This window comes from Dermacentor albipictus, chromosome 5 (genome assembly GCF_038994185.2).
Source record: "Dermacentor albipictus isolate Rhodes 1998 colony chromosome 5, USDA_Dalb.pri_finalv2, whole genome shotgun sequence".
NCBI classification, from domain to species: Eukaryota; Metazoa; Arthropoda; class Arachnida; order Ixodida; family Ixodidae; genus Dermacentor; species Dermacentor albipictus.
In genome coordinates, this window is record NC_091825.1 from 92,601,812 (window position 1) to 92,673,900 (window position 72,089).

Here is a 72,089-nt window from a genome sequence, read left to right on the forward strand (position 1 = left end):
GGGCCGCAAAAAAGTTAGCTGCTACTTGTAATTGAAGACTGTGCGCAATGAATGAAAGAAACACGGCTGCTTGACATTTTGGAAAGCAAATGCAGAAGTGGCTGAAGCCGCTTAAATTCCAGGCTTGCTAAGATAGGCTCAATATTTGGCACAATCGTTGAGGCAAGAATCAATGGTGAGTAATTGAGAGAGTAATCCTGAACAAAGGGTTGTGGCTGGTGTTGTATGTTACTGAAAAAAAAATTTTAACTGTGGCTTCGAATTTTATGGAATGAGACAGGCTACTTGAAACAGCAAAAACAACAACAACAACAACAAAAAGCTTTGCTGCAAATACGTAAACTCATAAGAGAATAAATTTTGTCCTCATTTTTCTTTCTTTTTATCAATTTTGTTTCTGCAATTCCCCATTCAATATGCTTCTCAGCTAAACTTCATGACTAGAAATAAGAATCAATGGCGGTTAGTAATTTACCAGGTCCTGCAAAATCTAAATTACTCCTGCTGTAAGTTTTCTCTTTTCCTGGCTCTAGAAATGCGCAGTTCTGTTTTGATCGTTCCTCCTGCGTCTTTGACACAGCTTACAGCGTTGGATGAACGCTTCAATGCGCACATAAGCTCTATGCAACCAAACGTAGAAGACTGTAGGTAACTTCATGGCTGTTATTTCTGGATCACGATTCACGTCCATAATTTGCGGGATTTCCTTCTGCAAGTGCTGAGGTAACAAAACCCTGTTTTCACTAAAGACGCGGCCGCAGTAAACGCACATGGTGTCGCGTAACCTCTTTGACACAATACTGTGGTGGCGAACTTTCGATAACCCATGTCTTCACATGAGCCAGAACATGCTCTTTTAGGACCATACTTCTATGCGGTCCACAGTGACTGAAGGACACTGAAATGCCCCCTGTAGAACAGTGTCACCTGGATGCTTAGTATCCTTCGACATAGCTCGTGCTAGAAGCTGGCTCAAACAGTGAGGATTTGGAGGGTCTCCCGTATTCCTATAATCTGAACCCGAGTGAGAGGCAGACCATTATCATGCTATACTGTTACCACGCTGCATGCGTTGTGGCAACAGCTGTGATTTATATTTTCTGTTGGAACATATGAAGAAAGTATTCGTGATGAGTCTTAATAGAAAAAAATTATTCCACAGATGTACTGGTGAAAATTAAGACCGCTAAAGCCTATGGCTTACACCTCGCACACTATCTTGAACCCTCGTTGTCTGGACTCCACATGCGAGCGCTATGCGCTGTTCTCTGCTACAACGGTCACAGCGGACTAATACTTCTCCGAGGACAAGCAATGATGCAGGGCACGATACCGCTAAGGTTGTGCTGGCGTTTAAAATCCACTAGCAGAGATTCAGCCTTAAATAGGTATTTTAAGCTTCCGAAAGCACAGTGCTCTTCTTTGTTACGTTTCCAAGTGGCGTGATGTCCCGAATGCCGCACAATTATTTCGCGATATTGTAGCGACCCTTCAAGGATTACACTTACACAACCCTTGAGCGTAACAAAAAAAATTCTTTTTTCTTCAAGCTACTTCTTTAGCCAAGTCTTGGTAAACTTTAACGTTCCTTTTCGACGGTACATGATATGCTGGTAGAACCTTTGTCTTAGATATTCCAGAATTTTTTTTGAGGAGCATATATGGTATCTTGAACATGGAGCCCCGTTTATGAAATGTCAGAGGACTACTGTGAACATGCGGCGATGCTTTTCTGGAGCTGTACTAGCCCCATCAATACTACCCTCATAAGGAACTACCTGACATAATTTCACGCTATATTTCTGCGGAAATATTACGTCAACCGCAAAACCGCAAGATGTCAAGATGTAAAGAAGTAATTATTAAGGTAAAAATGAGACATCCACCCAATCGCAGCTATTACGCCAACCCCTTGCCTTTGCTTCAAATTGCTGACAAATTCAACTTCGCCTTGCCATCTGATAGCCGTCTGGTTAGCTAAGATGGTAGAGCGGCTGTCCTATAAAGGTGGTGGTCCCGGGTTCGAGTTTTGGACCAGGACAAATTTTTCTTCAACAGCAAGGCTTTTCTTTCGAGGAACCCGTATGGGTTTCCTTTGTAGCAATTGCTGTGATTGGGTAAATATCTCATTTTTCCTGAAATTATTACCCGACATAATCCTCCAAAGAATGTTCCATGGAACAAAGCCGGTGCAATTGAAGCATCATATGATAATCTTCTAACCTTCTAAACAACGTACGTAGTTGTACAAACCAGCCTGGTTCATTGCTCTACTGAACCTTTCAAAGCGCTTTTCCTGTGTCTATAGCCCTATTTGTCAGCTCATAGGCCACTTCGAACGTCAATTGCTTTTCCGCCAACCATCAGTAGTCGTTGCAGAACTACACGGTCAGCGATTACAAAACCTTTATGTCATCAACACGTTTCGTAAAGCAGTTTCTCATTAAATCCGAGCCTCTAGGCTAGTTTCAATAAGGCGATGGTCTAGTCAATAACATATCTGCGATGTCGATGGCCTCTGTTTGCGAAGACGTGTTTGAGAAAGCGTTGATGATAATCTGGTAATTAATGTTCGGCGGACCATTCAATCGGCTTGGCAACAACAGGGCCGCGTTCTACCTTCCACTGCTGGTTAGAGCGTAGTGCACAAGCACATTAGTGTTTCGTTTCAGTAGTTGTGTGTAGGCACTCTCATGGCTGCAAAATTCGACTGTATTCCACAAGTCTCAACCCTTGCACCGTCGAGGTACGGCGTTTACAACTTCGCTATCGGAGCACTCACCAGTCTAGTGATATACGAGGGCTGGTAGCCACCAGGTCGCCAATTACGCTGCGCAGCAGCTGTGGCCTCTTGTCTTGCGTCGCTGTATTGACCTCGTGCATTGCTTGAGCATCGCGCGAGAAACAGGAGTGCGACGCCGCAGCTTCCATTCAGTGGCCGTCCTTTTATCTTCGTGTAAAACCGCCGAATTCTACAGCGAAGCTGTCATGGTGAATTTCACAATGGTTTTCGCCTGATGGCAGTTGTGGTGGCCGGTATCAAATGTTAGCCAGCAAGGCCGCCCGCGTCGGAGATGCTAAGCTATGTCCAGAATGGACGCCATAATGGTTGGCTTATATCTGCTTATATATTAGTCCAACACATCGTCATCACGCGCATGCGCACACGGACGTTAGGCAACGCTGGAGAGAGTGGACCAATGTACATTCCAACGGGTTGCCGCGACTAAGTAACCGGAGTACGTATATGCATCGCGGTGGCACTGACGTCGACACTCAACAGGCTCGACATCGCGCTGTAGTGCTTTTTTTGGCATTGTTATATTCTACAGTATCGTGAAAATGTGCAATAACGGCACAATGAGGCGATCAGAGAGGCCTCAGCAGCCACGTGAGTCAATCAGAGCAGACAAAATGGCAATATGACGCGATTTCACAATGACCACTTTATTAACTGGAAACTCCTCCAGATTCATTTGTGTTACCCAAAATGCCCAGCGTACATGACCAGCAACCTTTGCGGGCTGAAGGCAATAACTTCAGGAAATGATCTAGCTGGTACAGGACAATGTAAAAATCCCCATCTTACGTTATCAAGCACTTCTAGTCACATTCATCTTCGTTTCACTGTAATGTAACTCTTCGCAAAGTGGTCTGAAACATTCTTGTACCTGCCTGGGTACTCACCATATTGAGGGTCATCTGCTTTTAATTCTGATGATCATCACTAGTAGCTCAAAAACGCGCGGTGTTTTGTATTCATATAAGAGTGGAGTTGTTTGCCATGCGACGAGAGCAATTACGAAGAGGCTCGGAATAAAGTTTGCGGCTGAACAAAAAAAAAGTGTTCTCACCAATAACAAATGTGCTTTGACTTTCAGTAAAACTCTCAAAAGCGAATGTTGATTCTCGTTGTTAGCACATGCTATACTATTTACGCTTTTATTCAGAGCACCTTTTGTGCAGTTTGCGCCAAAACGCGACGCATTGTGCAATCTTTTTTTTAGATTTCAGCAATATTTTTATGTATTTTAGTCCTCTATCACGCCGCATATTCCTTCTAACTGGAAGCTGTCTCGACTGTGACTTCACAGCTAGCACAAATAGTTGCAAAATATTCAGCAGTGTTTGATTGCGCACAATTGCCTTGCCTGTGTAAAGAAACAAAAGTCAAAGGAGAGAGGCATAACAACCTGTCAGCTTAAAAAAAGACGTTTTAAAAATCGTCCACGGTAATCGGAGCAACGTAAAAAACATTTATATTAATTCGCAATAGCAGCAGCTAAAGGTCGTTTTAGCGTCGCTGCGACGGTTGAGCTGAAGAAGAAAAGTGGTGCCGACTGCTGGTCTTTCGCCATCTTGGTGGAGCTTGGATTAACTTTGTAAATATGTCTTACATATATGTTTGTTCCTGAGTTACATGTAACCTAATTTTTCCCATTCTTCCTCAAGTAACCTTTTCGCACCTACGTTGCAAACAAAATTACGGCCAGGAAGTGAAGCATGTCTCTTTGTTTTCAGCGTAACTGTTCCTTGGATACAGCGGCTACCAAAACGTGAAAAATCACATATTTTCATAACTAAATGCGTCGCGATCGAATACAATGTCTGATGCGTTTGGCGTGGAATGACCGAAGCAACACATTGAGCGACCGACAATTGTAGGGCGTGCCACCTACTCAAGTGTCCAATTAGCTGGGCCACGGTTCTTCTAGTAATGTATAAGTCAGGTTTCTTTTACAGTTCTAAATATTACTAACTATACGCTTCGCCCCTCTCAGCACATCCAAGTGAGCAAAGACGTCAATGTGGCATTTCGGTAACATGGGGCCTTCACTCTGCTTCAGCATTGAGACGGCGTCTAATGTTTAAACTGTACAGCAGCGTAATACCAGGATAGTATAGAACTGACTTTGCCAATACGCTATAGCGAACCGTACTCAAACGCACCACTCGGTGCTCGGGAGTCGCGGCCGCACTGCACGCCTTCACGCGCTGGGCCCCACAGTGGCGCCGTTCGGAGACTTCCGTGTCGGTCACTCCCTTCTCCGGAAGGTTCATTGCGGTATTAGCCAATACATTTTTTCAGACCGTGAGAAACGGCCACATCGGTCTATCACTAAGCTAGCACGGGCAATCGAAGTTGAGGGCTGAGTTTTCGTATAACTCATTTATTTATTTATTTATTTATTTATTTATTCATTTATTTATTTATTTAGCAAATACTGCCGGCCCGTATTACAGGCCTTAGGCAGGATTGGGGTAGAGAAATAATAAAACAGAAAACGTACATTCAACGGAAGAACCAAACAACGAAACTCGACCAGAGTCCAAAACAAAGTCAAATCAAGTACAAAAGGAAAACACTTGGGTCAAAACAGATTACAGGTGTGCCCTATTTTTCGGTCAGGGCTTGTAGAAACAAGTACACCGATTTAGAACTGACCACGTTTCGAGGCAGACCATTCCATTGAACAATGGTACAGGAAAAAAAAGTGTATTTAAAAATATTTGCTTTACACAAAAATGCGCCGACTTTTTCAGAATGATAGAAACGCGTAGGGCGGTGGGTAAGGGGCTCAACTAAAATTTCTTTCTGTAGTTTTATTTTAATATTATAATATAAATATTATAGCTTTAGTCGTTCGCGGTGACGTCGCATGCCCAGCTGTTCGAGTCATGCGGTGTGCAGAAGGGCTATTAGGGATACATTCCAGCTGTAACAATTAAATATCAACCTGATTGCCTTGCATTGGTCATTTTCTAGTTCCACTTTGGTACTTTCGGTCCAGGTCCAGGTCCAGGTCCAGGTCCAGGTCCAGGACCATATTCAAATAGCGGTCGTACATAGGTTTCATAAGCTAAAAGCTTTATTTCTTAGTAGATTGGGCTAGTATTCTCCTCAAGTAATGCAGTTGCCTTAGGGCATTTTTTTTCCATATACGAGATATGCACATTCCATGGAAGGTCAGAGGTTATGTGACTACCTAAGTATTTAAAGGTACTTACAACTAAGAGAGGTTCGTTGGCTATGCGATATGCAAAACTGAAAGCATTCTTTTTACGCGCGACAGTCATTGCTACGGTCTTTTTGGTATTCAGTCATTTTCGACATCCACGCCAGTCATTTGGCCGTCTTAGAAGTGCCACGGTGTGGACGTCCAACTATATTCAGTACACGCTTCGAAATGGAGCAACCGATATGATTGTTAAAGAAAACTGGGCTTTCAGTGCACGTTTTTAAGAAGAAATTTTAATTTTGAAATGCTTCTTCGAAACCTGTCTTACCGAAAGTGACCGCAATTCTCGCATGCCGTGCGTGACCTCACGAAATGAAGGATCACCGCTTTTTTGATACCTCCTAAACATTCGCGTGTGTGCTATGGCGGACTCTCCAGGATCCGCAAGGTACGGCTCCCAACGGCGCTGCAATAACGTTTTCGTTGCATTGTGCCTGCAGTCCTTTCACTCGTGCTATAAAAAACAGCCCAAGCGATATAATGGATGCACGAAGCCACGCGCATAGCACGAACAATGACCACGACGAACGAACATTATCTATTCACCGGTCAGTGTTGCAGAGTTCTGTACATTTTAACGGTGGTAAAAAAAACTAAAAATGCAAATTTTCTATCACGTCGAATCCGCTCAAATTTTATCGCTTTTCTTGGGTACGAAAAGGGTTCTCACGTAGTGCGTAATTCAAGCTAGAAAATTTGGAGCCATGGGCCCTTTACTACAGTGGCCGCTGACGTTAGGCTTTATGTGAAACATCAGGAAGACGTAGACTGGAGTGTTGGAGCCAATAGATTGGTAGCAAGCAGCATAACGGTTACTCCTATTTTACTGCGTACGGATTCAAGGGCCACTTCCCCTAGGAAGTCTGTCTGTCTTTTCGGCAGTTCGCAACGCGTAACACGATACGCTCCGTAGGTATGCATGGGGTCCTATGTAACCGTATATGAGAATGTCTCATAAACGTGTATGACTACTGAGATGGATGATTATTACTATATATAGTGAGTACCGAAGAGTATTAAAAGTTATTAAGATTACCAAAAGAATAATAGGATTAATTATGATTAAACAGAATCGTCTTAAATGGGTCTCCTTACTACTACTAAAGGCCAAAAAAGTCGAATTGACAATCTTATTATTTACCCACATGTGTGCCTAAAGATTTCTAATTCTTCCTTATTAAACCAGTATATATTATTTATCAATTAGCCTATTCAAGAGAAGTTAGGTCTAAAATTATTGGGCATTTATATTCAGGAATAATTAAATATATTTAAGCTAATTTTCATCGAGTAACATTAAATTGAATAATGCCAATAAGGACTTTATAATTTTAGTTATTATGTATTTGACCTTAATTAAGAATAATTAGGATTGCATTACTTAAGCTCAGTGCAGATTACTAAGGGTAATGCAAATAATTTATATTACATTATTTAACCTAATTCGGATAATTTACGGTTACAACAATGTCACTAAATAAACATTAATTCCTTCCAGTTATGTTTACCAATCAGGTAATTGCAACAGCTCATTAGAAGACTTGCAGCGCATTGCGTCATTCTTGACACAGCGAGCCGCAATGTGTGTGATTCGGCCACTTAATCAATGATTTGTTGCATCGGTGAGCGACTTGAAATAATGCTTGCGCATTATTTGACAAGTAACTAGGGACTTTACGCAGTAATTTTTTTCCTTGTAATGCCGCCGCCACTCGCCAGTATTACCGACGCGGTTACGTGACGCTTTACTTTTCTTTTAGCGGGCAGTGGTGCGGCTTCTAATTTCTCCCGAAAAGCTCTCGCGCCAATTTCTTCCTGTGTGTTCATTGGCCAGGTCCAATGTGTGTTCGTCCGCGATTAATTCAGTATTTCAGAAGTAATAGCTGTGAAACTCTTAAATATTAAAAAAGCACTCTCTCTTTATGAAATTTATTATCGTGGGATAATAAATACCGTATAGCAACACGCCATAATAATGATATACTTGAGCGATAACGATACACTTTACCTACCAACTACCTTCGTAAAAAAGAAATGTGTACAGAACTTGCTAAATTATTTTTCGGCCAGCAGTGTACTCCACGGTATATACATATTCCAGATATATGCTATACGTACGGTTTACGTCTAGTATTCACGCAAAATCGTAACGACAGCCGTTTCTGAAAAAAAAATAAAGCCCCGTTTTCTCAGTACACATGTTAGCTTGGACCGTAATTATCAGAAGAGAGGGCGATCAAATTGACCTAAAGGGCGCCGATGGTTTTCGGGCTGTACGCCTACGGCTGTCTTCTAGCGATGTTGTCACAAACATCTAGAACGGGTAGAGTCCAATCTTCTCAATTATTGCTTCGTCTTTTCTGAAAAAAACGTAACTTTACGTGCGAATACTACGACGTGATTAAAAAGACAACCACTAGGGGGGGAATAGCAAGTCATTGAATAAAGTTGTCTTTGTACGCTTTATAATCAGCTATATAGTTCTGCCTATACCTTACGCAAAAGAAGCGCAGAAGAGTTCTTAGCCAAAAGCGAATAAATCACAGAAAGTACCTTGAACCGGTAGTAAAATTGTTGCCCAGTTACCGTGAGCAGGACTTCTGAAGTAAATAGCACCCGCTGTAAGACGTGGCGTACGGGTACTGATGTACACGACGAAAGCTTCGAAAAAGCATTGTCGATAAATTATTCTATTCACGAGCACAAGAAAAGGTTTAACTGAGGTACTTCCATGTTATGCGGCGATGGTTTAACACAGGCGAACAAGTTGACCCGGGGAAACTTCTTCGCGTGTGCAATTCAGTACCTGTTTTAAGAAATGTGAAATAACTCAAGCACTAATGTATTCTACACCTCCATTTTCGCTGAAGCGCGCTGCCAGCGGTGGCATTCTTCAAGCAAGAGGGCAGTGGGGAGGCTGGTTGTGCAAACGAGGTAATACTTTTTATTGCCTTAGCCAATATATAGCCAACGTTCCCGTAGATTTGCCTATCAAAAAATGCTGCGCAGACTCCATAATATTTCCATGCGCATCGGCCTGGGGTCCTCGAAGCTACATCGGCGGATGGCGGTTTTGCATCGTCCATGTATTCAACCGGCGTTATTGCCAGCGCAGTGCTACGTGTTGGCGCTTGAAGAAAGTGTCGGAAATAAAGTCGGAGAGAGTGAAAGAGGGCTTTGCTAAATCTGTTCAATTACTTGCGCCTCGTGCGGTGTTTTTTGAGCGTCGTTCTCTTCGTAGCAATGTTTGCATAGTGACGTATATTCTTATGCAGCGTCGTACAAAGAGTTGAGTTGCGTCCAACAGACCTGAGAACACAAGTTGTCCAGTTGTAGCGTAAATATAGGTGAAGTCCTTTTTGTTTGCTTGCACCACTGGTCTTGCGTTCTATTGCTGCCTTTTGAACTTTGATAACATTACAACTTTCTCTGCGAAAGGCTAGGAAAGTAGTATTATGAGTTCGTACTCTATGACGTTTTGCAGATGCTGAATACTACTAAAAAAATATACATATATGCAAGCACTGTGAGGATTGAAAACAATTTGTCTGAACAAAAATATACGTATTACACAAAGACCTTCTTGAATAAAACCGACTATGAATTCCATTTATTCGTGCCTCGTTTCAACCGGTACGTATTTTGCTACATTCTTACTGCGAGGATTACTTAATACAGTTAATACTTGATTTTACTAAAAGAGAAACATGTTTCGATTGTCGCTTGTATAATTAAATTAAATAAATAGTAGCAGGACTGAGGGCCACAGCGACGGAAGTATCCTCATGTGCACTTGCTGAAAATATCTTGCAGAAACCGACGATCAGGCGTTGGCTACACCAGCCACATGAAAAATGGTGTCTTGTGCTAAACGAATCTGGTGTAATGCTTCGGCAAGAAATAAGGTTATTCTTTTTGTTCTACACGCCAGCCCCTTCAATGTACGTATTTTTATTTTTTTTATTGATCACATACTGCTGAACGAATACGGTACAAGCAGGAGAGACAGAATTCAAAAAGGAAGAAATATTAAACCTTGAAAAAAAACATGCCTATTGACAAAAAGAAACTAAAAATGGACGATGCATGCTTATACAAAACTTCAAGAGATATCGCACGGATAAGAAAAAGCAATAAAACAAGCAACGCGCAACGTTGAGAACATAGCACATCTTAGGCAATGCATTCTGACGGTCCATATCACTCATTAGGGGCAAGGAAGAGAAAATCATGCCGCGGCGCATTCCGATCCATGATTGTATTGGTAAACATGAATACTTATTGACATTCGTGCACGCGAAAATAGGTTCAATAAAGTGTTGATGCCTATGACAAGATTTTTCAAATGATTGTTTGGTTATGTATTCCTAAAGATCAATGCCTTGTTTTGAAAAATATAGGTCGCTAAGACGCTTAATTCTAGCAATGCTTCTGCGTTATTTTAAGGATTCCAGCTTTGCTTCCTGCAACATAGCAGACGGAGAGTCCCGACGTTTATAGCGGTTATATATCAAACCAGCCACTAATCTTTGAATTCTTGCTATCTTTTTCTGTGTCTACCGCTGTGTGAGGGTCCCACACAATACTTGCGTACTCGGGAGCATGTCTCAGTATGGCTTTCTACGCCTTCTTTCTAGGCTCGCTTGATTAACTTGTTAATTTGTACTTTAGGAAACCTAATTTTTTACGAGCTGAAGAGCATATGTTATCAATGTGCGCGGTCCATTTAAGCCTGAGCATAATCGTAATCCCTAAATACTTATATTCCTCAACTTGTTTCATCATGTTACGCTTTGTATTATACGTAAATACCAGTTAGTTTCTTTTATTAACAAGACATATATGTACAATGTTTTTCAAGATTAATCATCATACTCCACTTAGCACATTATTCTGCCAGTAATATTACATTCATGTTCAACTCAAGCCTGTAAGAAACCGAATTTATTGTTTTAAAAATGACACAGTCGTCGGCAAACAACTGAACTGAAACAGTTGATTTGACAGAGGCTGCCATGTCATTGATATAGATGTTAAACAAGACCGCTCCTTTTACAGGTCCTCGGGGTACTCCCGAGTAAACATCTAAATTTCCGGAGCACGATCCGTCAATATCTACATATTGTTTTCTATTAGTTATATAAGGTGTACTTCGGTTGATTATTTCCGAAAATATACCAACTGTTTTCATCTTTAGGATTAGTTGATTGTGACACACCCTGTCAAAAGCTTTTGAGAAGTCCAAAAATATTATGTCCACCTGACCATTGATGTCTGGAACTTGAGAAAATTCATTAATGGTTGCTATTAACTACGTGTTAGTAGAAAAGGCTCGTCGAAGCTCATGCTGTGTATTGTGTATAATATTGTGTTTATCCAAATAGTTATTTAAGTATTCCACCGGAATATGCTCTAACACCTTTCAAGAAATACGCTTAGGGGAAATTGGTCGATAATTACTCATTTCTACGGGCTACCCTTCTTAAAAACCGGAACACCACAAGCCAGGAATCAATCTGTCGGTGCTTTAGCAGTTTTTAAGGGCTTAATGAACACAATGAGAAGAAATCTACCTAGCAGCTGTGCGTATTTCTTAAGGAAAATAGCTGGAAATTTACCTGGACCTCTTGACATCTTTGCGTCTAACCGTAAGAGTAGCTCAACTACACCCTCTCAGCATTTGCACAGGCCGCCTGATCTATCTTGCGTTGTCCGGCTTTCATACCACGCTTTGAAAGTGGTAATTACAGGCGCACTAAAGGCAAATATTAAGTCAAGCTAAAGAGACAGATTAGTACTCGATAATCTCTAAGGCGTAAATATTATTGAGAACAGAGCCTTGATAATCGAGAAATTGAGGTAAATGTACGACATGATTAGAGACTCCCCCGGGAAATACAAGTAGTTGCCCGATCACAAAAGCATTCCTCAGTTAAATTCTGTCACTAGCAGTCAACCACTCATTGCACAAAAGATCCTCGTATAGTATTATAAGCGAAATAAAATGCTACTTATCCACATTTATGTCATGTTTAGACAAAATAACTCATTCAAGTTACCCTTTACAACGACGCGGGCGGTCGAACGGTTTCGTTTTGTCTCGTCTCCGCATCGCCCACGCTTTCGCGCTTCAGTAGTTATCGCGTAGTGCTGTGCGGGTTTTGCTGGCTCGCGAAACTTGCACGAACTGCAAGTAGCAGATAATTCAACCCTCATGTGATGTCGCGATATGGCCGAACGGTCCACACCACTTGGCCGAAAAGCAGCTGCATCAGAGAATCCGCCGCTCTAACTTTATTTGGCTTGCCTCGGTACCGCCGTCTGTCGGTCGCCGTTTTACTCCCTGACGGCAGCAAAGGGCCGTTATGGCGTATGCAGCGTAACGATTCCCCCGGCTGGGTGACGGGAGATTTGAATTTCGAGAAAGGTATTCGGACCTTTCAGATGCAATTTTCTCGTAAACTATGTATTTTCCTGGCCCGAAACAAATGTTGCGAGATTTCTGGAATGGTATTTAAATAGTCCACGTCGACTTAGTATTGGCCTTTAGTGTCCCTTTAAACATTTACGGTATTTGCGTACTGTCTGGAACGAAAGTTGTGCCCAACGCCAACTGCCCGGTTCGTCGATCGCCCGTGTCCCCCAAGAACTGCCAGAATTTATGTGGGCTCTCTGATGCAAAAACGCACAAGTATTTCATTGAAATCACGTTTTCAGGACTCTAGAATTTATAGTAAAGGGTAGTTTCTAGATCTTTAAGCACCTCGTCGTCAGCACACTTAAATTTCCTGTGACGCTTTAGGCTACCTTTTAACTGGAGCAGCTCTCTGGTAATCCAAGGGCTCTCTCGCACAATTTTTTTCAATCTGTCTGGAATAAGGTTTTCTGTACACTGGTGACATAACGAGTCAAAGTTGGTTCATAATACGTCAATGTCACCATCCCAAAAACAGAAAAGACGGTCCTCTAAATAAAGCGCAATTTGAACATCACCCGCAAGAGAATATTCTTTTACAACCACAGGTTTCGGATTATATAGACCAGCACTTAGCGGGAAGATACAAGTAAAATAAATAAGATTCTGATCTGAAAAGCCATCATGAACCTACGTTACACGATCCTGAATGCAGTTTGAGCAAAATAAAACGTCTAAAATTTAGGAAACGGAATCTGTTACAGGTATTGGGACAAAGAACCGTTTGATTAAAGTTATATGCAAGGAATATGTAAAACAACACTTCAGAACTGTGGAAATCAACCGAACCAGACTTGATTTCCACCCACCTTATACAAGGAAGGTTAAAATCTCCAGCGACAATTATATTTTGATCGCGGTATTTTTCCAAGTAATCGTAGAGGTCTAACAAGAATTCTGGTGTGGATCCAAGTGGACTGTAAACTCTCGCTATAATGACAGTGTTGCCGCTGAATTCGAGTTTGAAAAAAATGCTTTCGTGATCGTTATGAAGTTGTGGCAGCGCAGAGAATGGAACTCCGCATTTTAGAAGAATTGCACTACCGCCTCCTCTTGTTTCACAATGTTTGCTATAACAGCATTATGAAACTGGGAATACGCAGCTATCAGGGATATCAGCGTGAAGCCACGTTTCTGTGATGAAGGCTATGTGAGGGTCATATGACAGCAAAATTCATTCAAGCCGTTCTGGTTTATTGTACACATGTTGCGCATTCAAACACAGAATACGCAGAACGTTCTGCGCAGTCTCCTCTTTAGTACCAAGAGCGCCAGTCATCTGATTTAGTAATCTTACGCAGAAAGACTTTACAGTTGTTGACAATGTCCCATGCATAAACGTCACCGTTCACAAACAGCTTGTTGTGAGCAAGTTTCTGTTCGTAATTTCAAGGACTATCGTCTAATCTGGACTGCCACAATTTCTTTCTTATCTGCAAGGTGCCTTGAGAATAATTATCAAGAATGGGTATGCCGGTACCCTTACGTTTCGAGCAATTCTTAAGCAGAGATATCTTTTCCTTATATTTGTACACTGTACAGGCGCACAATCATAGGTCTTATCTCATTCTTTCCCAGCCTACCATTCCTATGATAAGGTTCCGTTGAACTGACACTAACGCTAAGCTCTAGCTTTTCTTGAAAAATATTGCGGACAACTTTATTTTCAAGACCCTGTTTTTCATCAGGGGATTCTTTAATACGGAAAACTAAAAGCTTGTTTCGGCGAGCTTGGCCTTCGAAGTCAACAAGCTTTCTTATTTTGTGCCAACACTTCCAAATGTTGCACCCTTTCTTCCCGTTTTTGTATTTTTAATTCATTCGCTTTAGTTAAGTCCAAGACATAGTACATTTTTGTACGCTTCTGATTCAATTCTGAAAAGGTAGCATCGCGTATGTTGTTCGCATCTTTTGTCTCTTGAATTTCGTGAGGAATGACATTTAGTTTCTCCGCAACGGTGGGGCATGGATTGCTTTCTACGCCACCAGAAAGCAGGGGTATAGGAGAATAGTCCAACAGTCATTTGTAATGTCAGCACATCTACGACGGCACATCAGCGTAACAAGAGTACACGAATTCGTACGAATAGTAGTAAACAGACTGAAATATACCCTACAAAGCGATCCAGACATGGTGAAACATGTTGCTTTGTTGACCGCCGCCGTGCACTCTGAGGAAATGCAAACCATCTGCGCTTTTATAGCATTTTCCATCGACGTCATACAGCCTTGAGGCTAATGCGACGTCTCATTTTTGGCAATAACAACGGGAACAAAGACTTGTGGCTGGAACCGTTGCTTCCACGTGCTCGAAGATCCAGGAATACACAGTACATGCGCAGGCGAACCAGGCGGGTCAGGTCGGCTGAAGTTTGAAGGCGACGACACAAAGGAAATGACCGGCACAGTGATCCAGACATGGTGAAACATGTTGCTTTCATGAGCGCCACCGTTCCCTCTAGTGTGGTAGTGTAGCAATGAATGTAGTCTCAAGCGGAAGAAAAACATATATTACCTGCTGCCCTTATGGGCTTGAATGGCACACGTCATATTACCGTGAAGCATCTCTAAAGCGTAATATGGTAAAAAAATCACTTTATATGTTAGCCAAAAGAAACAAATCCAATGGATTTTAATAAACACTAATTAGAAATTAGGTCAAACCTACATTGGCTTTTGGCTTAGTTCTTGAGCGCGAATGCGTAGCATATGAAGCGAAAAAAAGGGCATTCCTCTAAAACGGACCATATACACAACCGAACTACTTCTTCTGTTTCAGCCGTGATTATCGAAATGCCGGTAATGCCGTTGCATCAGGTGAAATGAAGCCCTACCTTTTTCACGCAAAACTGCAAAATTGTACACGAGAAACACGTCTACCGGGTCCATGCATGAGCGTGGAACACTGGCCTCGTAAGTAGAAAGCACATTTTGGAGAAATTTTTGCTACGAGCGTCTTTGCGCGTACCGAAATCTTTTGACTTCGCATGCTTTGTATGCTCATTAGCTACGAATTCGCGCACATCATTAGCGTAATAGAGCTCAACCAAAGGTAGTGCAAATGAAATTTCTTAGTTAAAGCGAAACCTACCATTTTCGCCTTAACCAAGACGATGTTTGCAATTTCGTTTCCTCTGGTCAGTTTGGTTATTGCGACGTGTGAAAAAATGCCTTCTTAAGCAAGCCAAGTGAATTTGTTTCTTTTTTTTTCTGTAGTGCGTCACCTTAGTTTTCATTAGTGCTGACGGGCAATGATTCCTCCATACGACAAATTGTTCGGAAATGCAAACACCTGTTTAGTCTCATCATCATCATCATCATCATCATCATCATCAGTCTATTTTATGTCCACTGCAGGACGAAGGTCTCTCCCTGCGAACTCCAATTACCCCTGTCCTGAGCCAACCGATTGTAAGCTTGCGCCTGTGAAATTCCTAATTTCATCACCCCACCTTGTCTCTTGCCATGCTCGACTGTGCTTCGCTTCTTTATATGATCGCAAGTATTTTTGCTTGCTTTTAATGTAATGTCATTGCTACTTGATATATAGCGCACTTTAGCCGTAAAAAATAATAATAATTTCGCAAACGAAATGAAAAGAAAGTCAGTGACTACAGAGTAATTGACGTGACATTTGCGTTTACCCTATAAAATGCTATTTAATTAGCATAATGATGCGCCTGTACGATAAACGTAAGTAAGATGCCACTAACAATGATCTGCGCGCTTTCCTTTCTACCTTCAATAGGTTAGGTTCAAGGCGTTACACTGATGAAAAGGAGGTCATATTTCAAAGCAAAATAGGCAAGCACATTTAAAGATGCTTACCGAGACGTTCTGAGAAAGTCGAAATAATCCCTGCTTTTCAAGCACAGTTAAGCGGCTCGAAAACAAACAGAAACGCCTTTCCCAGTCCACCAATCAAAAAGGGCTCTTCTCTGCAAAGGTGACATTCGACAGTAATAAAAATTCAGGAGATGCACACAATTTGGATGATAAATGCACATAGCGAGAAGGCCTGCCACTGCGAGTGTGCTAATATTTAAACAGTTCACGTGAGCTCAATATCTGTATGAACTAATAAGACTTAAATAACAGACTTTCCCTTATTGTCTTAGTAGACGCACGCGTAGTTATAATATTATAACTCATATACTCTCAGATCATAAACTTAAACCTAGTTCACTTTATTTTATCCTTGTTAACACGCGTTTGGCTAAGGGTAATCATGTGAAAGGCAGTTGGCCATCTTCCTTCGCAACCTGCATGTTAACCTTTACAGTGACCAACAGGATGATGCCAGATTCCTAGATATTAATAATTTCAGATGGTTCCTGATACGTGTTTGCTTCTAAAGGTGTATTAGTTAAACTTCCACCACGCTGCAGTAAAATGAATGGCGTTGTTCCTTATTTATCATTCTCAGTTTCTCTTTGCAAACAACCATTCTTCTAACAGCCTCCCCATCACGTCAGGCGTCCCGCAGGGGTCCAACCTAAAACCACTCCTTTTAACAATGAATGTTTAGCTATGAAGGTTTAGCAATGAATGTGTCCTGTAACATGCAAATATTTTAGGTTATTATGCAATCTACCTTACAATTCGTGTTTTCCTCTTTTTGTGCGGTCGTCTACGCACCTTTCACCTTAGCATAGGCTCAACAAGCCGGCGAAGTTGTCCCTCCTAAATACCGTGCATATACCAAAATATTTTATGAAGCATCTACTGAGATATTTATTAAATTGAAAGAATGGTTAACTGGTGGGTAATGAGCTTAGATCCTACTAAATTCAAACTGATGTACTTCTCTTACTGCATAGCCCTCTTAGATCTACCTATTCTATGCCCATATTACATTTTACACAGTCCACTTATTGAAATGCCTCAGTGTGACTTTGTCTTATCATACAAGGGATCAGTTTCCTGCACACAACATCTCAGCTGCTAATGAAACACTCGAATTTCTACGGCGGCATGGACACCAAACTGCAGAACTTGTAAAAACGTTGACGTATATATAATTTATCAGGTCAAAACATGAGTATGCATCCCTCATTTGTAAGGCGCATGAAACATACGTCATAAATGAACTGTAGTCTTTGTTCATTCTTCATATTCATACTGTCATCATGCAATCATCAAACGCGGATTCTGGTTTGTTGACACTTCCCGTCCGTCCACAGCTCACCAGCCTCTCTGACATACGTTTCTTTTGCGATTAGCATTGTTCGGGAACTTCACCTAGTTTGGGGTTTGGGGTATATGTCTCTACGATATAGGTCCGCACTTTACCTATGTACGTATACATGTGTCCGCACTTGGGTTACTGGGTATTCCATGGTCAAGTGGGTAGAGCTTCGGTCTACTGTACTGGGCTAAATCGGTTCAAGACTAAACCATCAAAGCAACTTTGCAAGCTGGGTATGTAAAACTGAATGTGCGCTGCTTTTGAATGCACCAATTTGAAGGTGAATTGGGTCACTGGGCGCATGGCATTCATTATGTGCCAGTCTTCAATTAACCTCGTTCACGCCAAATTGAGTCACTGGATTTGACACTATGTGCTGCTCTCCAATTACCCTCTTTTTGCTAAGATATGTGTCACCGGGCACGTGCCACTTTTAGTGAACCTCTTTGATACCAGTTTTGGTCACTTTGTATTTGCTGCTTTTCTAAATAATGCTCGTACAAAACATATATATCGACAATTGCGTAATAATCAGAATATAGTGGATAATCACCTCTAAAGAATGACTGAAACGCTATAGTATTCATTTCTCTTATTCCTGCAACGTACATTACGTCCCCTTCACCGGTAATCACCAGTCATACACTTCAAGTTACAAGCAAACGTTCCCGCACGAGCGCATTTCAAGCATGAAGCTTTACTATGTATGTAAGGGCGGTGATCTGCTCCAGACCACCGTTAGATGCACTTCACTCCTCGAAGAGGCAGGACAGATGTCGAGCGAACTATTGAACGACGCTTTGCAATGTGGTGAACGGAGTTTTAACGCGATAGCGTTAAGGAGCTCGTGTCGCAGAAAAGCCGGTGTCGTCGGCGTCGGTGTCGGCGTCCGCGGCGTTGACCGTGAGCGATAAATCACGGCAGGCACTCCATAAATAAAAAGCAACTTCCAAGATGGGCTGGGTGGGAATCGAACCAAGGTCTCCGGAGTGTGAGACGGAGACGCTACCACTCAGCCACGAGTTCGATGCTTTCAAAGAGGTACAAACGCGCCTCTAGTGAATGCGGTGTTGCCTTCGAAACGAGCCGTGGAAAGTTATACTGCGGTGTATATCGGTAATTACGAGCATGTAACTTATAGAAGTCGCATTTACATGAGTAGCGCAGTACGTTTCCGCAACATTTCGTCTGTGCTTACCGCACACGCAGAGCCATCTTGCGGCAAACACAGAAGACCCCCTCCTCTCAATGTACGGCGCTGCCCCGACAGGTTGCGCGCCACGGCTGTGCGCGGACCGGTGCCAGGCGCGTCGCATGCCCCGACTCCCTCTCCCCTGACGACGCTTCGCCGTTCTCCCACACGGGTTGCAGACTCAAGCGCCGTTCCTTTCTTTAGATTACTATCTATCTCTCTGCCCGTGCCGATCACGACGTTCGGCTGGCGTAGATCGTTTCCTCCTCCGAGACACCGAGTTCTTTGGTTCGTTCCGTTTGCTCAGGCGCACATTTCGTTGCCACGCCGAACACTGCGTTGCTCGACGCTCACCGTGTCCGATGCGGGGCGCCTCGTAAGTGATCGCTGCGCCGTAGCGCATTGTCTTACACCCCTTGGCGGGTCGACGGGAACGCTGTCGCGTTCCACTCTTGAAGGCGAAGCTTAAGCGTCCTCCAATTTTTTAATCAAGTATCCGGGATCTCGAAGAGGCGTGGTGTAATCGGTAACGCATGTCTCTAGTCTTTACCGTGAAATCGCCACTTAACGCTGTATTTTACCCACATTTTATGTAATTCGCCTCCAGTGCGCTCTTTAAGAGAATAAGGAAGTGAGGTGTACGTTACTTCTACACTTTCTCGGCTAAGGTCCTGAATTATCCTTGCAGTTCATCCCCAGGGTTGCTCAACAGTACAATGTAATCTGCAACCCATAGGCTGTTGTCGCCGTTGACCGGCATTCTTAAGCATTCCCAGACTAACTAGTAGGTTTAATGCATCGTCTCAGCATGCAGTGAATAGCAGAAGACAGATTGGGTCTTTCTGCCTGACCCCTTTCTGAATAGGCGATTTTCCCCTTTTCTTGCTGCTAATAAAGGTTACTGTGGATTCTTTATATATATTTACTAAGATATTCAGGTGTGTCACCAGAGATGTTTCACTATGCGACGCCTCCAGAATTAATATCTGTACTGAATTAAATGCCTTTTTGTAATCAATCAATGTGCTATCGACGAAGCGTTGTTGAAGGCAGAATACCAAGTGCTGAGAAACCAGACGATGATTCTGTGTCTAAACGAGCGGCGGCTTTATTCGCACTTCTGCGATATCGAGGAGGTGCGAGCTTGACGAGCTTGAGCCCAGGGAATTATGGCTAGTGTGTGTCATGGTCCAATCCTCAGTCACTACTGTAGCACATGAAAGAAAAGAGCAACCGACATGCAGACTGCGGGACAGATCATTGAGCAGGCGCCCTTGTGCATCTTTATTCTTAATAATAATAATATATGGGGTTTTACGTGCCAAAACCACTTCCTGATTATGAGGCACGCCGTAGTGGGGGACTCCGGAAATTTCGACCACCTGGGGTTCTTTAACCATCTTTATTCTTCTTTATTGCCTCGGTGTAATCGCGAGTTTAGGCGGGCCCTAAAGTAGTGAAGAAAAACATTCAATCACTTTCGCCCTGTTATCTTTCGCACCTCCATTTACGAATCCCGCCAAAGAAAGGGAGCGAATAATTTTTCGATTCACTCTGTAACGAGAAACGGAGAATAATTGGGCAGAAGTGTCCTTCTCCAGGTAGCGTTTACTTCAACGTTACCACAGATTTACGGGGAACAGGGCTATTGGTGGCTATAAAATATATTTCTACTAAACTTTGGGATACCGCAAAAATATGTTCGTTTTAGTAGAAGCCCCTGCTAACAGAAATACTCCCTGACATAAATAAAAACAGAAACACACATGCGCGCCCACTACTAAAATACAAATAACCGAAACAGCATTAAAAGCTAGGATTGTGCCAATAGTATATTTTTAGACCAAACTGTTTTAGGATTGCATAGAGACAGAAACCGAACACAAATCAAACACTGTCAGAAGCGAATCGAATACGAATTAAATAGGTCAGAAGCGAATCGAGTCTAATATTGAATACTTATTTAATGGTTTCTGATTAACGTGAAGCGTGAAACAATTTTCTAATGTTGGTATTCACAACATTAGAAACTCTTCACTGCGCATTATAAAGCTTGTTTCAAAAAACTAAGCAGTTCGCAAACTCTGGGCCGTTCCGTGGTTACGCTGTCACAATGTTTTATATAAAGCTTATAAAAGCAGCATTGTTTGCCTAGTTACTATCCTCGTGTAGCTTTGTAAGAAAATCAGATATGCACGCTGTACAGTGCGTCTATTAATTTAATATAAAAGCAGCCGCTGTGCAATCCCAACTAACTTTTATTGAGTAATAGTGTTAATAAGGAAAGTGTGACTGTCTGAACGACGCACAGTGCTCTAGCACATTATGTTGATTGTAGACAGAATAAAAGCCACAAATATTTGCTTAAATTTCATACTCTATCATGTACAGTCGAGGAGGTATATTATTCGATAAGTATGTGAAAAATATTAAGTTTTTCTGATGGTTACTGCTTGATTCTCGGACCAAATCGAATATTGATTATTTTGTGCGTTGACCGACAGAATAAGGACTTATTTTATTCGCTCTTCAAAAGTTTCGAATATTCCAAGAGCCCTATTTAAATCTAAAGGCAGACGAAAAAGGTAAGAAATACTTATTCATATTTTATATGCTCTAGGTATTTGCGTACCTATAACGTCATGCACTCTTACTAAGCAATTGAATAAATGTTTCTTGCCGGCGATCTGCAAATTTGCGTATTCTCCCAAAAGCTGACAATTCACCTGGTTCGGTAAACGAGTATTATGTGTTCTCGAACTGTTTAAAAAAATCGCCCTAGTATTTACAACAATTTCCGCTGCATGTGTGAATACTGCAGAACAATATCATAAACGTAATTATTATCCCGCAAAGACACCTCGGAAACGTACTCAAATTGTTTACATGCGTTATTTATAGTACTTGCCCGGCAGCTATCCACGTCAACGCCGACCCTGGCACAGATGTTTACAGGCACAGAAACAGCGTTTCCTTTTCGTGTAATTAACAAAGTCGCCTTCCACAAGGTTGTCGACGGGAGACTCTCGCTGAGTAGTGTAGCCGCCGTCAGGGGTGGTTGTGGAAGTGCGGCTTGAGCGGCTGTTCTTGCTGAGTGAACTTGTTTTTCATTACGCCTTTGGGGAAACTAACCAAATGACAACAATTTTTTTTCTAATATTTAGAAGTGCGGCTTAACCGGGTTTTGTTTAGTGAGAGTCTGCTGCACTATATAAAAAGTGCCAAAAGTAATAACAGGAACACCAATATCCATAATTCGCAACCTTCCGTTGATTGACGTCACCGTGACCTTCCATGCATATAGCAAATCTTTGGAGAATAATTTTTTGTTTGGTTTTCAGAGCTAGGAAATGCTACGAAGGTACTCTGGCAGTATAATCCTACAGGACTGTGTGGTATCTTTTTCTATTGGCTTCAAGGTAAGTTCTAAGTAAGAAACGCAATGTGCAATGCTGCTGCTCATCAGAAACGACATTCTAACGCTTTAGCGTTTAGGAGATCATGTCGCAGAAAACCCGGCGTCCGGCGTCGGGCGTCATTTCGGCAATACATATTCTAACGACACATACCCAGGCTGTTCATGTGACGCAAGGAATTCACTGAAATAATTGAATTTCTTCAGCTGAAATACGTGAAAATATCGCAAACTAGGGTTACAACCAACCTACGGACATGATAGCTTTCGGAGCGTAATTTGAATATGCGAGAAATCATAATTTCATTACGCGAAAACTCAAACAAACCCATTTTCCAGCGTTTCTACAATGCACAAACCGGAGACGGCGTCCGCCATTTGCGCACGCCGGCGCGTAAATATCTCAAGATGCCATGGTGTGGCTCGCCCGCTTCCTTAAAACACTTCCAGATGGCGCTCGCTTCCCCCGCATCGCATTCCCCCGCATCTTGGTTTGGATTTTGTGGCGAATGGATGTGCTTTTCGGGGCTCCGTGGCGACGACGAAATCATGAGTTTTATGCGAAGCATATTACGAGGGCTAAACCCAGCTCCTCAGGCGCGGCGGTGTCGCCTTGAAACCACGTGACACCGTGACGTCACGACAGAGGAGAAGTGGCTTTGGCTCAACTCTTGCAAGATGGGCTGGGTGGGAATCGAACCAGGGTCTCCGGAGTGTGAGACGGAGACGCTACCACTGAGCCACGAGTACGATGCTTCAAAGCGGTACAAAAGCGCCTCTAGTGAATGCGGTGTTGCCTTAGAAACGAGCTGTTCCTAAGGCTCAGGCGTGCGTCGCTTACTCAGGCGCACATTTCGTTGCCGCACCGAACGCTGCGTTGCTCGACGCTCACCGCGTCCAATGCGGGCGTCCAAGGCTAAGCAGAGTAACGCATGAGTTGTTTCTTCGTCTAGCCGAACCAAATATAGCCAAGCAACAGCAGTTCACCAAGCCAAACAGTGGTTCAACAACTAAAATAAAGGCTAGTATGCTTCGCATCCTGGGCTTAACCTTACCTAAGCCACAGCCATTTTTTGTGCATGCTTTGAGTTTGCTTCTGTTTTTATTTGCTGTTTTTTTTGCATTTAAATAGTAATTGGGGTTTTTCCCTTTCTTTCCTTTTTTATGCGAAGCATATTACGAGAGCTCAACCCAGCTCCTCAGGCGCGGCGGTGTCGCCTTCAATACCACGTGACACCGTGACGTCACGACAGAGGAGAAGTGGCTTTGGCTAAACTCTTGCAAGATGGGCTGGGTGGGAATCGAACCAGGGTCTCCGGAGTGTGAGACGGAGACGCTACCACTGAGCCACGAGTATTTTTTTTTATTACCGGCTTGGCAAAAGAAGGTACAATGTGAGTATTACATGGTCATAAAAACAACTAGTCAATGCCGGATCAGTGTGGTGTGATAAGAACGATGTAGGCTAGTCACTTTGTCCAAAGCACTTAGCCAATCAGGAGGGTCACTCTGTGCACAGAAAAATTCGCGTATATATAACACACTTTCAATGAAATATTCATGTGCAGGGGCCTGAACAATGCGCTCATGTCTGATATCCATACGCGTTCGCCACACACTGTGCATGCACAAAAGCATTAACAGATCGACAGGCACTCCCTCTGGTTCCGCGCATGGCAGGAAGCGTATTCCGAAAGCACTTAAGGGCAACTCCTTTTTAAGGCTACGTTTTAGAATATCCCACAAAAACACTGCGTCATGACAGTCCAAAAAGATATGCTCAATCGTCTCCGGTTTATTGCATATAAAGCAATTCACAGACCAAGGTACAAAAATGCCTTTGCTTTGCAGCCACGGTTTCACTGGGAGAGTGCCTGTATGTAGTTGAAAAAAGAAAGATTTAACAGAAGCTCTTACCGGCATTCGTTTAACTCTCTTAAGAACATCTCGTTCTGAACCTAAAACAAATACTGTACGATACAACGGTACAGGCAAGAATACATCAACAAGATCTTTGTACAACTTCTTACTAGTAACAACGGCCAAATATTCACTGGAAAATCTTGCTTTTAGTATTCGGAAAGATGCGACCACTTCACGCAAAAAAGCACTTAAAGGCATTGGCCCCGTATGCATGGACGACACTACATAATCAGGCGATGAATCACGCAGTCTAGCTTGAATCATTGTTCTCAGAAAAGCATCCTTTTGATCACGCAAAAAAAGAAACCTGCTTACAATCTGTTTGAGGAACAAATGTGACAACCCCAGCCCCCCATTCAACACTCTATGGAACAGATTACTACGACTTGTACGTTCCCATGTTGAAGCCCAAATGAACATCGCAAATACTCTATGTAGCTTTTGCACAGACATCCTCGTCAGACATAACGCTTGCATCACATAAAAGATTTTCGCGACTAAAAACAAATTACACACTGTGGCTCTTGCAAACATTGAAAATTTATGCCCTCCCCATTTGCCGGTCTGGGTTTTCATTCGCACTACTTCGTTGTCCCAATATTCTTTGCTATCTCGATAATGTGCGAGGGGGACACCTAGGTAGGTGCCTGGAGTTACTGCCCATTGCATGTTACAAAAAGTCTCGGGCTTGTATTGCCAATTCCCATGCCAAAAACCAAGACACTTGTTCCAGTTAATAGCACTTCCACTTGCAGTACAAAATTTTACAGCCTCTTGTACAACTGCTTTAACACTGTCATGGTCCGTACAAAACACTGCTACATCATCAGCATATGCTAAAACTCGAACTTCAGTTTTATGAAAAGTGTAACCCCGAATGTTTGGGCTCTTCAGCAGCCGCAAACAAAAGGTCTCGAGGTAGAGAGCGAAAAGCAGGCGGGATAAAGGGCAGCCTTGTCTCACAGACGACAGCACAGGAATACCATCACTTAACTGCCTATTAATTATCAGCTTCGGTATACAACCATTGTACATCATTTTAACACCTTCTGTAATAACAGTTCCAACATTGATATGGTCTAGGATCAAGAACAGAACTTCATGTACGACTTTATCGAACGCCTTGTGGAGATCTAATTGCAACATGGCCACGCGCCCATACGTTCCGTCACAGCATTCAAGGACAGTTCTAGCTGTGTGAACATTGGTAAAGATTGACCTGCCTTTTATGCCGCATGTCTGATGTGGCCCTACAAGTGACTTAATAACACTTTGAAGGCGACGAGCTAAAATCTTCATGAATATCTTATAGTCCACGTTTGTTAGACTGATGGGACGGTATGATTCAACAGAATGTAACTTAATCGGATCAGTCGTTTTAGGAATTAGTACTACGTGGGACGCTCGGAAGGATGGAGGACTTGTTTTCGTTTCAAAGAATTCACTAATTAGTCTTTCAAGTGCGACTGCCATTTCTGTTCTAAAGGCTTTATATAGAGATGCACCGAGACCGTCTGGCCCAGGTGACTTGTTGGAACTAAGCTCCAGAATCACTGATTCAATTTCCTCAGCCGTAATATTGGCTTCTAGAGCGTGCACAAGGTCATCCTCTAATCTCGGCATCAGCGATAGGAATTCTGTTCTGAAGTAGTCAGTGTCCGGAGTATTAAGGCTGAAAATATCTGTGTAATGTTCGACGAATGCCTGTTTGATTATTTCTCTTCGATTTGTGATTTCGTTTTGATAGCATATTTCCGTTATCTCTTTCGACAAAGCGTGCCTTTTTTCATCACTGAGCGCGCGTTTGGTAGGCGTCTCTCCGGACCACAGTTTCTCGTTACGCGCCCTTATCACTGCGCCACGGTACATTGCTTCGTCTATTGCCTCGAGCTTAGTTTTAGTCTCTTTAATTTCCCTTGTGAACAATCCCGGCTCGTAGCACTCCGTACTTAGCATAAAATCTAGAGCACTCTGCAGCTCTTTAACTCGTTGTTTTTCTTTTCGCCGGAGCGCACATGACCTATCAATAGCGGCTATTTTAATATCGCATTTGAACTGTTCCCATACTTGCATAAAACTTCCGGAGTTACTTCGCAGCATGTTCGCTATATAATCCTTGACTTTAGTCACGTACTCTTCATCTTCCAGTAATTTATCATTAAACTTCCACAAGTCCCAATTAAATTTCGCAGCTATTCTCTTCGTACCGATTGTAACCATGACTAGGCAGTGATCACTAAAAGAGACATAGATCGTCTGGTAGTCAGAACATAACAGCGAACATTCGACAGGAACATATATACGGTCCAATCTAGCATGACTGCCTCCCTGAAAGTGAGTGTACATTGCCCGGCCTTCATGCGTCGATATCAAGCCTACATCTTCAAGGTCGTGCTCACCTACAATTTCGGACAGTAACTCGGCGCTCCGATCTCGAAAGGAACGGCTTGTTGTCCTATCCTCTGGTCTACAGACGCAATTGAAATCGCCAAGCAAGATCACCCGCCTTTCAGTAAGCAGGACAGGCTTCACCTGTCGGAAGAAACTCTCCCTTTCAGCAATTGCATTCGGAGCGTATACACACACAGCTCTCCAAGCCACTCCATCCGATTCAAAATCACACATTACAAGGCGCCCACTTTCACACGAGAACACAGTATCAACAGCCCCAATACCATTTCTTAAAAAAATAACGCATCCACCCGCTCTTCCAACAGCATGACATACGCAAACGCTGTATCTGCTACGATAGACCGCTACCATTCTGTCTGTTTGTTCTTCGTCTTCAATTTTAGTTTCCTGAACTTCCGGCCACCGAGCGTGACGGACGTGTGCTTCATGGGCTCCCAAGGAGCGGCTTTAGCGGCCCAGCCGGGTCGCGGTATCAGGAGCACTGAAATGCCTGCCCAGGATTATGAAATGGTTGTTCCCCATCTGCCATCAGGTTCGAGTGTTTTGAACACAGTATTTTTGCATGGTGATGTCACCGCCAGGCCATATCGCGTCGAGCATTTTCGCGACGCCCTAGCGCGTCTGTCATTGCTGCCGGATGTGGTTGCCCTTGGGGCATATCAGATGAACCACCTGTGGGCCGTTACTTTCAACAGCGAAGGAGCGAAGGCAAAGATTCTGCAGGCCGAAGCTTTCAATGTAAAAGACCACCGCTGCGTGGTTATTGACCCGACCAACCGAGGTGTCAGGCTGAAGCTGTTTTGGCTGCTCCACGGTGTGCAAGACGACGACGTGCGAGTGGCATTAGCAGCGTTCGGAAAAGTGACTGAAATAACCCGCGATAAATGGAGGGTTAAAGGCTGCGTTGACAAGGCTTCAACAACACGGTCGGTTACACTGAAACTGAAGGTGGGTGTTACCATCGAGGACTTGCCCCATCAGTTGCGTGTTCGTGAGGACGTTGCTCTCGTCCATGTTCCTGGCAGGGCTCCGCTCTGCCTTCGGTGCCGTGGAAAAGGACATATACGCCGTGAGTGTCGGGTGCCACGCTGCGGGCTATGCCGGCGTTTCGGCCACGATGAGAGCCAGTGCGTGCGTAGCTACGCTAATGTTACGGGCCAGGCACGAAATGATGAAGTGGCCGAACACATCATGGATGAAGCAGACGCGGTTGAAGCAACCCACGGAAGTGAGGGAGATGATGCCACCAAGGAGTCAACATCCAAGGAAACCACACCCGCACCCCTTGCAGATACCAGCCAAGCCGGTAAGGACCAAACCCAGCCGGCCGTCGCATCAAAGCCAGCGTTCCTTCCGGAAAAAGCGGATAGCGTGACAGCTGTAAGCCTGGTTACGACTGGGCAGCAGGGCGACAACCAGGAAGACGCCGATACCGAGATGCCCGCCGCGTCAAGTGTAGCAGTGAAGCGGGCTCACGAGGATTCGGATATTCAGGAACCGAGATTGGTCGGTGAACGCGGCGAGGAGCCTCCGCCGAAGGCACCTTCAACGCGCCGCGGACCGTTCAAGCCCAAACCGAAATTGCCACCGGAACGCAGTACTGCGTCTGCTCTCCCTCCGCCTTAGCGGAGGCTACCTTTGCCACAACGGTTGAAGCCCGGTCTTTGATCGGGTCAGTACTAAGCTCAAACGCCTTAATGGATATGGTTTCACTCTGTTTGATGTGTGAGTAGTCTGATCGGCGTCTCCCTTTTCCTTAGATGGCTACCAACCTCACGTCCAGCCTACGTGTTGCTACGCTTAATGTAAGGGGCCTGTCGGCGCGTAGAAGGCAACTGCAACTGAACCGCCTTCTGCTAGAAAACGAAATAGATTTGCCCTGAGCCACGAGTACGATGCTTCAAAGCGGTACAAAAGCGCCTCTAGTGAATGCGGTGTTGCCTTAGAAACGAGCTGTTTCTAAGGCTCAGGCGTGCGTCGCTTGCTCAGGCGCACATTTCGTTGCCGCGCCGAATGCTGCGTTGCTCGACGCTCACCGCATCCAATGCGGGGCGTCCAAGGCGAAGCAGAGTAACGCATGAGTTGTTTCTTCGTCTAGCCGAACCAAATATAGCCAAGCAACAGCAGTTCACCAAGCTAAACAGTGGTTCAACAACTAAAATAAAGGCTAGTATGCTTCGCATCCTGGGCTTAACATTACCTAAGCCACAGCCATTTTTTTTATTTGTCTCTCGTATTTCGGGTGCGCTTGCTTCTTTTTTACTTGCTGTTTTTTTGCATTTAAAAAGTAATTGGGGGTTTTTCCGTTTCTTTCCTTTCTTTTATTTGTCTCTCGTATTTCGGGTGCGCGGGTGTGCTTCGTGTGCGTTTGTTTTGCAGGATGATCAGAGCGTCCTTCCGTGCCACGTGTTCCAACATGTGCAGCCTAGTGGGACGTTGAGTGTTTATAGTCTTTAAGTAGTAGCCTGGAAGTGGCAAGAGAAATAGCTATTAGTGGTTTTACTGTGCGTGTTTGGCAGCAAAGTGAGAGCGTGGCCGCGTGGTTGAGCGCGTCATACCTTCGGTCTCCGCGGCATTGATTGTTTTTGAAACAGTGGTGAGAGTTGCTTTGCGGCATTTTGAGGATTTGGATCCTGTGCGTATCGGTTTTTTCTAGAAGGCACGTGCTCTGCATTGATATAGAATTATATTATTTGCAATAAGCCGTGCAATACATGGCGAGAAAGCTGGTAAAGCAGGCAGTACGGGGGGCGACCCTCAAGGCAGATGAGGAGACGGGTGAGAATGGAGAGGGCGTCGAATCAACCGGCACACAATGTGATGTCGATACTAGGATGCAGAAAATGGAGAGTTTCCAGGAAGAGCTTCTCAAACAGGTGCAAGAGCTCAAAGATGAGCTAAACACGGAGCGTGAGGCATGGAAGGTAGTTGAAAAGAGACTGGAAGCAGCCGAGGCAAAGCTGAACAGGTCCGCCATTGTGACCGAGAATGTGCGTGACAATGGAACGCAGACACCCGACGCGACAGGCGCGGGAGGGTCAGAGAAATACGCGGAACGCAGGCAGGGTGATGATGGGTTAGCTGAAAAGAGCAGCACCTACCTTGAGGCCGCTATGCGGAAAAAGCAGGAGCCGAGGGGACAATGCCCCTTGTCGAGCCCGAGTCACGCGGAAAATGACAAAGGGAAGCAGGAAGAGGTAGGAGAGAGTGAAAGGGTGATTATTGCAGGCGATTCAAACCTGGCTGGGTGCTCAAAAGCAATTGTGGAGAGGGTGAAAGGGGACAAAAGAGTGGCGGTAGGGACATTTCCAGGGCGCACACTGGGTTTTGTCATGGAGCGAGCAAAAGAAAAGCTCGCGGAAAATGCCCACGTGCGCAACCTCGTCATAGCAGCAGGTGGGCTAAATTACGTCCTAAACAGAAAAGGGACAGGACTAGCCCAGCGCTTGGCGAAGGGGGTGGACGACTTGCGTGAGCTATCCCCTCAGGTGCAGATCGTGGTGTGCACGGTGCCAGAGGTGCCTGTGCATGACAGTCACGTACAAAGAGCCCTAGTGGCTGCTAATGAGGCAACATGGAAAATGAGCCGAGAGAAAGGCTTCGAGGTTGTCGAAGTAAACAGGAAAGTGAGAAGTTGCAGTGGTTTTAAACGAGACGGGATCCACTTCAATTACAGGTTAGCATGAGAAGAGGGCTGGCGACTTGGTGGTCGCGCTGTTGCTTTTTTAGGGGGCCCGCGGGCGCTCAGGAGGTCAGAGTAGATAGTAATGAAGAAGGTCCCCTAGGGGAGCATCAGAAGAGCATCGCGGTCGATAATAGAAAAAGGAGGAAAACAAGAAAAAGAGCTCGCCATGTAATAGGTTACATAAACATGCAGGGCGGCAGAAGAAAGGAAAAGTGGACAGAGATTGAGGAGCAGTTACACAGTGAACAAATAGGGGTGTAGGCGGTTACAGAAACGCACCTTAGAGACTCAGAAGAGCCACCAGTTATTGACAATTATGTTTGGGAAGGGTGCAACAGAACTAAGTCGGAAAGAAAGGGAGGGGGAGTCCGAACGCTCATCCATAAGGGAGCCAAATGGAAAAGAGTAAATTCACAATGTCAAGAGCATCTTTGGTTATCAGGTACAATAAGTGGGAAAGAAACTTCGCTGGGCGTTACGTATTTGTGGACCGGAAAAAATTGCACAGAGAAAAATAAAGAGTTAGTGGAATGCATAAGCGCTGATATTAAGGGTTTCGGGAGTGGTGCTGAAATTGTCCTGTTAGGTGACATGAATGCCCACATGCAGAATTTAGATGGCTATACCGACAATAACGGGAAGTCAATGCTGGACCTTTGTGAGCAAAATAACCTCGTGATCGTGAATACAGGGCCTAAGTGTGAAGGATAGATCACGTGGGAAATGGGAAACCGGCAATCGACCATTGATTACTGTCTGATGACAGAAGGAATTCATGATAAGTTGAGAGAAATGGTCATCGATGAGGAAGGGTTTAACAGCATAGGGAGTGACCATAAACGCATCATATTGAAAATGGGATATGTAGTTGGGAAAGAGAGCAAGGAGAGCAAAATGGCCAGTCCAAATTTGAGCGCTCAACAAATAGCAAATACAGTCACTACATTTGAGGAAGAACTTGGCAAATGGCCAAGTAAAGAGTGGGAATATGGTGAGCTTATAAGTGTAATAAAGACGAAAATACGGAAAGAGAACCAACATGTTGGTTGGAAAGGAAAAAAGAAACCGAAAAGCTGGTTGAACAAGGAGTTACGAGAAGCGATCGCCGAACGACAGAAAGCATCTCGAGAGCACAGGCAGGCAAAGAAGGCGCAGTTGCCACAGGATGAAGTAACTAGTAAATCGGAAATATACCGGGAGAAAAAGTCTATGGTTCAAATACTGGTGCAAGCAAAATTAAAAGGTGAAAGTTAACGTTGGTTGTCAGAAATACGTGAGAAACAGAAGGCCGCACCTAGAATATTTTGGAACCACCTAAAATTATTCGGCAGGAAGTCAACTACAATACAACAACATATCCTATACAAAGATGAAAACAGACTCGAAGGAGAAGCGGCAATAAATTACATCCGAAAAGCAACAGCCGAATCTTTCCAAGGCAATGACGAGGTTATACTGGTTGAAAAAAAGAGCATGAAAAAGACCCAAGGGGAAAAGCAGCTGGTTCTAAAAAATTTAAACTGGAAGAAAGCGGAAGAGAAAATTCCTAAGCGTACAGCCACAGGGCTAGACGAGGTTCCCATTAGGCTGATAAATGAACTAGGACCAAAAAGTAAGGAAGCTCTGGTGAAAGCAGTGGAAAGAACTTTAAAAGATAGACGAATTCCAGACAGCTGGCGACAAAGTAGAATGAATTTGATTTATAAAGGAAAGGGGGAGAAAGACAGAATTCACTCATATAGACCGATGACCATTACATCGGTAATATACAGGTTAGCAATGCAGGCAATCAAATTAAAGCTTCGAGCATGGACAGAGAATAATGGCATTTTGGTTTTGAGAGAGCTTCAGAATGGTTTCAGAATAGGTAGGCGTTTGGATGACAACTTGTTTGTTCTTACTCAGTGTATTGAAATATCAAAAGCAGAAAGCAGACCGTTGTATGTGGCCTTTTTAGACATTACAGGAGCCTACGACAACGTGGACCGCAACATATTGTGGGATATCCTGGAAGGGGAAGGCTTAGGTAACGATTGTATACAGCTTTTGAGAGAGATTTACCTAGAAAATACTGTTTGCGTTGAATGGGAAGGGATGAGGAGCGAGGAGAAAGCTCATATCAACAAGGGACTCAGGCACGGGTGCCCTTTATCCCCGCTGTTGTTTATGATGTACATGGTGAGGATGGAGAGGGCGCTAGAAGGAAGTAATATCGGGTTTAATCTCTCATACAAACAGGCGGGTACAGTAATAGAGCAGCAACTCCCAGGTTTATTTTATGCGGACGACATTGTGTTGCTAGCTAACAAGCAAAGTGATTTGCAACGTCTGGCTAATATCTGTGGACAGGAAGGCAACGATTTAGGCTTGAAGTTTAGTGTTAGAAAATCAGGTGTTATGGTATTCAATGGAAACAGTGAACAGACACTGGAGATACAGGGCCAAGAAATACCTCGGGTAACAGAATATAAATACTTTGGTATATGGATAAACGAAGGCAATGGATATATGGAAACACAGCAAAAACCATAACAATAAAGGGGAAGAGAAATGCAGCCGTAATGAAGCACAGGGTGCTATGGGGATACAATAGGTACGAGGTCCTCCGAGGTATGTGGAAAGGTGTAATGGTTCCAGGACTTACTTTTTGGAAATGCGGTTGTTTACTATAAATCAGGGGTACAATCTGGACTCGACGGGAACCAAAGGTCAGTGGGTCGCCTCGCATTGGGCGCTCACGGGAAGACTACAAATGATGCTGTGCAGGGTGCTTTGGGCTGGACTAGTTTTGAGTGAGTAAAATTGAGTATGAAGAACGGCTGAGGAATATGGAAGAAAGTAAATGGGCTGGGAGAGTGTTCAGGTATCTGTACAGGAAAAACATTGATTCACAGTGGAGGAAAAGAACTAGGAAGCTTACCAGCAAGTATGCGGCCTGTAGGGTGGACAACACAACAACAAAGGTCAAGCGGAAAGTCAGAGAAGCTGAAATAATCTCATGGGTGGCGGCAATGGAAAAGAAACCTGCCATGAGTAACTACTAAAGAGGAAAAAACGAAATCAGGAAAGAAACCATTTATGATAACTCAAAGGTAAGCTCATTACTTTTCGAAGCGAGATCAGGATGCCTTTGAACACGCACCTATATAGCGAGATATAAGAAGGAAGAAGAAGCATGTGCTTGCTGTGGTAAAGCTAGGGAAACTACGGAGCATGTTTTATTAGAATGTGAAGACGTCTACCCAGCCGTCGATTTAGGCACCACTGGCCTCCTTGAAGCCCTTGGGTTCAGAGGGAGCAGCGGTAAAGCAAACATGTCTGCAATACACATTAGTAAGAGGCGACTGGGGGATTAGTGGAAGAAAAGTAGGGAAACGACAAAAGACGGAGACATACAACAGCACAGTTCGCAATAGGGGATCAGAAAATTTGGGCGTGGTAGTTCATAGTGTTGTTTTTTTCTTTTTTCATTGTTTAACCTAGGTAGAATATTAGGCAGTATAGTAGCAAGAGCTTGGTGGCGCAACCCACCACCCCGTTCCACAGGGGACGCTCATAACATCCATCCATCCATCCATCCATCACCCCATCGCAGCCCCTGCAAGAGGCCGCGTTTCGACCAGAAAGCCCGCCTTCGTGCATAGGGTTCGCCGCGAGCGTTTCCCCGTAACGATTACGGTTACTTACGTTGCAGTTGCTGGGAACCGTGAGAAGCAGTCAGGGATCTCTGAATGCATCGCTCTCCATTCTTAAAGGCAAAGCTTAAGCGTCGTCGAAATTTTTCATGTAATCTTACAAACTAAGCAAGCAGAACATTCAAGTGTGCAACGTGCAAACATAGCATTGCAATTTTTAGAAATCAGACTGTCACGAGGAGCAATGTTACAGGTGGGGGCAGTAAAGAAATTATTATTAGGTAGATTTTTACTGCGCACTGATCAACGATTGCTCCGCAACAAAGCAAAATGTAACTAACGAAAACTGCGGCACATATGGTCGGCTGTCATCAACTTGCGTCAGTTATACGGCTTATTACAAGTAGCACTCGCCATACGTAAGTCGATGCGGAAGCACTCTACAGCACTCGCTCGTGCGTAACAGCAAAAGCTTATTTTTTTTATTATTTACTTTTTCCGACGGCAGGGATTGCACTCGTGGGCGACTGATTGCGGTGCTGAGGTGCCGTCAACAGGGCGACCCCCACCTCTGTATCCATTTGCTCACGCTTTCATTACATGTTAGCGTATGACGGCGCTCTCCAATTCATCCCTGTTCCTCCAATTCACTATGTACTTAACGTACCTTTCATATAACCACAGGCATCGTGGTCAAGTGCCCGTTCAAGTGACTCCATCATGAAACATCACGCAGAGCTGGTAAACGAGAGTCCACGCAGCTTTAGAAAGGGCTTATTCGCAAAATTTTGCCTGGATTGTGGAATTGCAGTAGAAGGCTATTTTTGCATTTAGGTGCTAATTCTAGCCCCTCGATATTACACATATAAGAACCTTACTGCCAAAAAGCAAACTTCATATTTTCACATTCAAGCAGTTTATCAACAACCATAGTTGTATGACGCTGTGTGATGTTTCCCTATCATCGCCTATTCTTGACACTATTTTCCTGAAAATTACCACTTTCAACTTGGAAAGGTTTGTATATTTACGTTAGCATGAAAATACTATTTCTTCTCAACCTGCTTTCAGACGACTGAAAACCATTCAGAAGATATCATTGTATCACCGTAAGAATAATCACTTGTATGTTAAAGAATAAGGAAAACCTATGAACATTTTAGTGCGCTCCTTTGTGCGTCCCGTACGCTAACTTGTATGTTTAGGGCTGCAGCTATTTATTTGGTCAAAAACCAGCAAACGCCAACTTTCCTGTTTTCATATTATGGTTTGAAACACGCGTCACGGGCTTACGGAAGAAAATGTATCTAACACCGGCGACCTACAACAAATGCTGCCGCTTGTTTTTTACGCGGTAGAACTCATTTTCTTGGCTGCGCTAAGATTTCCCACGAAATCTGACCGCTAGTCATTGCAGGAAGAAAAAAAAAAGTCGTGTTATGCAGAGCAGACAAACATGCAGGGCCGAGCTCAGTCAATGTGGAAGTAATAAACGTTAATCAAATTACGAAGGTTAGCACTCAAGCCTAATACTACACCCTTCTACTAGACGTTCCTGACATTTCATAAACACCACAAGTTTATGGATAACTGGTCAGCGGTACAAGTTATAATGTAAACAACAGCACTTCGATGGTGAACCACGTACATTTTCTGGTATTAAAGCTAACCCTTTAAATTCAATGAATTGAAAACACAACCTATTGCAAAAGCCATCGTTTTACAGTGCCTTCCAGTGTGAACCTATTGCGTTTTTTGACACTGGATTGCATGGGGACGCTGGCGCTCGCTGGAAGTCACCGGGACACCAGTGAGAACGCTGGATGAGAGCTGGATCACACTGGACGAGACGCTCATTTGACTGCTACGACGCTGTAGCGCACTGGTTGTGCTGCAGTTCGGTAGCTCGCACTGGAAACTGCGCTCGTTGCGTTTGTGCCACACTGGTTTCAGTATGCTGAGAGTAGATGCGGTTGAATAATAAATGCTTTATGCAACCTTATTGCTAGATACTATAGTCTCTGGTCCTGAGGACAATGAGGACCCCACTGGCACTGCCTCAAAAGCAATGACTTCGATGTTTGAAAGAAATGTTTTCTCTCTCTCTCTCTCTCTCTTACTCATTTGGGTGGGCAAGGAAATGTTTATGCATTCAAAAATAGAGTGGCCTGCCTCGTCATTTTTAACCGTTAAGGGCACCGTGTCACAATATATACGGTGTCGCCCTCGGCGGAGTCGTTCGTGAGCGAACATTTCCATATACATATAGACATATGTATCTGCCACACCTTGCTAAATGACATGCGGTAGATGCGAGTTATTTGCCACACCATTATATCACCAAAGTTGCTCATACCAGTCCAACATTCTTGACAAGGTTATTCCCCGGGGTTTTGAGAATGACAGCCCACAAAGAAATGTCATGAAACAAAACGCCGACCGCACGTGCCTGGTATGTTAAACCTTCTCATACTTGAATAGTAAACATGTGAAACAGTAACAGAAACCTGAATATGATGCAATTTATTTGGCTGTACACTACCTGCGGGATCGGCACACGCAAGAGCCCACGTTTCTACCAGAAAGCTGGCTTCCGTGCATAGCGTTCATCGCCAGTATTTCCCGGGGAACATTACGGTTGCATAAGCTGCATTGGCCGGGAAACGTGAGAAGCCGTCGGATCTTTGAATGTTTTCGCGTTGCTCACATAAGGGCAATGTTTAAGCGTTGTCCAAATTTATTGTTACTTACTGTGTTTCTTCTCGTGAGCGTAATGACTTCTTTTGGTAAACATCAACTAGGCCAACAAAAAGCCTCTGTAAAATGCAAAGCTTACTATTTTTCTTCTCAACAGAACGTCGAGTGTGCGAAATCCACATCAGAGAAGATGGAGTTCCAGGACCAGGCTCGCACGACATTTACCATGTTTGCCAGACAATGTTTAGGTATATCTGTCTATATAATTCTTCTATACCAAGGATTTAACGAGCTGGCTAAATCCAAGTATAAAATTAATATACACGCACATTTTTTTATTGAGTTTGTTTTCCGAAGCTTGAAAGCGAAATAAAAGTATAAGTGCTTTTGATAATGTAGAAATAATCATAGGTGCACTAATGCAGATGTCAAATACATGGCGCAGTAAAATAAGAGATATGAAAGTTCACTCAAATTCTCTGGTCCTCAAATATTTGTTTTTCGAAGTCAATACACTTAAATATTTCTGATGATGAAACGGTAATCACCGCTTATCAAAGCAACTCTCCTTTGGAGCTCCTGGAGATGAACTAGTTTTCGGTGTAAGTTCAAGAGCCGATTAACGCTGATAGTGATACCTCTTGGCGCCAGTCGCATGCTCTGGCCAGGTTCTAAGAAAAAGAAGAAAGCAATTGAAAAATGATTGCGGTGCACTATCTTGAAGCACACAAGGAAATACTACACATATATGTTATTTGATAGTTGACAAAAACTTCCTGGGGTTACATATCTTGAAAGACAACCTTTTTTAAAGCAGCTCTGAAACACATCTCCGTGAAGCCTCAGAAACGCCTTAGAATGACTGTTGTGCCTCCCAGTGACTGCATTACCCAATAATTTTTTCCTAATAAACCTAGTACGAACGGAGATAGTAGGTCGGCCGTGAAATGTTTACCTGTGTTATTCTTCCTTAAAATTTCTATTGGTAGCGGTTTCGCGTCTCTGGGGCGACATCACCTAGATTACATCTTCATTTCTGTCTTTGCGCTTCTGTTAACGAGCTCTGTTAGCAACCCGTATACTTCCGGTCGCCGTTGCTATGCTTACCTCGAGCTCGTTACCTTGTTACGCATGGCTGTTCTCTCCTTCTGAGGGGCGTTTGGTGTTAAACTACAGTGCCAAGTTATCTTATGAAGCAGTAGTATTAGTTCCTGAACTTTGAAAGAAACGTGGTATGTTCGTCCGGGTAAATACGTTGGTAGCACACATATTGGTTATCAAATATTGAAAACGTAGGTCACTTCCAATTGAAAAAAAAAATGCTATAGAGAAGTGAAACAGGTTCAGCAGAAGCAGTAAAGGGTGCGAAAAGAATGGAGAAATCGGAGCAAGAGATAGGTATTACGAAGAGGAAGAGGCGTTTTTTTCTGCAACCCTTTATGAAGCACTCTCAACGCCAGAAGAACAGAGTGAAAAGGAAAATCGCGATGAGTACAGGTAATAAGAAAGGAGCACCGAGTTTATTGCACATCTATGTCGTTAAGTTCACGTATGTTTAAATACCTTGGGTGTAATTTTCAGTAGCAATATGTATTACCTTTGTGTTAAATGCGTCATGGACTGTGTATAGTGATCATAGTACCTTGCTGGTGAAGCAGCGCACAAACACGGACACAGTGAAGACAAGCAGGAATAGACGACACTCGCTGCTATTCGCTGAGTGTCGTCTATTCCTGCTTGTCTTCACTGTGTCCGTGTTTGTGCGCTGCTTCACCAGCAAGGTACTATGATCACTCACCAACTAGCCCAACTTTCCACGTTACTGAACTGTGTATAGTGATGGTTCGTTGGCCCAGGGACTCAGATACAGGTATCAAGTCATGGACACTACATAGAATTGTCAATGACGGACGGCAACAATTGCACTTATGATGAGCTAGCAAGACGTTGAACTATTTCTATAGCGGTCCAATCAGTCCACGGCTCATGCGAGTTATTAGACCGGGTGTCCTTAATGACGATACGACAAGTCTTCGTAAGATGGTAACTCGCAGTACTTGGTGATGAGATCGGATGCATCGGCGCTTGCAGACTTGCAGCACAGTTTCTACGACGAAATCCTAGAGGCGGCCAGCGCACGAGCAAACCCTGAACTGCTCGCGCGAAAACAAGCCAAGCCCACGCTGACAGAAACGCCGTACCATTGCCGCGACCCCAGCAGGCGGGTTGTGTCGGAACCTTTCATGTGGCTTGCCTGAACATCGCACTCTCGACCAGAGTCAGCTGCTACTGCTGGGCTGGAACGCTCGTTCACTGCAGGAACAGCACCAACCCGTTCTCTCTGGTCCGCACCGCAGCTCTGGTCTGGAACACTGGCTCACCGCAGGAAACGTCAATGTCGTCCCGGCTGGTCTGGTAGCACCGGCTCGGTGCGTGTTGTGCCACAGGTTAAGCCCGCACACGCCATGGCTAGCCTGGCAGCTCTAGGTCAGCCGTGTTCTGTTCCGAGAGCCCGAGAGCTTCCATGCACGTTCGTCTCAAGCGCAGGTATTCACTTCTTCATGGCATCCGTTGGTTTCTGCCATGCTGCCCTACTAGTTTCTTCAGTACATTGTACGCACATATTTAGCAGTTTCTGAACGTCAGACACACACTCAAACACAAGCTAACAGCAAATTACAAGGAACCAATCCGCGCACAACGAAGATATGTCAAGAATAAGGTGATCTGTTTACGACGACAATCGGTCACAAATGTTCAGTGAAATCCACGCGACTCATAATGAGCGCAAACGTCCAAACCGCGCGTGTACTCAGCATGAAATTCATACTCTATAAAAAGGAAACTCCAACCTAGGACCCTGTTATTAAGTTGTTCACTAAGTGGATGTATGTAAGTGGCTGATGATAGCACTGCAATAGGAATGGTCGGCCATATAGAAAACATCACATTTCTGAATTACCGAAACTACGGCAAGGCTTTCTGTTTCGATTGTAGAGTAGGCTTAATGAGACTATAGTAAATTCCAGTTTGCGTGAGCCACTGGGTGCTGAAGAATTTCATATTCTTGGAGTAGTACTGCTCCTAAGCTTCATGAAGACGCATCTGTGCATAAAACAAAAGGCCAATAGCCTACTGGCCAGTCCCTGGCCAATAGGCCCTTCACGGCGTGAAACACTTTTGCGTGTTTTCCACGCCAAAGAAATTTATTTCGGAAGCCTTTTTTTTGTAAGTTCGGTCAATCCGTATGTCAACTCAGCGTAATTGGGCACAACATCGCGATAGTAGCACGCAAGGTCCAGGAAGACTTCCAGTTCATTTTTGGTTTGCGGTTGTACAGCCGCTCGAATCTTCTCATTAGTGCTTTTCGTCGTCTGTAGTACACCTTGCCGGACGATGCGACCAAAAAAGCTGGTCGTCGCGCAGACGACTTGGCATTTTGCGGCTTAATTGTTAAGCGAGCTGTTCTGATGCAATCAAACATTTTGTCGGTGTTTCCAGACGATTTTCCCTAGTCTCGGTGGCAACAAGCACGTTATAAAAGCAGTAGAACACATTGGGAGTGCTTTCTGTGATTACTCGCATTGACCTATTAAATACTCATCGGTGCAGTGATGCCGAAGGGAATAAATTTAAAATGGTAGAGTCCGCACTCACATGAAAATGCCGTGATCTCTCTAGACTGACTGGCCATCGGTACTTGCCAGTATCCTTTTCTAAAATCGAAGCGTGAGAAAAAGTTACATCCCGTGAGCTTATCACACATCATATCTATGCTAGGGATCGGCTCGCAATCTCGGAGAATAGCCTTATTGAGTTGGACAAGGTCGATGCACAACCTCATGTGCCATCTTTCCTTTTAACGACCCCTACAGGTGAGTGGCAGGCACAAGTTGATCATTCAATGATGCCTAGCTGCAACATGTCATTCACTTCTTTTTCCACGGCTTTTTCGACAACAAACAGTGACGGATATATTGTGTAACCTGTATGTGAACCTCTGAAATTACCTTTAATTCACAATGAACAATGTCCGCCCTCCCCGGCAAATCGGAGAAAAACTCTCTGAAGTTGCTCAGATCCCACCTGATTTAGTGTCGTTCGTATGCCATGAGCTCCGAGGCTATACTGAAGCCCCTGCAATCCTGCATCTGTCGTAGTGTTACGTGTGGGACATCACCAGGAGAATCTGTTTCGGCGCAATCTCAGTCGGCGGAGCGATGGTAGTGCTGCAACCATTTTTGGCTTAGTGGCTTGCGCTCTTCATATTTCTTTAACATGTTTATGTGAAACAGCGGGACCTTATTGCCATGATTGACAAGGTAATCCAGTTCACTGCGCTTTTTGATGACTCCAAACGCACATTTTCAAGAGAGCACCAGTTTGTTTTAATGGGCTGGTAATAATACTAGCACGCGGTCACCTGCAAAACGTTTTCGCTTCCTCGCTTTCTTGTTATACTATCGTTTCTACAGTTTTCTCGCCTTCTCTAATTCTTCATGTGCAAGTGCACTTGTACGTTCCAGATGTCGCCGAAGCTCCATATTATATGCATATGTCGTCTTTGTCTGTTTGCCTAGGCAAGTAGTCGCCCATAACTCCTTGAGAACAGCCATGGGCGCTCGAACATCTCGGCCATATAGCCACTCAAACGGAGAGAACCCAGTGCTAATTGATAGAAGCTCTCTATAAGCGAAACGTCATGGTCCAAGGTAGTGGTCACTGCTTTTTGGGCGCTCTTGACACATGAACCCTGTCATGCGTTTAAATGTGACATTAAAGCGTTCTACCTGACCATTAGCCATCGGATGATAGGGTGTAGCAGGAAATTGTTTCAAGCAGAGCCGTCGACTAAACTCCTTCTTGACTGTGGACATGAAAAAAAAAAACGCTATCAGTGATTATTTCTCTTGGTATGCCAACGCAACATTTCCAGAAAGCCCTGTGCAACCTACCTCGATTCAACTGAGGGTACTGCAACTGCATCGGGGTATCGCGTTGCAAAATCTACCATAGTTAGCATATAACAGTTCCCCTATTCAGAGGTTGGGGACAATAGACCAATGAGGTCGGTACGAACTCTTGTGAACGGCACCACAATGATAGGCAAGGGGCCCAGGGGAGCGCGTCCCACCAGGTAACAAGAAGCCGTCCGCTGACATACGCCACAAGACTTCATAAACTGCTTTGTGTCGGACTCGACAACGGGCCAGTAGAAGTTTCCGGTAACCCTGCTCACTCTTTTCCTGATGCCCCGATGACAGACTAAGATGCCTTCATGTGCTAATTTCATCATTATTTCTCGCAGTTGTCATGGTACCACGAGTTGCTTCAGTTCCTTGTGACAAGGTAATTTGTGCTTGCGGAATAGCGTCTCGTCTCGAAGGAAGAACGTCGTTTGCGATGGTTCCATACAATTTTCTTGCCAACCGCCTCCAAGCAATTCCGTAGCGTTTCATCTCCGTAGCGGAGAAACCAGAGGGCTGTGCGCGTGCGTAATGGTGATGAGGCGAGCGGGCATGGTCCTTTCCTAGGCTACGCAAACACAGTGATTGCTGATTTCCAGGTATCATAGGTTTTATAAAAATCAAGAACAACAACTGCACGGCACACAGCGCTGTCATATCTTGATTTAGCCAGCCGAGATGGGAAGGGGAACAGTACATCCTTGCCTATACCTCCACCCTGTTCTCAGGCTAAAGGCCACGCGCAACAGCCACTTCACATCTGGGAGGATTTTTGCGCCGATCCTCTCTTGTATGCGTAATTATGTGAACGACAGTTAAAATTTGGAGTCTGATATCCGGGAGCACAGACACGCTAGAAGAATTCTTCCAACTGATACTGTATAAAAACATGGCTGCCTCTTATTTTTCAACACAAACATGCCCAATTACTGCAGTCAACAAAACGTTTATTCAACTGGGCTGCTGACCGCGATAATTGTTATCTGACTTTGTGTCCCTTTGGCCGCATAAATTATTTCTTCAGGTGGCCTTCGCCTGCCTGCCGGTGCCTAATTTTAAGAAACCCATAAAGCTTAATCGTGAACAAGAAAATGGCTAGCAACAATCAGTATTTTATGCTTTGTAGGGGGAAATTATCCTGCCACAAAAAGAAGCACTGAGAAAATGTGCCTTGGGACAGTAGGGTATTTCAGACATGCTACGCTTATCTGCAGCAACGTTCGCAAAGGTTCTCCTCTTATCGTTTACATCTATATGGCTGCTACAGAATGTCGCCTGATCCGCCTAATGAATACCAGTGCTTCAAAAGCAGTTAAGCGACATTCGTCACCTTTAATGAATAAGCAACTGAAAACTTGCCAAGCAAGACATCATGGAACGGGGAAAGAGTGAAGTGTGTGCTCTGTGCGAAACCGGACATGTAATGTACTGGTCCTTATAAGTGCAATTGGTCGTTCTAACACTATGAAATTGTTGGAGCAAACGAATACGAACAAAGCATTGTTGGCTGTAAAACGAGTACACTCTGTTAGCGGTAGCTACGTCAACGAACAAAAAAATCTGAGCAAAAGAACAAAGCGCCAACTGAAGCTTGATAGGTATATACACTGGTACGTTGACAAAGGCAGGTGAGACGATATAAGATTATATATGCGCATGAACGCCACCATATTCGTTGTCTCTACGCCGATGTAGTATTACTTATCGTCATCTTGCCACATTCATCGTAATGGGGCCGTTGTCACGCCACAATGACAGTTGGGACCTTCTGTCCCACATGTCGGCGTCTTTGTCATATCATACGAAAGTCAGTGACGCACCCCACGCCCTGATGCTTGTGTCAAAACATACATAGCACTAATAACATTATATTTCCAACTCTTCATATAAAATAGGTTAAACGAAAACCCATGACCAAGAAAAATTACTGGATGGCCTTGGAGTGCCGACATAATAGAATGTGATAACTTTCTTACAGCAAGTTTCGCATTAGTTTCCCAAGAGGTGACTGTAACGTGACGTCGTAACGTAAAGGTAGTGACGTGGCAGTGGGACCACCTTCTGATGGCACGTGTACGAGCAGTCTTACGAACATCCTCCTTGGTGTATGGTAAAGTGATTGTCAAGTTTTTTCAAGAAAGATTCAGACAGCCCTTTTAACCTGGAAGCCAAACTTACAATGGATATAACAAAGAATGTTTAACGTAAAAGAGCATAAAGTCTGAAATATGAAAATAAGACGCCATATGGTGTGAGCGTCTGCATTCATTTTCCTTTTCTTTAGACAACATCATACCCTACCAGAAGTACAGGCGAGCTAAGATGTCCTAAAATTGACGTTCAATTACAAAATCAAGCAACGTGATGTATTTTGTATATCTTGCGCCAGGGAGAAGAGTCTTCGTACTCTATTTCACAGTTTACTGAAACTCCTCTGTGCACCGATTCTTTCCACATGTGTTGCTCGCACTTGGGTTTGGCTGAAATGAGAAGCCTAATCATTATTCCAGAACTAATTTGAATGTGCGCCTTGGTGGAAGCACTTTTGGGAGCGTGTACTGCACCTAATTAAGGATAACTACCACGTTGCCTGTGATGGAGTAGCGTCAATTCAACGAGCTACTCATCGTGCTTGCTGAAGTTGAGGTGGCAGTAAACTGTCATCCGCTCACCTACTTGGGGGATAACGTCACGGCCACAGACGTTCTGGCATCGTCGCACTTAGTCGGCAAGCGCCTCGTCACTTTACCAACAGAATGAGAAAACCCTGCACTTAGTACCTCTTCGCCTGACCTTCGATGACAGCTCGGCATCGGAGGAGCAGTCGGGCTACGACCCCAGAGCATTGCGCACAGCTGCCGGGCCTGCACGTCCTGTTGAGTCGCAGCTTCGATCTTGAGGTGCCGCCAAGGCGGGTGCGTCTCCGTTTCAAGCCGGAGCTGCTGTGCTCTGTCCCTAACTCGTCGGTCATCCCCGTCGATACTTTAGGCCGCAGCTCTTCGGAACGCGTTCCTGCGTTAAGCGTCAACGTGCTTCGTCCTCCCTCGGCGTAACGGAGTGAACGTGGAGCGCAGCGGTGAGTGAAAGGCGAGAGCGCTGAGAGTACGAGGAGGAGAAAGGAGGGGGAGGCTACATGGAAGCATAAGGCGGAAAGTAGATCAGGAGAGTATGGCGAAAGGGTGACGAGAAAAGAACAAGACTGAAAGCGAAGAGACCGCGAGGAAGGATCGGTGGAAGTCACCTTAAAGCACTACGAGCACGACATGGCGCTCACGACCGCGCATGCAAGGTGATATGCAACGTCTGGATAATATTTGTGGACAGGAAGGCAAAAATTTAGGCTTGAAATATGGCGTTCGAAAATCGGGTGTTATGGTATTCAATGAAAAGAATATACAGACAGTGTCAATACAGCGCCAGGAAATACCTCGGGTAAAATAATATAATGATCTGGGTATATGGATAAATAAAGGCAAGAGATGTATGGAAACAGGAAAAAAATAACAGTAAAGGGGACGTGATATGCAGCCACAATGAAGCACACAGCGCGTTGGCGATACAATAGGTACGAGGTGCTCCGGGGTATGTGGAAAGGTGTAATGGTTCCAGGACTTACTTTTGGAGATGCCGTTGTTTGCTTTAAATCAGGGGTACAATCAAGACTGAATGGCAACCAAAGGTCAATGGGACGCCTCGCATTGGGCGTTCACGGGAAGGCTACAAATGAAGCTGTGCAGGGTGATGTGGGCTGGACAAATTTTGAAGTGAGGGAATTAAGCTTAAAATAAAATTGATTATAACGCATGACTGATGAATACGGAAAAAAGTAAATGGGCTGGGAGAGTGCTGAGGTATTTTTGCAGAAAGAACATTGATTCACACAGTGGAGGAAAGGAACCACGAAGGTTACCAGCAAGTATGCGGCCTTTAGGTTGAGCAACACAGCAACAAAGAACGTCAAGCGGACAGTCAGAAAGGTTGAAACAATGTCATGGGTGGCGGCAGTGGAAAAGAAACCTGCCATGAGTAACCACTTAAGAGGAAAAGATGAAATCAGGAAAGAAAGAATGTATGATAACTCAAAGGAAAGCTGATTACTTTTCGAAGCGAGATCAGGATGCCTTAAACACGCACCTATAAAGCGAGATAAAACGAAGAAGCACGTGCTTGCTTCTCCAAAGCTAGGGAAACGATGGAGTGTGTTTTATCCGAATGCGAAGATATCTGCCGAGCGGGCGATTGAGGCACCATAGGACTCCTTGAAGCCCTTGGGTTCAGCGAAAGCAGGGGCAAAGTAAACATGTCCGCAATAGAGAATAGTGAGAGACAATTCGAAAATTCGTGTAATAAAAGCAAGGAAATGACAAAAAACGGAGACATACAAAAAGAAAGTTCGCAGTAGAGGGACAGACAATTTCTTTATGAGAATTCATCGTGCGTTTTTTTCTTCTTTTTTTTTTAGCCTAGGTAGGACATTAGGCAGTATAATAGCAAGAGCTTGGTGGCGCAACTCACCGCCCGTTCCGTAGGAGACGCTCATAACATCATTCCAAAAAAAAAGCCATGTTTTATTTTCCACTTTCAATACCGCAAGGTCTTGACCGAACAACACACAACACTTTCACGCCCATATTATGCACAACAGAGCACTTTCCCACATATTATACAAACACTAACCACAAGCCACAAACGCACAGCGCATACACAAACAGTGTTCGGGCTGCCTCAATCCATATTCCGTGAAACCTTCTTATATAGCCATGATGTTTCGACCTGCATTGTAATGCCAGTGAGTGACCCTCTGGTAAACGTAAATTATCAATGAATTTCGGCACAATAATTTTTGGGGTATTATCACCTCATAGGCAAACCGAATCCACACAGACCTGTTAATATAATACCGCATTGTAGTGACTGCTTTTGACTAGCGGCTCTCAGTTATCAACACGATGCCGACGGCGATCTAGGCCTTTCACTTCAGAACCGGGGGCACTTCAAGAACCGCTGACGTTTACAAAATACATTCCTGGTGAGACCGCTTCAACGTTTTCTCGCCTGATCTCATACAGAAATGGCAAACAATGTGCTATTCGCGGCGCCTGTATGCCGCTGCAAAGCGGGTATGTGCGAGCCTTATTGGAATGCATCATGTAACAGCACAAAAACAAGGGACAAAGAAGGAACCACACAAGACAGGCGCGGAGACCGAGCCGGTACGTGGTGTGCCGGCGGCCGCCGGCAGCCGGACATGACGCCGGGCGTATAGTGTAGGGATCAATCTGACCAGGACGCTGAAGTGACCGCTTTCGAGTAAGCCTTCGAAATCATGTTTCGCCTTCCTGTCCACCACAGGCCAAACGTATTCGGCTACGTCGAGGGCGTCATTTGCTGCTACACGCTGAGCAGCTGCGTATGATTTGTAAGGATTACAAATCACACGCATTTTAAGGCAGCCTATGCTCTTTAAAAAAAAAAAAACTGCGACAGCCAGCAAGGAATACTACCGTCAGTCAGTTTCTTGAGTACGATCTTTGCTTATGCTAGCAGTGCAGGTTAACTGGTACAGTTGTCCAATTAGAACAACCTAACTAGTCCGCGCCCCCAACCAAAATCTAACAAAGGTATTTCACACTGAAGCGACGATAACCACTGCTGGCTGACCCATGTACATCTCTTTCGTATGTTGAAGGCTTGCATTACATTCATTCACACCTTACCTAGATATCTGAATAATATCGTGGTGCTTTCTAAACATTCCACGATAATCAAACTCCGCCAAAAAGTGATATGGGCTATTGCAACTCCATATGCAAAACTAAATGCGTAGAAATCGAGTGCCGTTTAACTAAAAAAACTTTAGTTGGTCGAAAAGCTCGTTCGAGGGGACCGTTGCTTTGCAAACAATGCATTTGTATCAGAACAATGCTCAATTTATAGGTTATTTCTAGACCAAGTACGAAGTGTTTGCATTAATATTAGCCACATCTGCAATATATTTTGCTCGCAAGTGCTCTGCAGCCTGTATAAATGTTCTTTAAGACGGATGCTAAAGTTAATTAACTTCCCTGGCGTAACCACACATGCCAAGATCCCATAAGTGGAAATGGGGGGGGGGGGTCTACACTACGCCAAGCTGGTATGCGAGAGTTAACGCGTGTGGCGTAAATATAACCTGTGTAAAAAAGTCGGTTTCACCCGAAAGGCGCAGAATCGATTGCGATAGCAAATTATTAGAGAGCTATACGAAGTAAGGACACTAGCTTTATCGGCCGTACAAAGTTGTAAACAATGGCTAACTAATTAAATGAAGCATGGTATTACGCGCACGCAAACAAACAATCTCACGCGTTGACTGCGGACAAAACGCTGACATTAGGAAGAGTGGCAGCAGGAGTGTGCTGACTCTTGCCTTAGTGGAAACTAAGCGTCCAGAACACAGCGCACACGAAACCATCAGACGTGGTCGCACCTAGACTGCGTACCAACCACAGATCACATTCACGATAGGGTCTGTGTTGCCGTGCTCAGTCGTGCCATACGCAGTAGCCGCTGGAGTAACCCGCACCCTTCCCGGTGCCTTGTGCGCGATAGATGACGGCGCACATTCTGCCCGCTTTCCTCCCTTGCGTAAGCGAGATCGAGGCAACATCCTAGGCTCACCCTCTGACGCTTTCACTCGCACCTTCAGCATATGGCGGTAATGAAGTTTTCACACTTGTACTTTGCATCGAACATCACGGTGGTGCCGACGGGATAAATGGGCCTGGAAGTGTCCATACAATTCCTAACGCAATGAAACGCTGGCACGGTAGCTTAATGGCATTGCCGTGACGCTGCTAAACTCGAACTCGAGGCCGGGTTCAAGCGTCATCCAATGGGGCCAAAATGAAAAAAAATACTTGTTTGCTTATACTTTGGTACACGTTAGAGAACCGGAGCTGGTAAGAACTAAACCGGGTGCCTCATAATCATATCCCGTTGTTCTGCCACGTAAAATTTCAGAATTTTGTCGATTCAAGGAGGTGCAGTTTCGCCCGAACGACGAAGCATCGATTGCGATAGCAAATTAGTATACAGCTAAATATAGCTTTGTATTCGAAATAAGGATAGCAGCTTTATCAGCCGTACAATCTTCTAGACATTCGTTTTTGAACTAAATTAACACGCAAGGTGTCACGAGTGCACAATCAATCATGAACACATCTCACTGGATGACCGCGCGCACTTTCTGGAAAAATATTTTAGTGAGAAAGTGTGGCTGCAGAAGCGATGGGATTTAAGTTCACGCTACCTTTCGCTTTAAAGGGAACTAAGCGGTTAGAGCGGACATGAAGTTCTTATCCCTCGATGTACCTGGACTCTGTACTCATCGCAGGTCAATTTCAAGGTAGGGCGAAATCAGCCGCAGATGTAGAACCCCCCTCCTTCCATACCCTTACCCCGGAGTCTTGTACGCGATGGAAGACGCCGTGTTTCCTCCTCGCTTTCTTCCCTCGAGCGCGCGAGATTGAGCCACCATCGTGGGTTCACCGTCGTATGCTTTCACTTGCACGTGCAGCACACGGCGCGTCGTGATGACGTTGTCGCCTTTGGACTTTATAGGGAACATCATGGCGACGAGGAAGGCGACGGCAGAAATGCACCTGGTGTGGCCATATAATTGCGATCATCGTCATACAGCCATTCTTTACCGACTGCTCGAAAGCAATATATGGTCTCTGTACGCTGTTTCCCAATGCTCCCAGGGAATCCTACTTTACATCAAGCTTATATTTGCTGAAAATAGAGAGAATCTTATGTATTCGTATGTAGCGAGTGTATAATGTTTCTGTCTTATTTAATTCCTTTACAAATAATTATTCAACACCCGTCTTTCCCCCGCTTTCATGCCTGATATGTGGTTCGCAGTAGGCATCCTTGGTGTTTTCAGTGAACTAAACAAGATATCTTGCATGTATTTATTAACGTTATAAGCATCTTACCAGTAATACGTTGGAGGAGTTCACAGTTTATGCTCTAATTATGCCCTTAGCCGGTACAGGAGTAAATTACGTGCGCAAGCGAATTGTAACGTTAAATATGCGTGTTATAAACGGCAAATTGCTTCGAACTGGTCTTCTGAAAAAAGTATGAATGCAAGAAACGTCATATTTAGCCAAATATGGTGAGAACGCCCCAGAGAATTTGTACGCGAAGTCAAATGCAGTGTTTGTGAATTAAAAAAAATTGTTTGAAAGCTTGATGTGCAAATAAGATTTCAAAGGGGCGAGTCATATACTGGCAACGTTTTAAAGTATGTGGTTTAATTTCAAGAAACAAACTCCTAATGCAACCGCTCGACAGAAACAGCTTTGAAGAGAACTCGATTGGGAGTCTGGAAATTCGCTGGAGCCTGCTGTCTGTTTTGTATATTTATCTAGTATTATGAGCTGATGCCCCTTTTTGGAGATGTGTAGTGTTGTCACTGCCAAATTTTTTTCTTCTGCAATGCATCAGCTTGACAAAGCATGGTGTTCTTACTCTTCTCAACCTACAATATTTACTCTAACCACGCCACACCAGATGAATTATCTTCCCAGGTGGACATCCTTTTCAAGAAATATCAATTGCAATAATTCACAGATTAATTTTTTTATATTCCCTTCTTAGGTACAAACATTACGACACAGGCTTTCATCGGGAATGAATGAATGAATGAAAACTTTATTGTTCCACCGAGCTGGGGTGCCCGCCTCTTAACGTACACGTAGGTAGGGGAGGAGGACGAAGCAGTCCCCGCGCGTTGAGGACGGTGAGTCTTCACGGCCTCAACGGCCAGGCGGATTGCTCGACGCTGGTCGTCTTCAGCCTCGCTCTGGAGTAAGGCCTCCCAGGCTTCTCTACTGACAATGTTTTCGTTGGCCCCTGGGGAGCCAGCACACTCCCATATTATATGGTCTAGCGTACCTTTTTGCTTACAAATTTTGCAGAGGGCGTCGTTATAGTCCCTCGTCTGTGTTAAGTAGATCCAATGGGGTGATGTGTAATTGTTTCCCTGGAGGCGTCGCCAAATGCGAGCGTCCTCCAGAGAGAGAGACCGATGCGGAGGCGGAAAGATTCTTCTTTCGGCTTTGTACTGATCGACAATTTCCCTGTACGTGATCAGGCTATCTTTTATCCCTGGAACTGGCTGCTCTAGAGTTGCCCGGTGGTAGAGTGCTCGGGCGAGCCCATGAGCAGCTTCGTTGCCTGGGACTTCTTCATGGGCTGGTACCCAAATAAATGTTATGTCCCTCCTGGGAGGGTTTTTGAGTAGAATGTGGAGGGCTTCTTCCGAGATTCTCCCTTTGTTAAAATTTCGGATAGCTAATTTGTTATCGCATAATATTACTCCCGCTTTTGTTCCCGCACAAGCGAGCGCTACTGCAACCTCCTCGGCTGTACAGGCGTCCCTCGTGCACTTGGAGCACGCTATCTTAACGCACCCGTCGCCATCAACCACCGTCGATACCGCAGCCCCGTCTCTGCCGCAAGCGGCGTCCACGTACGCTACGTTATGCGCCGGTGTGCCTTTAAGTTTATTTACTAGAGCCTTAGCCCTGTGAGCTCTCCTCTCTTTGTTGTAGATAGGATGCATATTTTTAGGTAGGGGCGCGATTCGGAAGCGCTTACGCACGTCCAACGGAATGTCTTTCTTGTCAGTCGGGGCACCCCTGTCACATTGAATTCCTACCCATTCCATGATTTTTCTCCCTGTTTTAGACTGGCCTAATCTTTCCAACTGAGACACTCGTACTGCCTCAGTGAGTTCAACTAGCGTGTTGTGTACCCCCATTTTGAGGATGAGGTCTGTCGAGGTCGAGTCTGGGAGCCCTAGGGCTCTCTTAACGCTCTTCTTAATGATCGCATCTATTTTATCCTTTTCTTCTCGTCTAAACACAAGATACGGTGTGGCATACGCTATACGGCTGGTAATGAAGGCTTGCATGAGTCTGAGGAGGCTGCTCTCTTTGAGGCCCCTGCCTTTGAGTGAAATTCTCCTAAAGGTCCCCGTTACCTGCGCCGCGTATCCTTCTAGCTTTTTGATTGTCGTGAGGTTGCATCCATTTCTCTGGATATACATGCCCAGAATTCTTATTTCCTCCACCTTGGGAACCTCATTTCCCTTTACGAAAACAGTGATGGGTCTGCTGCTTCCAGCGTGTCTCCTTTGATGTTTTGGCTCAATGATTAACAGCTCCGATTTCTGTGGCGAGCATGCCAAGCCTCTGCTGGCCGCGTACTCTTCCACCATATTGTCACGTGGTAGTGACGGTGAAGAAAGAAGCAATAACACAGTAGCAATACTGTGAACGAGAAAACTAACTTTTATTGGGCGAACCTGTGCCCACAAAAGCAGGCTACACTTGTAGCACAACGATAGCGGCGAACACGGTCGGCGATCGTCGGAAAAAACTGATCAGCGGGTCAAGCGCGTCGGCTTTTATAGATCAGTCGTCGAATGTTCCAGATTACCTGATGGGACCCGCGTGTCTTCCACAAAGTTCTACACCATTCATGTCACGCGATGAAATCTGATAACACAAGGTTCGGCGACAACAGACACGCGGATAGAAGCATCGATAACTTTGCAGAAACTTCGGATACATGCAAGCGCGTCCCGCGCTGCGCGATAAGATTTGTTAGGCGGTGAAACCTGGTCGCCCGATAAATATAAATACACGTGTCAATACCCCCCTCTTAAAAAGCATCGTCCCGATGCTACAAAGAGAGCGAAACACAAAGGGACACTTATTAAACATAAGTAACAAAACAACGAAAAGAAATAAAGTCCAAAGGTCACTTACGCGAAGTCCCAAAGTTCGTCAACGCTGGTGGTACGGCTTGAGCCGCACAACGTGGACAATTTCAGGTCGTGAGCGGCGCCGCTGTGACAGCGAAATGCCGTCTGGCACGACCTCGTAGTCCAGTGCACCAATACGTCGGATGATCTCGTACGGTCCAAAATAGCGACGCAAAAGCTTCTCGCTCAGTCCTCGTCGGCGTATAGGGGTCCATACCCAAACACGGTCGCCGGGCTGGTACTCGACGAAGCGTCGTCGGAGATTGTAGTGTCGGCTGTCGGTCCTCTGCTGGTTCTTGATTCGCAGGCGGGCGAGCTGTCGGGCTTCTTCGGCGCGCTGGAGATAGGTAGCGACGTCAAGATTCTCTTCGTCCGTTACGTGCGGCAGCATGGCGTCGAGCGTCGTCGTCGGGTTCCTGCCGTAAACCAACTTGAACGGCGTGATCTGTGTTGTTTCTTGCACCGCCGTGTTATAAGCGAATGTTACGTACGGCAGGACGGCATCCCAGGTCTTGTGTTCGACGTCGACGTACATCGCTAGCATGTCGGCGAGGGTCTTATTCAGCCGCTCCGTAAGACCATTCGTCTGCGGGTGGTAAGCCGTTGTCCTCCTGTGCCTTGTCTGACTGTATTTCAGAATGGCTTGGGTGAGCTCCGCTGTAAAGGCCGTTCCTCGGTCGGTGATGAGGACTTCTGGGGCGCCATGTCGCAGCAGGATGTTTTCGATAAAGAATTTCGCCACTTCGGCTGCGCTACCTTTCGGCAGTGCTTTTGTTTCAGCGAAGCGGGTGAGGTAGTCCGTCGCCACGACGATCCACTTATTTCCGGTTATTGACGTCGGAAAGGGTCCCAGCAAGTCCATCCCGATCTGCTGGAATGGTCGGCAAGGAGGCTCGGTTGGCTGTAGTAATCCGGCTGGCCTTGTCGGCGGTGTCTTGCGTCGCTGACAGTCTCGGCATGTTCTGACATAACGGGCGACGTCGGCGGTCAGGCGCGGCCAATAATACTTTTCTTGTATCCTTGATAGTGTCCGGGAAAATCCGAGGTGTCCAGCGGTCGGATCGTCATGTAGGGCATGCAATACTTCTGGACGAAGTCCTGACGGGACAACAAGAAGGTAATTGGCGCGGACTGGCGAGAAGTTCTTCTTCACGAGTAGACTGTCTTGAAGCGTGAAGGAAGATAATCCGCGCTTAAATGCCCTGGGGACAACGTCGGTGTGCCCTTCCAAATAATCGACGAGGCCTTTAAGTTCCGGGTCCGCTCGTTGTTGTTCGGCGAAGTCTTCCGCGCTTATTATTCCAAGGAAGGCGTCGTCATCCTCGTCATCTTGCGGCGGCGGGTCAATGGGGGCGCGGGATAGGCAATCGGCGTCTGAGTGTTTTCGTCCGGACTTGTATGTTACGGTGATGTCGTATTCTTGTAGTCTGAGGCTCCACCGTGCCAGCCGTCCTGAGGGATCCTTTAAATTCGCTAGCCAACACAAGGCGTGATGGTCGCTGACGACTTTGAATGGCCTGCCATATAGGTAAGGGCGAAATTTCGCTGTAGCCCAAACGATGGCGAGGCATTCCTTTTCGGTTGTAGAATAATTGCCTTCCGCTTTTGACAACGACCGGCTAGCGTAAGCTATCACGTGTTCATGTCCATCTTTTCTCTGGACCAGGACGGCGCCGAGGCCTAGGCTACTGGCGTCAGTGTGGATTTCGGTATCGGCGTGTTCGTCGAAGTGCGCAAGTACAGGCGGCGACTGCATGCGTCGTTTGAGTTCTTGAAACGCCTCGGCCTGCGGCGTTTCCCACTTGAACTCGACGTCGCATTTAGTTAGCTGCGTCAGCGGCTCAGCGATGCGTGAAAAGTCCTTGACAAAGCGCCTATAGTAGGCACACATGCCAAGGAATCTGCGCACTGCCTTCTTGTCGATTGGCTGCGGGAACTTTGCGATGGCAGCTGTCTTCTGCGGGTCGGGGCGTACTCCAGATTTGCTGATGACATGGCCAAGGAATGGAAGCTCATCGTAAGCGAAGTGACACTTTTCCGGCTTCAGGGTGAGCCCTGATGACTTGATGGCCTCTAATACTGTCGCAAGTCGCTTAAGGTGATCGTCGAAATTTCCGGCGAAGACGACGACGTCATCCAAGTAAACAAGACAGGTCTGCCACTTCAATCCTGCTAAAACCGTGTCCATCACGCGCTGGAACGTTGCAGGCGCCGAGCACAGTCCAAACGGCATAACCTTGAATTCATAGAGGCCGTCTGGCGTGATGAAGGCGGTCTTTTCGCGATCCCTTTCGTCGACTTCTATTTGCCAGTAGCCAGACTTGAGGTCGATCGATGAGAAGTATTTAGCATTGCAGAGCCGATCTAATGCGTCGTCTATCCGTGGGAGGGGGTATACGTCTTTCTTCGTGATTTTGTTCAGTCGACGATAATCGACGCAGAAACGTAGGGTTCCGTCCTTTTTCTTCACTAAAACAACTGGAGACGCCCACGGGCTTTTCGACGGCTGGATGATGTCGTCGCGCAGCATTTCGTCGACTTGTTGTCTTATAGCTTCGCGTTCTCGCGTCGAAACTCGGTAAGGGCTCTGGCGTAGTGGTCGAGCGCTCTCTTCGGTGATTATGCGATGCTTTGCGACTGGTGTTTGTCGAATCCTTGATGACGTCGAAAAGCAGTCTTTGTATCGTCGAAGCAGACTTCTGAGCTGTTGCTGCTTAATCACGGGGAGACTTGGATTTATGTTGAAGTCTGGCTCGGGAACTACGGTCGTCGGGGTAGATGCAACAGAATCCGAGAGGACGAAGGCATCGCTGGTTTCCTGTATTTCCTCGATGAATGCGATCGTCGTGCCCTTGTTGATGTGCTTGAACTCCTGGCTGAAGTTTGTCAGCAACACTCTCGTGTTTCCTCCGTGCAGTCGAGCGATCCCTCTTGCGACGCAAATTTCACGGTCGAGTAGTAGACGTTGGTCGCCTTCGATGACGCCTTCTACGTCAGCGGGTGTTTCGGTGCCGACCGAAATAACGATGCTGGAGCGAGGCGGGATGCTCACTTGATCTTCGAGCACACTCAAGGCGTGGTGGCTGCAAGGGCGCTCCGATGGTATCGCTTGATCTTCCGACAGCGTTATTCACTGCGACTTGAGGTCGATGATGGCGCCGTGTTGGTTCAGGAAGTCCATGCCGAGAATGACGTCTCGTGAACACTGTTGCAGGATAACGAAGGTGGCAGGGTAAGTCCGGTCATGAATGGTAATTCTTGCCGTGCAGATTCCAGTCGGCGTAATGAGGTGCCCTCCAGCGGTCCGAATTTGGGGGCCCTCCCATGCAGTTTTAACCTTCTTCAACTGGGCGGCGATGCGTCCACTCATTACGGAGTAATCGGCCCCTGTGTCGATGTCGACTAAGGCAGTGACTGCGTGGCCGTCGAGAAGCACGTCAAGGTCGGTGGTTCTTTGTCTGGCGTTGCAGTTAGGTCGTGGCGTCGGATCACGGCTGCGTCGTGTTGAACTGAAGCTGGAACGTCGCTTCGTCAAGTCGTCTTTCGTCGGTGTAGTCTTGGCTTCCTGACTTCGTCGGGACGGCGGCGTGTCGTCATTAGGTCGTCGAGACGGTTTCTTCGTCGTCTTCGTCGGCGGCGGAGGATCTTCGTCAATTCGACGAACAGCAACCGCACCTCCATCGGTTGCTGCTTTTAGTTTTCCGGATATGGGCTCGCAGAGCGGCCCCGGGCTGGGCCTGTGTATGGTCGGTGCTGCGGCGACAGGTAGCGGCCTGGTGACGGCGAACGGGACGGTCGTCGAGGGCTCCACTGGGTAGCGGCGAGGTAATCGGCGATGTCACGAGGGCGTTCACCTTCCCTCGGGCGCTGTGCGTTTACGGCAAAGCCTCGCAATCCCAGGTCGCGGTATGGGCATCGGCGGTACACGTGCCCGGCTTCGCCGCAGTGGTAGCAGAGCGGGCGGTGGTCGGGGGCGCGCCAAATGTCCGTCTTCCTCGCGTAGGTGCGCTGGGCGACGGGTGGGCGTGCTGGCGGCGGCGGCGGTGGACGACGGAATTGCGGCGTTACGGGGACCTGGCGTTGTCGCGGAGGGGGAGCTTGACGGCGTGCGATGGCGGCGTAAGTCATCGCTTCTGGCTGGGGCTGCGGTAATTGTGGTTGCACCTCAGGAACTCCTAGCGATCGGTGCACCTCTTCTTTCACGACGTCGGCGATCGAGGCCACTTGAGGCTGCGACGATGGCAAGACCTTGCGCAGTTCTTCGCGCACGATGGCCCTGATGGTCTCGCATAAATCGTCCGTGGCCAGTGATTGAATTCCGGAGTAGCTTGTTGGCTTGGTGCGTCGGTCAAATTGCCGGTTCCGCAATTCCAGTGTCTTCTCGATGCTCGTCGCCTCACGAAGAAACTCGTCGACGGTCTTCGGTGGACTTCTTACCATACCGGCGAAAAGTTCCTCCTTTACGCCACGCATCAGTAGACGTACTTTCTTCTCCTCGGACATTTCTGGGTCGGCGTGGCGGAACAGACGGCTCATTTCCTCAGTGAAAATCGCGATCGTCTCATTCGGCAGCTGCGCTCTTGTCTCCAGTAGAGCTTGGGCTCGTTCTTTTCGCACGACGCTTTGAAATGTTTTCAGGAAGCCGCTTCGGAAGAGGTCCCACGTCGTCAAGGTGGCTTCTCGATTCTCAAACCACGTCTTGGCGGCGTCCTCCAATGCGAAATAGACATGTCGTAGCTTGTCGTCGCTTGCCCAAAGCCAACGCGCTTGACCCGCTGAGCAGATTTTCGACGATCGCCGAGCGTCTTCGCCGCTTTCGTTGTGCTATAAGTGTAGCCTGTTTTGTGGGCACAGGTTCGCCCAATAAAAGCTAGTTTTGTATTCCACCGTACTGCTTCTTTCTTCACCGTCACTACCACGTGACATCTGGTGGAGGTGCTTGTGCGTTCATGTACCGAACGCCCCCGCAAAGCCGCGATCCAAGCCCAAAGCCCGAGGACAAAACTAACATCGCCGAAGACCAGCGTGCTAGCCGCAGACTGCAAGGACTGCCCCCAGAGCACGGACTTCTACCTGAGTCGACAAAGAAGATCGTGGTCAAAACAACCCCAATGGCTGCCCCAGCGTCCCCCGTTATCCTACAACCTCGGGACCCACCGACCTTCCATGGAGCAGCGACTGAAGACCCAGAATCCTTGTTGGAGACCTACGAACGAATCGCGACTTTTAACAACTGGGACTCCGACGACAAGCTGCGGCATGTATACTTTGCCTTAGAAGATGCCGCCAGAACGTGGTTTGAGAACCGGGAGTCGACCTTGACGACATGGGACCTCTTCCGTACCGGCTTCCTGCGCACCTTTACGAGCGTCGTGCGCAAGGAAAGGGCCGAAGCCATGCTGGACGCCCGAGTGCAGCTACCTAACGAGAACGTCGCCATCTTCACGGAAGAAATGAAACGTCTGTTCCGCCATGCCGACCCGGATATGCCTGAGGAGAAGAAAGTCCGCCTTCTCATGCGTGGTGTGAAGGAAGAACTTTTCGGCGCAATGATACGAAGCGCACCGAAGACCGTAGAAGAGTTCCTTCGCGAGGCCACCAGCATCGAGAAGACACTCGAGATGCGGAACCGGCAATTCAACCGCCGTACAAGCTCTACCCACTACGCCGGAGTTCAGTCACTCGCCGCCGACGACCTACGCGAGACTATCCGAGCTGTCGTGCGGGAGGAGCTACAAAAGCTGTTCCCATCATCACAGCCTCAAGTGGCTTCGATTGCCGACGCCGTGCGTGAGGAGCTCCAACAACAACTTGGAGTAGCCCCTGAATCGCTGCAGCGTGAGCCGCAAGCGATGACCTACGCCGCCGTCGCTCGCCGTCAAGGACCCCCTCCGCGACCGCGCCAGGGCCCTGTCACGCCACAGTTTCGTCGTCCGCCGCCGCCGCCGCCAGCACGACCACCCGTCGCCCAGCGCACCTACGCGAGGAAGACGGACATCTGGCGTGCTCCTGACCACCGCCCGCTCTGCTACCACTGCGGAGAAGCGGGTCACGTCTACCGACGATGTCCGTACCGGGAGATGGGACTGCGAGGTTTCGCCGTCAACGCGCCGCGTCCACAGCTTGGCGAGCGCCCACGTGACATCGCCGATTACCTCGCCGCTACTCAGTGGAGCCCTCGACGGCCGTCCCGTTCGCCATCACCAGGCCGCTACCTGTCGCCGCAGCGCCGACCATACACTGGCCCAGCCCGGGGCCGGTCAGCGAGCCCATACCCGGAAAACTAAAAGCAGCAACCGATGGAGGTGCGGTTGCTGTTCGTCGAACTGACGAAGATCCTCCGCCGCCGACGAAGACGACGAAGAAACCATCTCGACGACCTAATGACGACACGCCGCCGTCCCGACAAAGTCTGGAAGCCAAAACTACACCAACGAAAGACGACTTGACGACGCGACGTTCCAACTTCATTTCAACACGACGCAGCCGTGATCCAACGCCAAGACCTAACTGCAATGCCAGACAAAGAACAACCGACCTCGACGTGCTTCTCGACGGCCACGCAGTCACCGCCTTAGTCGACACAGGGGCCGATTACTCCGTAATGAGTGGACACATCGCCGCCCAGTTGAAGAAAGTGAAGACCGCATGGGAATGCCCTCAGATTCGCACCGCTGGAGGACACCTCATCACGCCGACTGGGATCTGCACGGCAAGAATAACCATTCATGACCGGACTTACCCTGCCACCTTCGTTATCCTCCAACAGTGTTCACGAGACGTCATTCTCGGTATGGACTTCCTGGACCAACACGGCGCAATCATCAACCTCAAGTCGAAGTCAGTAACGCTGTCGGAAGATAAAGCAATGCCGCCGGAGAGCCCTCGTAGTCACCACGCCTTGAGTGTGCTTGAAGATCAAGTGAGCATCCCGCCTCGCTGCAGCATTGTTATTTCGGTCAGCACCGAAACACCCGCTGACGTAGAAGCCGTCATCGAAGGCGACCAACGACTACTGCTAGACCGTGAAATTTGCGTCGCAAGAGGGATCGCTCGACTGCATGGAGGGAAAACTGAAGTGTTGCTGACAAACTTCAGCCAGGAGTTCAAGCACATCAACAAGGGCACGACGATCGCGTACATCGAGGAAATTCTGGAAACAAGTAATGCGTTTGTCCTATCGGATTCCGCCGCATCTACCCCGACGACCATGGTTCCCGAACCAGACTACGACATTAATCCAAATCTCCCTATGATTAAGCAACAGCAGCTGAGAAGTCTGCTCCGACGATACAAAGGCTGCTTTTCGACGTCATCGAGGATTCGACAAACACCAGTCGCCAAGCATAGTATAATCACCGAGGAATGCGCTCGACCACTCCGTCAGAGCCCTTACCGAGTTTCGATGCGAGAACGTGAAGCTATAAGAGAACAAGTCGACGAAATGCTGCGCGACGACATCATCCAGCCATCGAAAAGCCCGTGGGCATCCCCTGTTGTTCTGGTAAAGAAAAAGGACGGAACCCTACGTTTCTGCGTCGATTATCGGCGTCTGAACAAGATCACGAAGAAGGACGTATACCCCCTCCCACGGATAGACGACGCATTGGATCGGCTCTGCAACGCTAAATACTTCTCGTCCATGGATCTCAAGTCTGGCTATTGGCAAATAGAAGTCGACGAAAGAGATCGCGAAAAGACCGCCTTCATCACCCCAGACGGCCTCTACAAGTTCAAGGTTATGCCATTCGGACTGTGCTCGGCGCCTGCAACGTTCCAGCGCGTGATGGACACGGTTTTAGCAGGATTGAAGTGGCAGACCTGTCTCGTATACTTGGATGACGTCGTCGTCTTCGCCGAAAATTTCGACGTTCACCTTAGGCGGCTGGCAACAGTACTAGAGGCCATCAGGACATCAAGACTTACTCTGAAGCCGCAAAAGTGCCGCTTCGCTTACGAGGAGCTTCTATTTTTAGGCCACGTCATCAGCAAATCTGGAGTCCGCCCCGACCCGCAGAAGACAGCTGCCATAGCAAAGTTCCCACAGCCCATCGACAAGAAGGCAGTGCGTAGATTTCTTGGCATGTGCGCCTACTACAGGCGATTTGTCAAGAACTTTTCACGCATCGCTGAGCCGCTGACGCAGCTAACTAAATGTGACGTCGAGTTCAAGTGGGAAACGCCGCAGGCCGAGGCATTTCAAGAACTCAAACGACGCATGCAGTCGCCGCCCGTACTTGCGCACTTCTACGAGCACGCCGATACCGAAATACACACTGACGCCAGCAGCCTAGGCCTCGGTGCCGACCTAGTCCAGAGAAAAGATGGACATGAACACGTGATAGCTTACGCTAGCCGATCATTGTCAAAAGCAGAAGGCAATTATTCTACAACCGAAAAGGAATGCCTCGCCATCGTTTGGGCTACAGCGAAATTTCGCCCTTACCTATATGGCAGGCCATTCAAAGTCGTCAGCGACCATCACGCCTTGTGCTGGCTAGCGAATTTAAAGGATCCCTCAGGACGGCTAGCACGGTGGAGCCTCAGACTACAAGAATACGACATCACTGTAACATACAAGTCCGGACGAAAACACTCAGACGCCGATTGCCTATCACGCGCCCCCATTGAACCGCCGCCGCAAGATGACGAGGATGACGACGCCTTCCTTGGTTTAATAAGCGCGGAAGACTTCGCCGAACAACAACGAGCGGACCCGGAACTTAAAGGCCTCGTCGATTATTTGTAAGGGCACACCGACGTTGTCCCCAGGACATTTAAGCGCGGATTATCTTCCTTCACGCTTCAAGACAGTCTACTCGTGAAGAAGAACTTCTCACCAGTCCGCGCCAATTACCTTCTTGTTGTCCCGTCAGGACTTCGTCCAGAAGTATTGCACGCCCTACATGACGATCCGACCGCTGGACACCTCGGATTTTCCCGGACACTATCGAGGATTCAAGAAAAGTATTATTGGCCGCGCCTGACCGCCGACGTCGCCCGTTATGTCAGAACATGCCGAGACTGTCAGCGACGCAAGACACCGCCGACAAGGCCAGCCGGATTACTACAGCCAATCGAGCCTCCTTGCCGACCATTCCAGCAGATCGGGATGGACTTGCTGGGACCCTTTCCGACGTCAACAACCGGAAATAAGTGGATCGAACCACGTCTTGGCGGCGTCCTCCAATGCGAAATAGACATGTCGTAGCTTGTCGTCGCTTGCCCAGTTGTTAAACGTAGCGACCCTCTCATACGTTTCCAGCCAGGTTTCCGGTTCCTCAAATGTGGAACCGCGGAACGTCGGTGGTTCCCTGGGCTGCTGCAGGACGATGGGGGACGCTGGGGCTGCCATTGCGGTTGCCTTGGCCACAATCTTCTTGGTCTTCTCAGGTAGAAGTCCGTGCTCCGGGGGCAGCTGTTGAAGACGGCGGCTTGCTCGGTGGTCCGGGATTACGTTGGTGTTCTGTTCGCGGTCTGGGCTGGGATCACGGCTTGTCGGGGGCGTCCTGTACATGGACGAAAAGCACCTCCACCAGATGTCACGTGGTAGTGACGGTGAAGAAACAAGCAATAACACAGTAGCAATACTGTGAACGAGAAAACTAACTTTTATTGGGCGAACCTGTGCCCACAAAAGCAGGCTACACTTATAGCACAACGATAGCGGCGAACACGGTCGGCGATCGTCGGAAAAAACTGATCAGCGGGTCAAGCGCGTCGGCTTTTATAGATCAGTCGTCGAATGTTCCAGATTACCTGATGGGACCCGCGTGTCTTCCACAAAGTTCTACACCATTCATGTCACGCGATGAAATCTGATAACACAAGGTTCGGCGACAACAGACACGCGGATAGAAGCATCGATAACTTTCCAGAAACTTCGGATACATGCAAGCGCGTCCCGCGCTGCGCGATAAGATTTGTTAGGCGGTGAAACCTGGTCGCCCGATAAATATAAATACACGTGTCAATATTCGCCGCTATCTGTAGTTTAAGCTCGATGGCTGCGTCACTCCCACTGTTAACCCAGATGTTGATATCATCCGCGTACATGCTAAATTTAATCGATTTAATCTTATTGAGTTCTGCTGGGAGACCCCTCATCGCTATGTTGAATAGGAAGGGTGAGAGCACTGACCCTTGCGGGGTTCCCTTGCTCCCAAGTGTGATGGGAGGGGATTTTACATCCAGAAATTTTATATTCGCCTCCCTCTGTGACAGAAAGTCTTTGACGTATGCATATACCCTGTGTCCCACACCTACCTCTTCGAGGCCTACCAAGATAGCCTTATGGCTAACGTTGTCAAATGCCTTGGTGAGGTCGAGACCTAGGATCGCCCTGGTGTCAGTTGAGTCGTATCGGTCTAGGATATCATGCTTAAGTCTGAGCATGACATCGGAAATCGGAGGGCCGCGTCATTAAAGTCTAATTACGAGTTTCTACACTTGTAGACAATGTAGGCCGAAAAACCATAAAGCCAAGTTATCTATCCAATATATACATCCGCAGCACTACGAAGCCTGGCTTATGGTGGATCCCCTTTGTGACGTAGAATGGCGGCGTAAAATTAAGCTTCGCCATATTGCGCGATAAAACGGTGTGACTCACCGCAGCTACAGCATCTTACATTTGTCCAATCGGGAGTTACGCAACTCGCCAATAGGAATAATATCTAACAGGGGCCTGTGATGGCCGCTTTATTTTACACCAAATTTCTACGTCCCAGGAAGATTGAACAGAGGTCTGCATCACGTGGTGTCGCGTTCGTTGTCACGTAAATCAAACGTATAACCTGAGATCAAGTTTTTAGGTCTACACGGGGGGGAGGGGGGCATAGCAATTTTACAAGTGTAGGAACACGTTGCGAGGCTTTTGCGACGATGCCACTCAGCTCTCCAACATAAATAAATGCCGCACCTTTCTTACCTAAAAAAAGCAATTATTGCGATAGCTGAATTAGTGAATTAATTGCTTTTATTTTCTTGCCTATGATGTCCACTTGGGCAAATAATTTACCTGTGGTAACGTAATTCTGGCAAATTTTGTGTATGTTTAAAAAAACGTGTACCGGACTTTCAATTTTATTAAGCTACAATCCCCGAAAATTGTCTGTAGACAAATTATAAGCCTATTGCAAGCTTTCAACGTTCATAGAAATGCCTTGAGCTTTTCAGTAAAAAGTGATATGTTGTCAGGCTTCCTGAAACTGCAGTGTTATGTGAATAGTTCTAATTAGGTTCAGCGTAAGGTGCATTACTTGATCGTGAGGTTTGAAGACTGCCCCTAATCTGGATTCGTGAAAGTTCAATTTCAGTCGGTTAGTTGTTGCTTAGTAAACAGTTTTCTATTTTATAAAAATCGCCAAGATCAATTACGGATAAAGTTTACTGCCTTATGTTAACATGCATACGCTGTAGTGAAATGCTTCGCAGTAGTTTCACCGCAAGAGATTCTGGAACATGTTACAAAAGAATGGCGTGTAATAACGTTTTGTGCATTTTGCCCACGTTGATACGGGGTTGTTGTAATTGATATCTAAATGCGCGACTTCCAGCTGAGCAGCCAAACATTGTAGCCATTCAGCCTACGCACATATACGGTCACCATGGCCGCTTTCAAGCTTTGATGAAATGTGCAGGCCAGGACATTGCGCAGCACTTCTTCTGGGGCTAATGGCGTAGAACTAGTTGTGTTCTGCACGGGCTTGTTAGAAGAAGAACAGCTAACACGAAGGTCTGTGCCTTAATTACTGAAAGTAGTCAATTTTTATGTCTTCCATTTTATTGGAGCGCTGCGAGAGAATCGAAATTACAAGCACTGCGCCAGTGAAATGCATCCGGACTACTCCACAGAGGGGCGATAGTTTTGAAACAGTTTTACGCACGCATAATACTGCTCGCACATATCTTACTTCTTCAGTGGTGCAGACGCTTTGTGATTCAAGTGCCGATTGACAAATTCCTACAGCCTCAAATTACCTTCAGCGTGTGTGAGTTGTGCATCATACAACAAATAAAGCTATGCACGAGGTATATGAAATGTGTTTGATAATTTTGTTTTAGAGCAAGTTATATTGCGATAATCAATGAGCAAAATAGATGCTCATAACCTTGACATCATCCAACGTGGCTCTGCCGCTGTAGTCAAAACTTCCTGTAGAATTCCCAATTAAGAAAACGACGAAGATACAGTGCATCATTCTATGGTAATACTCGCGAAAAGACAGCGTGCGACTTCCAAAGCGGCCCTTATGGAGGCACACCATAACCAATTGCCTTGTAGCTTACATTTTTGCGCCTTCAACGCATGCAGGACGCTACGTTCAGAAGGTGAAACTCCAATGACGTGATTAAGTTTCAAACGATGAGTCAGAAGGCGATGACTACCCACGATTTATGAGCATGTAACTTGATATTTCATCGAGGGACTCATGTGCTCCCAGGTATTCAATGTGCTTCACACAACAATACGTATCTCTCTAGTAGTTTAAATAAATGTCACATCCATGGTAGCGACAAGCAGGAACAAATACTTAGGAGATTTGCAATCCTAGAAACAGCATAATATTTTTTAACCAAGGCAGGCATCCTCGCTTTAAAGCATGCTTCGTGTACTAGTGCATATGACAAAATTATTGCTACGACATTTTAAGGACTGCAAGCTAAAACTGCGCTAATATTGCTATTTTCACGCGCCCCGCATCGGGCAAACTTTTTACTCTACGTGTACATGTTAAAGGACATGCCCATGAATTTATCCAAATCTCTATATGCTTTGCCTAGTTACACATTCAAAACTCAAGAAATCTATAGTAATAAGGTCTATATCTTCAGTTTTCATGACAGGGTTTTCAATAAAACGCTTGTTAGCATTTGAAGGTGGAGATCATCTTTTTCTCTACTTAACGATAACAAGTAGTAATGCATCGCTCATTTTTTTCCTCCACACAACAATGACACATAAATGATGCCATCGTTTTTGCAAAGAAGGCTTTCTTCCGAAAATTTTCTACAAACCTGCAGTTTTCAGCTGCAGAATTGCAGTTTAACTGCAGTCTCAAACTGCACCAAGTCTCAAACCGCGGCCAAGGAACATGCAATTAAAGAGTGGCGATCCCAACCGTCATACTACATGATTGATGTTTCGGCATCTGAGAAGGGCATCTGAATCATTCTTTACGTCAGTCGGTCGAGGTTAACATCTCACGAAACAAAAGTATGCCTAATTGGTTTGATATTTCTTTGCGTGGCAAATACAAAAGCAGAAAAATACAGCTTGAGACTTTAAACTTAACATGCCCTTCATGACTCACTGTGACTAGTGGTATCAAGCGAGTTGTTTGGCGCGCCAAAAATGACGAGGCTACATGGAAGCGTTATTTCTACAATAGTGTACCAAAGGCACACTCACGGAGATGTGGCAAGCCAGTGGAGCAGTGTCCCGTTGTCGGTTTCTCTGCAGCAGTTAGTGGAGGCATATGGATGCCAGCGCTGGTCTTGGCATGACTGTGCCGCTTTGCTCAATTGTCAAGCGACATATGAAGTTAGCGAGAGGCCTATTGAAAACAAATATAGGCGCTTCTAGATGGACAGAGGAGGCAACTATATCTTAGCGGAAACTAAAACTGTGCAAAATAGGGTCATGTATATATACGTTACGAGAAAAAACTGCTGTTGATCGAAATGTTTCCTACTGCTGCTCTCAGGTGGAACATGTCATATGCAATATAAATCCTTTTAATGCACCATTGGTCAGGAAAAAGCTGTAGTGCCGAACCACAATTTCTTCAAGCCAGTGACTGGCGACATATCACAAAAGTGCGACACAGGAAATCTGAAGACTTGCGATGGGTGGACCTCGCCTAATCGAATACTCAACAATTGTGCACCAAGTAATTCTTGAACAGTTCAACCCATATCTCTGCACCAACTATATAGTCCACCACTGGCAATGTTCTGACCGTTTTCGCGGCCGAATCTTGAATATAGTGCAGTATAATAATGTGGAACCATCCCTAAGGGTGGCAACATCTCATGTGCTGTTGTGGCCAGTGGGTGTGCACCACTGCGTAGCAAGCACTTTTCAATGAAATTTCTTGGCGCCAACGTGGGTCACTGGTTGATGTGGGCTGTACCTTATGCTATACGCCAATGTGTCGTCATCATCAGCCTGGTTACGCCCACTGCAGGGCAAAGGCCTCTCCCATACTTCTTCAACTACCCCGGTCATGTACTAATTGTGGTCATGTGGTCCCTGCAAAGTTCTTAATCTCATCCGCCAACCTAACTTTCTGCTATCCCCTGCTACGCTTTCCTTCCCTTAGAACCCAGTCCGTAACCCTTAATGACCATCAGTTATCTTCCCCCCTCATTACATGTCCTGCCCATGCCAATTTCTTTTTCTTGATTTCAACTAAGATGTCATTAACTCGCGTTTGTTCCTTCCTTCTTCTTATCCCATAACGTTACACCATGTAGCATCCGGTGTCCAGCAAACCATAGGGTGTCCATGTCATTCAGAAAAATAAGCTTTCATGCTCACCGCGTGCACAGTCTCAGGCAGGTCCTGACGGCGCCTCGAGCAGGATGGGCTGTCAGGAACGACTTCATAGTTGACGTCGCTAAGGCATCGTAGAACCTTGTACGGCCCGAAGTATCGGCGCAGAAGTTTCTCTGCGAGGCCTCGGCGGCGTACTGGAGCCCAAACACAGACTCTTTGGCCGGGCTGGTAGACGACGCATTGATGGTGTTGATTGTAACGTCGGGAATCACGGACTTGCTGGCTAGCTATGCGAACGCGCGCGACCTGTCTTGCTTCTTCGGCGCGCTCTGTAAAATCTGCGGCGTCAGTCTCGGAATCACTGTAATCATAAGGAAGCATAGCATCCTGCATTGTGCTCACTTCTCGACCGTGGAGGAGGCTGAATGGCGTCATTGTTGTTGTTTCTTGCCGAGCCGTATTATAAGCAAACGTTAGGTAGGGTAATAATTGGTCCCAGTTCTTGTGTTCCACTTCGACATACATGCACAGCATGTCTGCGAGAGTCTTGTTGAGGCGCTCCGTAAGTCGATTGCTTTGCGGGTGATAGGCTGTCGTCTTTCTGTGTGTCGTGCCACTGAGGGTGAGTACAGTTCGCAAGAGTTCAGCCATGAATGCGGTTCCCCTGTCGGCTACGATGACCGCTGGAGCACCGTGCCTCAGGACGATGTTTTCGATGAAGAAATGTGCGGCCTCGGCTGCTGTGCTGCTAGGAAGTGCCTTGGTTTCAGCATATCGCGTGAGGTAATCTGTCGCGACTATGATTCACTTATTTCCGGCAGCAGATATTGGGAATAGGCCCAAAAGGTCCATCCCAATTTGTGCAAACGGTGTTTCCAGCAGTGGAACGGGATGTAATAGTCCGGCAGGTTTCGTAGGTGGCACTTTTCGGCGCTGACAGTCAAGGCACGTTCGAACATAGTGCTTCACCTGTGCTGCGAGCCATGGCCAGTAACACTTTTTTTTTATCCGTGCTAATGTTCTTGTGTAGCCTTAGTGACCTGGGGTGGCTTCATCGTGACAGGCCTGCAAGATTTCATTGCGGAGAGTTTTAGGGACGACAAGTAGATATCTCTTCCTTGTTGAAGAGAAGTTCTTCCTGAAAAGAACACTGTTGCGTAGGCAGAATGATGACAGGTGCCTTGAGAACAATCTCGGCTTGTTTGTGGTGCGGCCTTCTAAGAAATGCATTAGTGAGGCGAGCTTCTGGTCTTCTTGCTGTTGTTGAGAGATGGTGGCCGCGCCAACAGCTCCTAAATAGCCTGCGGATTCATCATCATCTCCACCTGACGACTCGATCGGCGATCTGGAAAGGCAGTGAACGTCTAAGTGCTGCCTTCCCGATTTATAGAGTATAGGTCGAGTTCGATGTCACCTATTTAGTACGTTGAGGAGCTTTCGTACTACCAAGATAGTCATTATTTTGCATTTGTTGGGATTGAAATTCATTAGCCAGTTATGGCACCAACTTGCAATGTTATTTAAATCTGTCAGCAAGATATTTTTATCATCATCATTACGGATTTCCCTGTAAAGTACATAATCGTCGGCATACAGAGGCACAGAAGTAACGCAGTTAGGCAAATCGTTAATATATATTAAAAACAAAAGTGTGCCTAAAGCTGAACCCTGTTGTACTTCCGATGTTACATTTATTTCGGGTGAGTTATGACCATTAGTTGCTATTCTACTGGAGGGCGTTTGTTAGAAAGCATTCGAGCCAACAGAGTTACAGTCGAGATTGAGCGAGGAAAGTTTAAACATTAGTAAGGCGTGATTACCTTTTTCAAAGGCCTTCGCAAAGTGCAAAAATATGAAGTATGTGTTGGAGTGTTCGTCAAGTATAGTGTGCAGATGATAAGTAAACAGAAGTAATTGGGTTCCACAGGAAAATGTACGCCTTAAACCATATTGGGCCGATGCGAAAAATGAATTAGATTCTAAATATTTAGCTATATGCGAGTACAATATATGTTCCATAAGTTTACACGGAATGCTTCTTAATGAAATGGACCGGTAGTTGAGAGCGCAGTGCGTATTGCGAGACTTATGTATTGGAACCACCTTACCGATTTTCGAATCGAGCGGCAAGATTCCTTGATCGAGACTGCTGAAAGATCTTGTGCAAAAAGAGAGAAGAATATGCGCATGTCTGTTTGAGAAACTTTAAGGTAATGTCAGTACCACATGATGAGGATGTTTTTAACGAATTAATTAAATTCTCAATTCCAGCAGATTAAAACATAACACGAAACATTGGGTAATATTAACGGCACACAACTGTGTGAACAGGAACGGTGGTGTTTCCCGAGAAATTGGCGGAAAAAATATCACTAAATAAAAGTTTGCATTCAGATGCTGGTAGCGGCTCTCCAGACTCATTGCTGATTGAACGTTCGGTACTTTCGTTAGAATTGATTGCGTTCCTAAATTGCTTTGGGTATTTTGTTAAAAGCTCAGGTAATGCACCGTTATGAAAATTAATCTCAGCAGTATATACAGCTTTCGTATACTCTGCTTCTGCATTGTAATACGCTTCGCAGCGGTCTGAAGTGTTTTGAAACTAGGCCATGCGGAAAAGACGTTTCTTTTTATTACACAAATGTTTCAGATTCGCATTATACCATGGCGTGTTTTTTTTCCTTCGTACACGCCGAAGGGTCACATGCGCTTTAGTGCGATCAGAGACTAGGTTTCTGAATAAATCCGTTTTCTTGAACACTACACGTATCAACATTGGAACAAAAAATATCTAAGTACTCAGGCATTTCTCGGTTAATAGCGACAAAGTTTACCTTGCTATGGTCCCGGATATATTTGTCTTCCTTGGTTCCACGCAAAAATGACATAATATCGAAATGTAGCAACAAATGGTCACTCAGACCAGGAAGATAGGTAATTGGCGATATGAGGTCAGGCTTTGTTGTGAAAACCAGGCCTAAGGTATTAGCTGATTCATCAATTATTCTGGTAGCTTTGGTTACAACCTGCGTGAAGTTAAAACAATCGCCCAATTCCAAGAAATGTTGAGTTTGTGTTGAAAAGGGCTGGAGCAAAGGAACACCAGTCTGCGAGCTAGTGTTATGAAAGTTCAGTTTGCCAAAAAGATAAATAGGTGACGCAAGGTACCGGGTTACGACAGAGCCGAGAAGGTAATGAAAGTCATCGACGAATGATGACGCCTAATTTGGAGGGCGATAGCATACACCTAAAATAATCTTTGTGTGTTTGCTTGCTATTCTTACCCATACCGTTTCTAGGCCGGACGCAACTTTTACTTGAAAGGAAGGAATTGTTTGGGATACGGCTATCAACACGCCACCACCCTGCCTACCTTCCATGTCAAAGCGATGCACGTCATAAGTGCTATTAGTCTGAAACATTTCTGTACTTTCCGCCCTTGAGTTAAGCCATGTCTCGGTTAGCATGATTAAATTTACATTCATCGAGGAAACGATAAAGTTTAGCCGATTTCGGTGTTTCATGATGCTTCTTACGATGGAAAAAAGAACAGGAAGGTTGAAATGTACAGAAACGCGATTACCCGTACCCCCTACTGATTGTTACTTCGGAGAATGTTTGGAATGAGTAGAACGCGGATTATTTTTGTGGCTGCGAGTGCTAGTAGTGGGCCCATTGCTAATATCAAATGGCTTATCTTGAACAATACTATCATTTGAAGCGGGATGTTTATTATGTGCTTGCTTCATATGCATGCTACACTTGTGCTGTCATACATGCAACAGGCGCTACCTACATACAACCTATCATGCCGAGCCGCGAAGGCTTGCGACTCGGGCAATGAATTTGCACAAACACAAATAGTTTTTTTCCCCGGCAAGTCTTGTGGATAGTGAAAAATCTTCGGTAACGGTAAAATTACTACTTTTCAAGTTTTACCGCTGTGAAAGGACTTGCTGCCAAGACTTAAAACGACTAAACTTGACTATAACGGGTCGGTACCTATTTTCTAGGTAGCTAGCGCCCAATCGGTGTACACGTTCAATTATATCGTTGGTTAGATTCAGGTCGATAAGCTGCATCATTAGGCTTACAATTTTTTCGCTCAGTTTGTGCCCATGATTCCTTGCTGTCCGAAACATCATGAAAAATGAGGTTAGCATGACGACCCCTGTCTTCGATGTCATCAAGGCATGAGCAGATAACGTCGCCTTTGTGTTCTGTACCTTTCACTGCCTCTTGTGCTAGAGTCAGCCTTTTGTTCTTATCGTCAACGTTTTCACATTGGGCCTCAACTTTCAGTATACGTGCGTTCACTGAAGCAAATTTTTCTTCAAATGATTTTTGTGCTGTTGCCACATTGGCTGCAATTTCAGCTTGACCCTGGGACAACCTACTCGCCTCAGTCTTTAGTTCCCTTACTATTGTTAGCACTTCATTTTTCAAATCAACAGAGCAGGGGTTGCTTTCGACATCCCCACAACACAACAGCTTGCAAAATGCGTGAAGATATTCATCGTTGCGCTACACAGTGCGTGGGGGCACGGGAATAACAAAATATATCTCTTGCTAGTATGCTTAGTAAACAGGCGACAGGTGTTACTAACCTGCACGAAGTAAAAAAGACGCACGAAGCGAAAATGAGCCTTGCATAACACAGGCGCTCTTTCCGTGCCCACTGAAGCGAGACGAAGTTCCCATGCTGGTTAAAGCTTGCGCAGGGACTGCTTGCTTTGTCCATGCGACTGTCCCGGTCGAGTGGAGCGATGTGTGTCGAAGGCAATCTTTGACAGTCACCGGTTGGCCTGACTAGTTCCCACAGTCGCTATCTTACGGCAAGGGGTGATTCGAAGGTTGTTCAGTAGATGACATATAGATGGGTGACACGTGAAAGCACGGGTAAGTAGTGAGACGGGCCACTGCCTGGGCACGAAGTAAAAAGGCCACGCGAAGCGAAAATGAGCCACGATGCCACAGGTGCTCTTCCCGTGCCTGCTGAAGCGAGGCGAAGTTCGATGCAGGTTAAAGCTTGCGCCGCGACTCGCACAGCATGTGTGGATGTTCAATGTGTGGCTCTTCACGAGGGGTAAAACACTGTACGTGGATTATACCGTCCGGTAGGTGTGTCGCTGGGGTACGACTACAAGACTGTTTG

The 72,089-nt window shown here is 45.9% G+C and overlaps 1 protein-coding gene and 1 long non-coding RNA gene across 2 annotated transcripts; both read left to right on the top strand.

Annotated features, from left to right (window-relative positions):
• The first annotated feature begins 15,280 nt into the window (after window positions 1–15,280).
• Window positions 15,281–24,789, top strand: LOC135897075 (uncharacterized). The gene is made up of 3 exons (XR_010562892.2): window positions 15,281–15,408; window positions 22,217–22,294; window positions 23,463–24,789. It is a non-coding gene; the product is annotated as an uncharacterized lncRNA (long non-coding RNA).
• Window positions 24,790–27,027: 2,238 nt separating this feature from the next.
• On the top strand, window positions 27,028–28,485 carry LOC135897064 (uncharacterized). Its single transcript, XM_065425645.2, has one exon. It carries the CDS (start codon window positions 27,052–27,054, stop codon window positions 28,249–28,251), a length of 1,200 nt encoding a protein of 399 aa, XP_065281717.1. The 5' UTR covers window positions 27,028–27,051; the 3' UTR covers window positions 28,252–28,485.
• Window positions 28,486–72,089: the final 43,604 nt, after the last annotated feature.

Bases quoted from the DNA above. Each gene is read 5' to 3' on its own strand.
- LOC135897064 (XM_065425645.2), top strand. From the start codon at position 27,052: ATGGGCTCCCAAGGAGCGGCTTTAGCGGCCCAGCCGGGTCGCGGTATC.